Source organism: Cibotium barometz, chromosome 37 (assembly GCF_041138505.1).
Source record: "Cibotium barometz isolate CiBa-2024 chromosome 37, ASM4113850v1, whole genome shotgun sequence".
Taxonomy (NCBI): Eukaryota; Viridiplantae; Streptophyta; class Polypodiopsida; order Cyatheales; family Cibotiaceae; genus Cibotium; species Cibotium barometz.
Window position 1 is genome coordinate 15,364,216 of NC_141082.1, and position 72,089 is coordinate 15,436,304.

General features: G+C 41.3%; 1 protein-coding gene across 1 annotated transcript; it reads left to right on the plus strand.

The window, feature by feature from the left end:
- The first annotated feature begins 14,274 nt into the window (after window positions 1-14,274).
- On the plus strand, window positions 14,275-25,860 carry LOC147616984 (serine/threonine-protein phosphatase PP2A-2 catalytic subunit). Its single transcript, XM_086776631.1, has 12 exons — window positions 14,275-14,556; window positions 15,786-15,842; window positions 16,545-16,628; window positions 21,852-21,923; window positions 22,104-22,175; window positions 22,335-22,375; window positions 22,784-22,850; window positions 22,988-23,179; window positions 23,289-23,378; window positions 23,475-23,526; window positions 24,951-25,006; window positions 25,121-25,860. The coding sequence occupies exons 1-12, from the start codon at window positions 14,464-14,466 to the stop codon at window positions 25,184-25,186; spliced, it is 942 nt and encodes a 313-aa protein (XP_086632757.1). The 5' UTR covers window positions 14,275-14,463; the 3' UTR covers window positions 25,187-25,860.
- The last annotated feature ends 46,229 nt before the right edge of the window (window positions 25,861-72,089 follow it).

Genomic DNA, 72,089 nt, shown 5'->3' on the forward strand with positions numbered 1-72,089 from the left:
GTGCGAGCAGGATGGGAGAAATATGGATGTAGCATCCTTTCCGATGGGTGGAGTGATCGGAAGAAAAGAGGTCTCATCAACATTCTTGTCTCCTCTCCACTTTGGCACATACTTTGTGCGGGCCGTTGACACCGCACAAGGAGGGAAGAAGACCTCGGCCGAATTTATCTTTTCAAGTTTTTACGTGTGTTTTTAGCATCTTAAAAAACACACACCGTATCGTAGGATATGAAATATATCGTACCATAAGTACACCGTATCGTGCCGTACCGTACGCGTACCATATGACAACTATGCTGTACAAGTTCACACCATTCACTTTGAGGGTTTTCTCAGCCTCTAGCCTCGAGGTCCTAGTGTGAACAGCCTTACTCACACAGGGAACTTTTTACCCTATGCTGCCAAGATTTTTTCCCTGTGTGAACACACTCTAGTGTGTTAGGCACGTTAGCCCTACGACTACAAGCATCTTATACTCCACTTATTTTCTTATCATTGTATCGAGTACTTCCAGCTATCACATATTGTCTCTCTTGCTGCTCTTTGAGCTCAATACAACTGTGTGAATGTGTGTGAGTGTGTGTTTGTGAGCTCAATACAACTGTTACTCCCTCATCCAACATGCTATACACTAACCTGCATGCTTTTGTGTTGCTTTCCTTTGCCGATCCTTCCTTGAGATTCTTCATCTCTCTTGATTCACAATGAATCAGTTAAGCCCGCTTTGGCTTTGAATCAGCCTTCTGTTGTTGTTACTGATAATCAACAAATTTAGTAGTCTGACCTTTTCCATATTGCTCCAGGTCAGCCACACTTTGAATAGAATGCCATGGGTGATGCATTAATAATTGAAGATGATGCAGCCAGTGACTCTGAAAAAGTTATCCATTGACAGCAAACACTTATGTCTAGTTGGACAAGCGTTGCCTCTCTCGATATGCATCTCATTTTCTTGATTCCACCCTTGTTGCTTCCACATTAAATGAGAAGCCACTTTCTCCTTTTAATGCATCGAAAGATAATAATTGGGTTGAATTGCTCATGACATTTCAACTTTCATTTTGTTGAATTACAGCAATGCATTTGATGTTCCAGACATGGGGCTTTTGCTCATGACATTTCAGCTTTCATTGTTGTTGAATTACAACATGCATTCGATGTTACAGACATGGGGCTTTTGCATTTGAGTATCCAGTTTATTCGGCAAGTTGTCGGATGCCTTACCCATCTCGATATTCAGTATACAATGTCACTTTATGCTTACCCGCCTACACTGATAGTGATGACTGGGCAGAATGTTATGACACTTGGTTGTCAACCAATGGTGGTAACTGTTTCCTTCTTTGGCAGTTCATACATTTCATGGCTCAACAAGAAGCAGCCTAACAGTGGCCACTTCTAGTTGTGAGGCTGAGTATAGGGTAGCATTTACAACTACTGTGGAGTGTATATGGCTCCGTCATCTATTGGGGCATATCTTGGTATTAATTAGACAATCATCTTCTACAACCATTTTCACTGACAGTCAGAATGCAATAGCAATCGTACGGAATCCAATTCTTCATGTGCGAATATAACACATTGAGGTCCATCGTCATTATGTCAGGGAAAAGCTCCATGCGTGAGAGATTGCCTTGACTTTTATGCCTGCATAGGCCAATGTCGTAGATGGGTTTACCAAGTCCCTTTCCAGGGAAAAGTTTGAGGCTTTCCACAAAGCTTTGAACTTATTACCTCTATCAATGTAGTCTGCTACACCCTGTACACAATTATTAAATTCACTTTAGGGTGGTTTGTTAGCTTTGAAAGTCCTAGTGTGAACATCACTACACACGGACACTTTTTACCCTGTGCATGCCTGTCATGGGTTTTTTCCCCGTGGGAACACACTCTAGTGTGTCAGCCACATCAACCCTAGGGCTAGGGATACTAGTACTTTTTACTCCACTAATTTTATATTATTATCATCGAGTACTTCCAGCCATCGCTGCTTCTCTCTCTTGCTTTCTGAGCTCGTGTGTGACTGTGTCTGTGTGACTGTGTTTGTGTATGTGTGCAGAGCATCTACTCCCTCATCCAACAGTTTGCTACACCCTGTACATGTTCACACCAGTCACTTTGAGGGTTTTGTCACCCTCTAGCCTCCAGGTCCTAGTGTGAACAGCCTTACTCACAAGGAACTTTTTACCCTATGCTGGCAAGATTTTTCCCCTGTGTGAACACTCTCTAGTGTGTTAGGCACGTTAGCCCTACGACTACAAGCATCTTATACTCCACTTATTTTCTTATCATTGTATCGAGTACTTCCAGCTATCACATATTGTCTCTCTTGCTCTTTGAGCTCAATACAACTGTGTGTGTGATTGTGTGATTGTGTGTGTATAGAGCATTTACTCCCTCATCCAACATGCTATACACTAACCTGCATGCTTTTGTGTTGCTTTCCTTTGCCGATCCTCCCTTGAGATTCTTCATCTCTCTTGCTTTCAAACCTGCAACAATGAATCAACCCGCTTTGGCTTTGAATGGCTTTGAATCAGGCTTCTGTTGTTGTTACTGATAATCAACAAATTTAGTAGTTTGACCTTTTCCATATTGCTCCAGGTTAGCCACACTTTGAATAGAATGCCATGGGTGATGCATTAATAATTGAAGATGATGCAGCCAGTGACTTTGAAAAAGTTATCCATTAACAGCAAGCACTTATGTCCAGTTGGACACGCGCTGCCTCTCGATATGCATCTCATTTTCTTGATTCCACCCTTGTTGCTTCCACATGAAATGAGAAGCCACTTTCTCCTTTTAATGCATCGAAAGATAATAACTGGGTTGATTTGCTCATGACATTTCAGCTTTCTTGATTCCACCCTTGTTGCTTCCACATTAAATGAGAAGCCACTTTCTCCTTTTAATGCATCGAAAGATAATAATTGGGTTGATTTGCTCATGACATTTCAGCTTTCATTTTGCTGAATTACAACATTGCATTTGATGTTATAGACACGGGGATTTTGCTCATGACATTTTGCTTTCATTGTTGCTGAATTACAACATGCATTTGATGTTACAGACATGGGGCTTTTGCATTTGAGTATCCAGTTTATTCCGCAAGATGTCGGATGCCTTACCCATCTCGATATTCAGTATACAATGTCACAATTGAGCAGATTTATGCACTGCCCCGGCACTCTGCATTGGCAAGTAGTGCAGCAATTCGTTTTCTTTATGCTTACCCGCCTACACTGAGAGTGATGGACTGGGCAAAATGTTATGACACTTGGTTGTCAACCAGTGGTAACTGCTTCCTTCTTGGTAGTTCATACATTTCATGGCTCAACAAGAAGCAGCCTAACAGTGGCCACTTCTAGTTGAAAGGCTAAGTATAGGGTAGCATTTACAGCTACCTGTGGAGTGTATATGGCTCCGTATCTATTGGGGCATATCTTGGTATTAGACAATCATCTTCTACCACCATTTTCACTGACAATCAGAATGTAATAGCAATCGTATGGAATCCAATTCTTCATGTGCGAATACAACACATTGAGGTGCATCGTCATTATGTCAAGGAAAAGCTCCATGCGTGAGAGATTGCCTTGACTTCTATGCCTACATAGGCCAATGTCGCAAATGGGTTTACCAAGTCCCTTTCTAGGGAAAAGTTTGAGGCTTTCCACAAAGCTTTGAACTTATTACCTCTATTAATGTAGTCTGGTACACCCTCTACACAATTATTACATTCACTTTAGGGTGGTTTGTTAGCTTTAAAAGTCCTAGTGTGAACATCACTACACAGGACACTTTTTACCCTATGCCTGTCATGGTTTTTTCCCCGTGTGAACACACTCTAGTGTGTTAGCCACATCAACCCTAGGGCTAGGGATACTAGTACTTTTTACTCCACTAATTTTATATAATTATCATCGAGTACTTCCAGCCACATCGCTGCTTCTCTCTCTTGCTTTCTGAGCTCGTGTGTGACTGTGTTTGTGTGATTGTGCTTGTGTGCATGTGCAGAGCATCTACTCCCTCATCCAACAGTTTGCTACACCCTGTACATGTTCACACCATTCACTTCGAGGGTTTTGTCACCCTCTAGCCTCCAGGTCCCAGTGTGAACAGCCTTACTCACAGGGAACTTTTTACCCTATGCTGGCAAGATTTTTTCCCTGTGTGAACACACTCTAGTGTGTTAGGCACGTTAGCCCTACGACTACAAGCATATTATACTTCACTTATTTTCTTATCATTGTATCGAGTACTTCCAGCTATCATATATTGTCTCTCTTGCTCTTTGAGCTCAATACAACTGTGTGTGTGACTGTGTGTTTGTGTGTGTATAGACATCCAACATGCTATACACTAACCTGCATGCTTTTGTGTTGTTTTTCTTTCCCTTGAGATTCTTCATCTCTCTTGCTTCCAAACCTGCAACAATGAATCAGTTAAGCCCGGTTTGGCTTTGAATCAGCCTTCTATTGTTGTTACTGATAATCAACAAATTTAGTAGTCTCACCTTTTCCATATTGCTCCAAGTGAGCCACACTTTGAATAGAATGCCATGGGTGATGCATTAATAATTGATGATCATGCAGCCAGTGACTCTGAAAAAGTTATCCATTGATAGCAAACACTTACATCCAGTTGGACACGCGCTGCCTCTCTCAATATGCATCTCATTTTCTTTGATTCCACCCTTGTTGCTTCCACATTAAATGAGAAGCCACTTTCTCCTTTTAATGCATCGAAAGATAATAATTGGGTTGATTTGCTCATGACATTTCAACTTTCATTGCTGAATTATAGCAATGCAACGATGTTACAGACATGGGGATTTTGCTCATGACATTTCAGCTTTCATTGTTGCTGAATTACAACATGCATTCGTCGATGTTACAGACATGGGGCTTTTGCATTTGAGTATCCAGTTTATTCCGCAAGTTGTCGGATGCCTTACCCATCTCGATATTCAGTATACAATGTCACAATTGAGCAGATTTATGCACTGCCCCAACACTCTACATTGGCAAGCAGTGCAGCAATTCGTTTTCTTTATGCTTACCCACCTACACTGACAGTGATGACTAGGCAAAATGTTATGACACTTGGTTGTCAACCAGTGGTAACTGTTTCCTTCTTGGCAGTTCATACATTTCATGGCTCAACAAGAAGCAGCCTAACAGTGGCCACTTCTAGTTGAGTATAGGGTAGCATTTACAGCTACTGTGGAGTGTATATGGCTCCGTCGTCTATTGGGGCATATCTTGGTATTAGAAAATCATCTTCTACCACCATTTTCACTAACAGTCAGAATGCAATAGAAATTGTACGGAATCCAATTCTTCATGCGCGAATATAACACATTGAGGTGCATCGTCATTATGTCAGGGAAAAGCTCCATGTGTGAGAGATTGCCTTGACTTCTATGCCTACATAGGCCAATGTCGCAGATGGGTTTACCAAGTCCCTTTCCAAGGAAAAGTTTGAGGCTTTCCACAAAGCTTTGAACTTATTACCTCTATCAATGTAGTCTGCTACACCATGTACACAATTATTACATTCACTTTAGGGTGGTTTGTTAGCTTTGAAAGTCCTAGTGTGAACATCACTACACATGGACACTTTTTACCCTGTGCTTTCCTGTCATGGGTTTTTTCCCCCGTGTGAACACACTCTAGTGTGTTAGCCACATCAACCCTAGGGCTAGGGATACTAGTACTTTTTACTCCACTAATTTTATATTATTATCATCGAGTGCTTCCAGCCATCGCTGCTTCTCTCTCTTGCTTTCTGAGCTCGTGTGTGACTGTGTCTGTGTGACTGTGTTTGTGTGTGTGTGCAGAGCATCTACTCCCTCATCCAACAGTTTGCTACACCCTGTACATGTTTACACCATTCACTTCGAGGGTTTTGTCAGCCTCTAGCCTCCAAGTCCTAGTGTGAACAGCCTTACCCACAGGGAACTTTTTACCCTATGCTAGCAAGATTTTTTCCCTGTGTGAACACACTCTAGTGTGTTAGGCACGTTAGCCCTAGGACTACAAACATCTTATACTCCACTTATTTTCTTATCATTGTATGGAGTACTTCCTGCTATCACATATTGTCTCTCTTGCTCTTTGAGCTCAATACAACTGTGTGTGACTGTGTGTATAGAGCATTTACTCCCTCATCCAACATGCTATACACTAACCTGCATGCTTTTGTGTTGCTTTCCTTTGCCGATCCTCTTCATCTCTCTTACTTCCAAACCGGCAACAATCACCATCGCATTGGCATCTACTCGCTTGCACTGTTCCTTTATGTCGATGCGACTGCTAGTCACTATGCTTGCTCTTTGCGCTGCATGTGCTATCTCTAATAGCCCGAACTACAGCTTGTCTCGACTATATAAGGCTTCAGAGCCTTAGCTTTAAAAGCTATAAATTTTTTCAAACAACGGTGATCCTCTTCACATGATGACCTAAAGCAAGACTCTGATACAAATGTTAATAAAACTTTGAAGCCCAAAAACTTGAACTTACTATTATGTTTGGCCTCGAGCCCTTATATACGAGATTAAAAAGCAAATAGCTTTTAAATAAATATATATATATATATATAACAACCTTTTCATAATAAAGTATTTGTGCAAAAAATATTAACTCTAAATCTTTTAGACTTTATTCCCATGCTCTCTCTTTCCAAATGTTACTTGAGTTTGTATTATTTTAACCTAAGGTTTTAATACATGTTCACATGATCTTATACTTGAGCTTGCATACTTCAACAAGATTGTCTCTTATATCATTGTAATGCAATGATGGAAACTAAAGTAGGGCTTAGCTTATTATATTAGACATCTCTCATTGTTGCAAAAAGGGCACGTGTCTCCATTAGGCAAATTCTGTAATGATGTAAAGTATAGGTTTACACAGCTTCCTTCAACTTCGATAATGTATGAAGGGCATATGTCTCCTTAGTCAAATCATGTAACAATGTAAAGTACAAGGTTTACATAGTTGTAGGGTTTCAGCCCTGGTATGGTGGTTGGAAGATGAACATGGCTATGGCTATTGCATTGCACACAGTAGAGAAAGGGAGAGAGAGAAGATAAGTCCAATATTAGAGAGAGGTGATATACATGACTCAAATAAATGTGACACTTACTTGATTATTTCAATGAAAGTACAAGTATAAGGTTGCCTCCTCCTGACATCTCAACTTATGTCACTCACACACAAATATCTAGATATTATACCCCTGTAAGAGGTGGTTCACACACACACATACTTCCTCACTCTAGGAGTGGGTTCACACATTGGTTAATCCTTAATTCCCAACAATCCCCCCCTCAAGGAAAAATCTTAGGTTGATGGAGTGGTTTCTCACGCTAGTTATGAGGTCCCAAGGGCAGAGTACACACGTGATCAGATCACTCATAAAACTCAACTGAACAACACATAAAACTAATCACAACACAACAAGACAACACATAATTTTTGACTCTAAAAAGACCAATCATCATGGCAGTAATTTGCTTCCTCTATGGAAAGCTCTTTCTCCTCAATAATGTTGGCATCAGTTTTTTTATGATAGCAGTACTTTTCATTGTGGTTGTTTTTCCCACAATGTTTGCATGACTTCTTTGAATATCAATCTTTTTCTATATGATTTTTTATACCATAAAGGGAACATTTCAAACATTTGAAGTTCTCTGTGAAGAAGGAGCTGTCCCCTCTTATTCCGTTATTCTTGAACTTCTTCTCTTCTTCTTTGAAGGAGTTGATCACTCCTTCCAGGGTGAGATTTCCAGGGTGAGATTTAGGAGATTTTTGAGTGTGGTGAGTTGAGGTTTCCATAGGGATCTTCAAGAATTAATATTGAATTGATAAGAACACGGCCAAATCCTCATTCACCTTGGCTTTAAGTGCAACAAGCCGGTTCATCAAGGATTTTATCTTGTTCACATGAGTGTTGAAGTTCTCATGTGACTGCATCATTATACCATATAAATCTCTCTTCAAAGAGACCTTAGAGTTCTTTTCATGTGCTCCAAAGAGCTTATCCATCATCTCATAAGCTGCTTCTTTGGAAGTTGGGAGATCATCAACATGGTGTATGAAGTTGTCGAACAACCCTAGGGGGTATGAGGCCAAAGGCTTTCTGATCTCGAAGCTTCCAAACTCTATGGGCTTCACCTTTTGCTTCATGCATCTTTTCCTCCCCCTCAATGAAAGGTCATAAACCCTCTCTCATGATACTAAATTCCAGTTTAGTCTGCTAGGTGTGAAAATTATTCCTATCAAATTTTTCAATGAATAGATGAGAGGCCATGATATCAGAAGGGGGATCCTAGCTCTTATAATGTTTGAGCGTGTCTACCCTTTTATAGATAAATCATGTTTTTCCAAAAAATAAGGTTTCTAAATTTAGGATTTTAAAAAATAATGGTTTTTTATTTTGGGGATTTTTGAAAATAATACTCTAGGAGGCTATAGCAACATGTTAATGTTATGTATGTACCCTCAATTTTAAGAAATGATAAAAGATTTGGGATTGATGCTTTAAGTAGGATAGATTTTTAGAAAATGATGAAAGCCCCAAATATGTACCTTCTTGAGTGTTTGTAGAAGCACTTTGAGCCCTTTGATATGTTGTAGAAACAGTTGTGATTCTCTTGCAGCAATGAGATAAAGCTAGTTTGGCCAAGTGCATGAGGTAGGCCTTTATTATCACCCACAAACCCAAGGGCTCCCAACTTAAACCTTACCAATTTTAGTTAGGTAGCCAATTAATTTTTTGCACAACCCTTACTGAGCTTACAAATTTACCAATTTTATTTAGTTAGCTAGCTAATTTTCACTTAGGAAGGAGACCTTATTTCAATCTCAAGGCCCGTCTTGTTAGCCCATGCATAAGCTTACAAATCTTACCATAATTATTATCCAATATATTCTCAATGAAGGATAACATAATAAATTTTTTTCATAAAAAAAACATGGGTCAAATATAATGTGATCTCAATCTCTATGTGTTGCTTTCTTTAGCTTTTCTCTTCTTTTGTTGTCTTTCTTTCCTTCCCACCAAGTACGCTTCTATATGTACCTCCTTGTCACCCATTTAAGCCTTTCTATATAATAGAATAACACATAGAAACCTTTTCTCTCTAATGGAGTATTACACCCACCATCATGGCACATAATTGCCATCTTAGTGTGCACATTGATGTGCTCATGCAATGCAATATGAACAAGTTTTTTCCCAATGTTTCCTATACACTTACCTCATGAAATAAGTCCAGTATCTTTAAAGATAAGGCCAACTAGGATAGTCTTTTCTTGCTCTGTATTATCGCTCTCAAGTGATGAAACATGTTTTTATAGTTAATACCAGTCTCATCAAGATGTTTACAACTTGCCAACCAAAACTTTACATCACTATTGGTACTATAAGGAAGTTTTAGTTGGCAAGTTAGGGAGAGCTTGTTAACTTCAAATTGCAATAAACCTAGAGTAAACTCATATTTTGCTTAGTTAAACCATGAGTCCTTCAAGGAGGACCGAAGTCTTGCCATGCCATTGATAATGTGTTGTCCTCCCCCATATCATACACATTTGTCACTTGACCCTGCTCACCCCTAAACTACCATACCATACACATTTGTCACTTGACCTTGCTCCCCCCTAAAGTACCATACCTAGACTATAACTATGCGTCATTTGATGAGAGTATAAAACTAACCCTATGACACAACAATGTAACATGGCATTGATATATGTTTTTTTTAGTACGTGGTTATTTTCATTCTGTTTAAACATCTTGACAAGTATAAATATTTTTATCCTATCACATCATCAATACACAATCTACTTTTTTATCTCATACACCATTTTGGCCTTCTACACATGTGAATAAGTCCTCCTCTCTTTCTTCCATCACACATGTACACAAACCTTTCTTCCTTTCTACACATGTGAATAAGTCCTCCTTTCCTTCTTCCATCACACACGTACACAAATCTTTCTTTCTTTCTTGATGCATACGTCCTTCTTGTCTTCAGTGAGAGATCTTATAATAAGCAAATTTTCATGTCTTACTTGTCTTTAGTGCATGGAGAACTCTCTAATGTTCGAGTAGTTGAATATACACATTGAGTGATATGCCTTAAAATGATGCTTGAGTGAGATGAAGTAGATTCGAAGGGAGAAAAGACTACAAATATGGACAAGAAACTTATACAATAGATGGCTTATCTTTAGTACATAGAGAACTCTCCAATGTTCAAGTAGTTGAATATACACATTAAGTGATACACCTTGAATTGACGCTTAAGTGAGATGAAGTAGATTTGAAGGGAGCAAAGACTATAGATATGGACAAGAAACTCATACAATAGATGGCTTGTCTTTCTTTGGTATGATCTTCATTTATTGAATGTTTAGAACTTACTATTATTAGCCTCCAGTTCTTTTAGCCTTTACTCTATGCTTGGATGTGGTGAAGATTATGCCTAGAGGGTCACCATGTTTAGAACTTACTATTCTTAGTCTCCTGTTCTTTAGCCTTTGCTCTATGCTTGGATGTGGTGAGAAGAGTGGAACTTCACCTTCCTTAGCTTGACATTGTAGCCATTCTTCTTGAACGAGGAAAACTAACTTTCAGAAAGTCCGTGTAATATTTTTTGGATGTGACATAATATGCCACGAGAGATAGTTGTGGCTTGTCATGTCATTTCATTCACAAACGATGGTGGGAGCTCGTCATCATATCATTGCAATGTAAACTTTTTGTGATGGAAAATAAAGTAGGGCTTGGCTCAATAGCAATTGGACATCGCGTGTCTCCTTTGCAACTATAATAGCCAAATCATGTACTCATGTAAAGTACAAGGTTTGCATAGCTTCCTTCAACTTAAATAAAGTATCAAAGCAAAAGTTTCCCTTTAATATTGTTGCTCATACTAATGGCACACACTTTTGGATCAATAACCACATTATTATATCAATAACCCCTCAACTTCTATGGACACATCATATCTTATCATTCCTTGTACATGCTCAACTCAAGCCATTGACTGTAGCTTGCATAACATGTACCACAATAATACATAACACTTATTCCTCCCAACAAAGAGCACAAATAAAAATTTGGGTAGATTTTTATTGAATAATATGGTGGTAACTCTCTAACTCTTGTTATATAAAACAAATTGTGCCACAAACAATTAAAGAAATCATTTTAATTCAAGAAAAGCCTACGCCCTTTCAATCTCATCTACATTTTGGACATATTTAATGTTAATGGCACACTTACCTTGTGAAAGTTAGATAACTTAAATAAAGGGTTAATGTAAAATGCAAATCGAGAAATTTAGGGTAAATCTTTGACTACCATCTCACCTTAGCCATTTTGTTGCTCATGCACAATTTATGAAAAATAATTTATATAGTTGAAAACTAGGTGGTTTGATATAGTTTTGTGTTCAGGGAAAGAAGGGGTGGGGGGTGGGGGCTTTAGGTAAGAGGGTAGAAGGACTAAAAGATAACTTGAAGATAATCAACTAGAACTAAAACTTTGCAGTTATAGAGCTTGAAACCTTTTTATGCTTAATTTAGTGTGAGGGGTGCCATTAACTCCTCTACCCACACTTTTAAAGTTAGACTACTAGGGTAGAGGGGAAATATATTAGAAACTTTATGGTGAAGCTTTGCTAGCGAGCTTTACTTTTGTCTATTTGTTAATCCAAGTCATTTAAAAAGATTCATGTTTTACTCGAGCCATTATCAAGGATCAACCATTGATCCTCTTCCTCTCTATTAGTTTGTCAATAAAGTAGTACCCCCCTCCCCCCCTTCCCCCTCCACACCTTTTATGTTCTCTTTTACGTGTTCCCCATAGCCTCATAGATTCCTCATAGTTCCCCTCATTAGCCATACTCATTTTAGCTTCCTCATAGTTCCCTCATTAGCCATATTCATATTAGCTTCCTCCATAAATATTTATGTTATTCTAGCAAGGCTCTAAGCTCTTACTTATTATTTGGGAGATATTTAAATATTTATTATATCATGGTAAAACCATGAAACTTACATCATTTGCATTAACTCTCGAACTTACAATTAGCCAACAAAATACTAAGTATCTTTTGTGAAGTAAGCCATACAAAGACTAACCATATTTTATACAAAGTTTCAAAGACTTTCCATCTTAATAAACCACAGCCTAATCTAACAAATTGTACCACTACAAAAGGGGCTCTTACTTACACGCGTGCCTATACATGAGGGAGAATTATAATGTATTGGTCCTTTTAATATTTGTCTATTTAACCCACTCAAAACAATATTGTCTATTTAATATTTGTCTATTTAACCCACTCAAAACAAAATTGCATATGTTAATAATAGCATTTACTCGCTTTAATATAAAGTAACGAGCTTGTTTGAGAGAAAGCATGCACCATTTTAACCTTATCTCCAAATTTGGGATAATCTCATGTTAATAGTATTCTTACCTACAACACTATGGTAGAAAGGCCAAGGCAAGAGTAGGTGGAAAATTTAGGGTAATGCTTCCATAGAAAGCTTACCTTAGGCCAAGGCAAGAGTGGGTGGAAAATTTAGGGTAATGTTTCCATAAAAAGCTTACCTTAGTGCTTTTGTTAGTTCAAGCAAATGACTAATAAACATATTTCAAGCAAGGAAACTTTAGGGCTCCCAACAAGGCACAAATTTCATAGTTGCAAAATAATCAACTAAAATTAGACCATTAGAATGACAAAGCTTGACGTGATTATCCTCTTCTAAAGTTAACATAGTTGTAAAGATTTGATCTTCCTTTCTTGTTTCCCCTCCCTATTCTCCCCCTCCAAAAATCCCCTACCCCCTAGATACTCTATTTCTTACTTTTGCTAAAGCTAGCCATACTCTTTTGCTTTTTTTTATATGCTCTTGGCACCTTTTGTCTAAAAGCTATCTTGAACTACACACTTGTGAATAAAGAGTGAGCGAAAGCTAGTTTAGCCAAGTGCATGAGGTGGCCCTTTCGACCCCCTTACCAATTATATTTAGCCAACTAGTTTTACCAAGCTTATAGTCAGAATAATTTTATTTAGTTAGCTAGCTAATTTCCATGTAGGACACACCTAAGCTTATAAACCTTACCTTAGTTACTAGCCAAATTATATTCTCACTCAAATAAGATAGCTTAATAAAATGTAATCTCATTCTCTTGCTATTTTCTTTAGTATCTTCTGCTACCACCCATAAATAATGAGCCTCACGACTTGTAACAAGGCACAAATTCCACAATGCCAAAAAAGAAAGTTGCAACTAAATAAAACCATTGTAGTGACAAAGCTTGGACTTGTGTGATGTGATTATCCCATTCTTCTAAAGTTAACATAATTACAAAGATTTGATCTTCCTTTCTCATTTTCCCCTTCCAAAGCCTCCCCGCACCCTCCCTCCAAAAGACCCCCTACCCCCTAGATACTCTTCCTCTTACTTTTGCTAAAGCTAGCGAAGCTACACTCTCCTACTTTTTTCTCTATGCTCTTGGTTCACATCTCTTTGGTCAAAAGCTATCTTGAAGAACACAATTGGGAAGAATGAGCTAGTTTGGCCAAGTGCACGTGGTAGCTCTTTATTAACATCCACAAGCTGAGGGTCTTCCAACTAGATCCCAACCAAGCTTACGAGCTTACTGATTTTATTTAGTTAATTTTCAACTAGACACTTACTTATCTTGCAACATTACCAATTTTATTTTGTCGGCCAACTAATTTTCAACTAGACCATTACTTAGCTTGCAATGTTACCAATTTTATATAGTTATCAAACTAATTTTTTTAACAGCTTAATTCAATCTTAAGTCCCTTGTTTGGGGGTCTTGTTAGCCCATACCTAAGGTCCTTAACTTAGTTATTAGCCAAATTACTCTCACTGAAAGGTAAGCTTACAAACCTTACCTTAGTTTTAGCCAAATTATTCTCACTGAAAGGTAAGCATACAAACCTTACCTTAGTTATTAGCCAAATTACTCTCACTGAAAGGTAAGCTTACAAACCTTACCTTAGTTTTAGCCAAATTATTCTCACTGAAAGGTAAGCATACAAACCTTACCTTAGTTATTAGCCAAATTATACTCACTCAGAGGATGCCTTAATAAAATGTAATTTTAGGAGAGCTTAATTCAATCTCAAGTCCCTTGTTTGGGGGTCTTGTTAGCCCATACAGAAGGTTACAAACCTTACCTTAGTTATTAGCCAAATTATACTCGCTCAAAGGATGTAATCTCAATCTAGTTTCTTTTTTTTTTTCAGCTCCTCTCTTCTTCTGCTCTCCTCCCTCAGTTTCCCCCCCTTTTCTCTACCACTAGGTACGCTTCTCTGTGTACCTCTCCATCACCCGTTCAAGCCTACAGAATAACACGCAGAAACCTCCGCGTCGAGCTCTCCCACCCGCCCCCTGAACTGGAGCCATGAGCGTTGCACCCGCCATCGTGGAGCGCAATGGCCATCTCGACGCGCACATCGCTCAGCTAATGCAATGCAAGCCTTTGTTGGAGCCTGAGGTTAGTGAACTCTGCTCCCCTTACACTCCCTTTCCCCTTCTTCCAGGTTTGAAATTGCCTGGCTTTCTGCTTCATTTCCATGGCCATGGCATATGCCAAACCCTAAGAATCAGAAAGCGGAGAGATCCAAGAAATCTGTTTTTCTGCGGCACCAGCATCTGTAGAAAGGAGCGCTTCTGTCCGAGGCCCCCGTGGATACGCCTCGATTTGGCCGCATTAAGTTCTGCTGCTGGAAGGAAACAGCGTCTTTGTGCCCTTCGATGGAAACGAGATGCATGCCCTTCACAGTTGGACCCGGGAAACGCCATTGGGCTAGATCCGCGAGGAATATGGATGTACATAACTGGCTCCATCGCGTGAATCAAGTTCTGAAAGAACCTAGATCCACTTTTTTCTTTACTCTCGATCGGTTTTGGTCTCCGAAGTCTTACTATCTCGAAAGAAATGCTACTGTTCTGTGTGAATCTCGCAGCCTTAGAGCCGATTGTGATGTGTTCATACATGTTGTATACAGATTGCACTTTGCCAGCCCTATCTGTTATCTTAAGATATTGAGTTTACAAACATGAGTAGCTTTAGCTTTGCGTGATGAAGAGGAACATCAGTTGTATGGCTGCCAGATCTGATTCCTATACTAAGTAACTATCAGCTCAGTCTCTAGACAGTTAGGAGACGAATTGTAGAGAAGCTGCCACTATTGTATGGACCTGGTGTGGCTATACGTTACAGCAATGCTGTATAAAAGGTGGCAGTGTTGTACACATGCTCGTTGTGCTGTGCCTTCAGGTGCTCTCAGCTTTCTTTGGGGCTCTTCAATTTTGTATGGGCAGAAATTCACACTTGCCGTTGCTCCTCTGGATATGTACTTGCTAAAACCTCCTTAAAATTATAATTTGAAGCTGATTCTGCACATCATTGAATCCTCAGTTACCATATATTCTGATGGTCAGATGCACATGGTATACCCGGACAGTGCTCCAGAAGCTTCTATCTAGGCTCACTGGTGCTGAATGTGTTGTACCCAACTGACGTGTGATAGTGTAGCGAAGCACGTGTTTGCAACAATTGAAACTGCCACATCAAGACAATTTTGGCTGAATCAAACTGAAAATCTAGAAGTTATTGGATAAAATCTCCATATTTTTGTCTATTTGCTTGCAGATAATAGTGTCTCTTTACGAATATGCAAAGGCTTTGCTTGTTTTGTCTTTTTGAATGGGTGGATGCAGGTGCGATCGCTATGTGAAAAAGCCAAAGAAATCTTGATGGAGGAGAATAATGTCCAGGTTATTTTGCAATCTCTTTGGTTTACACTTTTTCATATGTAATGGTTTGAAGCACGCTTCCTTCTGACATGGGTCACCCTTGTAGATGCTTTTACATCTCATTCCTACTCCTGCAGCTATCGGGTTACACTTCTCACAACGCTTTCTCTCATTGCTTGTCTCCCACCCCCTCCCCCCGTCTTGTGTTCCAATACCTGCTTGGGCTACTTTTTGAAATCTGCACAGGGATAAGCCTTGTTGGTGGTTGGCACTCCATAGACCCATCTTGTTTCTTACACAGGAAGTAGAACTTAAGAGCCTTTTGTTGGGTCCAGTCCCAACCACATGCAAATCTTAAGTTGTCCCCTTCCCTGAAGTGAGGAGCCTGAATTACTTGTATGTCCACATTCGACCTTGCATTCTTGACCCTCTTTGGCCATTATATAGCTGATATGGGTGGATGTACCTGTCTGATTTCTACACTTAATTAATTAACCTTTTTGTTGACTGCAAAATTGGTTTGTTAGAATCAAACCACACTATATCAGTACCATGTGCTTTTTATGACCATATATAGGTAGTTTTAATTCACGTGCAAATTGAAGGATGAATATGCTTGCTATTTGAGTGTCAAAGAACTTGTTAATGAAGTTTTTTGTATTTAGCAGCATGTAAGTCTCAAATTTTCTCATTGTAAGCCTGACTTGTACTGGATGTAAGCAGCCAGTCAAATGCCCAGTCACAATCTGCGGTGATATTCATGGACAGTTTCACGACCTTGCCGAGCTTTTCAGAATTGGTGGGAAGGTATCTGTGGGAACAAGTCATTGTATTGATTAAGTTGCTTTGTTTTGGTGTAGATCTTTGATAAAGGGCATATTTCTTTAATCAATGTGGTCAGACTCTCAGACAATTGCTGCATCCTCTATCATAATGTCACGTATTGATCATAAGACATTGACAATCACAAAACAATCTTATCCTGGTTTTGAACCCATAATGCATCCAGCATGTTTCAGCAAAAATTTTCTTGTGTGATCATGTGAAGCATGCTGCTTTCTCCTTATCATATGTGCTCTTTTGTGGGGAAAAAATCATCATCAGGGTCGTGATTATGGACTTGTGGAATAGCCATCCTTTGCAGGGACAGGAATTACTGGTAGTAGCCATCCCTTGAAAGTGGATCAGAGGCTGTGCACGGAGCATCTGAACATCTGGAGTGCTCCTTTTTCTCCAGTTCTATATAGTATAAATCTGACACCTAAAACTCCAAGATAGGCTGCGATTTTTTACTTAGATGTCTACCCTTGACATGTCTTGTATACATGTAGGCAAGGGGTTTGAATATGATCCCCTGAAACTGTGGCAGAGGGCTGTACAGCGTGCACACAGTAGTTAGGTTGTTGTGTGGGCAGCAAACGGGTATCATGTGGAAAAAGCATGACATGTAGGCTTCCTACAGGGCAAGGTTGGATCAAAACGTACGTACGGATCCAATCCGTACCGTACATCCGCACCGTACGGGGATCCGTACGTACGGATCGATCCGTACGCGTTTTTTTTTTGGGGGGCTTCGCTTGCCTGCGATAAACGTTTCCTGCGATAAACGTTTTTTTTTTTGGGTTTCGCCTACGATAGCGTCTGGACTCTGTACGGTGCACACCTTCCGGTAAGGGCCTCTACAGTTGCACTCTCTCTCTCTCTCTCTCTCTCTCTCTCTCTCTCTGTTTTCGCTACCTTGTACCTTGTTTTCCCCACCCACCCTTGCTCAGGCCCCCAAGGCAGCAACATAACTCTCTCTCTCTCTCTCTCTCTCTCTCAGCTGAGCTGCCCACTAAATATTATGCATTGTATGATTGCTGAATCTTGATTGAAATTGTATGGCATTGTGCATTGAATTTGTCAGAGCAATCATGCATTGACTTGTGATTCTAATTTCTCACTTTTGAATTAGTAGGTTTTTGACCTTGTTGTGTCTCTATTTCGAAAGTTTTATATGTCAATGTGGACATGGACTGAAATTTTATGTAGGTGGCTGAAATTCCTGAGATTTTATGTATTTTTACCAATGGTACGTATTTTTACGTACCTTAAAATTTTTTTCCGTACCAAACAACGTACAGTATGTACGGATCCGTACAGTACACGTTTGGAACCACCTTGCTACAGGGCAGCAACAAGGCGGGGAGACCAAGCTCTTTCTAACATTACTTGGGAGGAGCTTGTGCCCATGGTCTTGGACCAGGAGGAATGTTTCACGAACCCTCCTCACAGTGGAGGTTCGGAGGCCTTAACTAGCCAACGGCCGAGAGGCTGGAATAACAACAAGGGCAAAGGGAAGGCTTCACCGGAGAAGTCTTCTGAGAAGAAGCCTGAAATGGAACGAGAGAAACTGAAGGCTGAGTGGTCCTGCAATGATTGTGGCGAGAAAGGCCACTATTGGAGGAAGTGTCCTAAGCGGATTGGGAAGAGTGTTGATTCTTCAGCCTCAGCTACAAAGACTCCTGCATTTGCGCACTTAGAGATGATGGACTCCGATGCTTCATCGTCTTTGAGCGAGGAGGCAGTTGGCTCCATCGCGAAGGATACCCGGGAATGGACTCTTGACAGTGGTGCTTCCAGGCACATGACTCCGTCCCGTGACTTTTTTTTGGATTTGAAACGGCAGTCAGGTCATGCCTCTCGTGTTCTTTACGTCCCTGCTCTTGATTTTCATCTTCTGTCAGTGCATGAAGTATGCAAGACTGGCTTTCGGGTGGAATTTGAGGAGCATTCAGTTGCTGTACGGGACCGTGAGAGTGGCCAGGTTGGGAAGGCGGTGTGGAGAATGGTATCTACAAGCTCTCTGCACTCTCCTGATTGACAGGTTCTCAGGTCGGAGATCTGTGGCACTTTCGTTTTGGCCACTTAAATGTGGATGCACTGTGGCGAGCTTTTCGGGACCAGATGGTGGTTGGCTTGCCAGATGTTGGCAGCAGGCAAGGACGTTGCAGTTCTTGCATACGTGGTAAGCAGCACAGGGAATCCTTTTCGAAGAGGCTTCCAGGCGGGCTTCAAAACCATTGGAGTTGATTCACACTGACTTGTGTGGACCTCAGCAGACACCATCATTGGGAGGATCTCTCTGTTTCATGTTGCTTGTTGACGATTGTACCTGATTCACGTGGGTCTACTTTCTTTCAAAGAAGGAACAAGCTTTTGCAGGGTTCAAGGATTGGCATGTGATGGTGGAAAAAGAGTCTGTGTTGCAGGTAAAGACTCTCAGGGCTGACAAAGGGGGTGAATTCTCCTCGAATGTATTTCTCAGATTTTGTGCAGATCATGGCATCAAGAGGGAACTGGCCAATACAGGATCACCTTCAGAGAATGGAGTTATAGAACGCAAAAACAGGACTGTGGTGGAGATGGCGAGGACCATGCTGGAGCATCGTGATCTTCCTCGTCCACTTTGGGGAGAGGCTGTGGCAATGGTTGTCCAACAGAGACAGAGTACCGGGCTGCTTGTGGTGTTGCTTGCGAGGTTGTGGGGCTGCGGAGGCTGGGTTTCCACAGAAGGAAGAGTTGTATAGCTATTGCTCGGAACCCAGTCTTCCATGCCCGGACCAAGCACAGAGAGATACAGTATCACTTTGTACGTGAGAAGATCTTGGCTGGTGACATCTTGCTACTTTATTGTTCGACGAAGGACAATGCGGCGGACCTCTTCACGAAGTCGCTACCTCAGGCTACGCTCAGGCGGCACTCCAGCTCCCTAGGGTTGATTTCACAGCCAGGAGTTGAGAGGGGGTGTTAGAAGTCATCTCCTTTCTTTATGAGACACTAGGGACTCTGTTGTGGGTGTGCCCGCCCTGTATAGGTGTTTTCTCATTTTTCCTCACTCCTTGTATTTTTTCCCCATTTTTCCCTATTTTTCCCATGGTGTGGGAGGCAGTTTTCTGCACCCCGGCTGATCCAGATGGTGGCCAACGGATGATCTGGTTGCTGGCCGACTTCCCTGTGTGGTCCCCGACCTCTCCTGCATACTGGCCGACTGCATGTATGGGCTGGTTGTGGACATGTAGGCCAAGTCGGCTGTTTTTGCACAGGCCGACTGCATGTATGGGGCCATATAAAATGGCCCCATGGCCCCCACATCATTGTATCCAGTTTTCAGATTCGGGATCTTGTGTATAGAGAAGAGTTACACGCCTATCTCTCTCCTTCTCTTGTGCTGTCTATTTTCTGCACTCTACTTGCTCTTGTGGTCTCAGATTTGGTTATCATCTCCGCTGCATATTTTGACACAACTCTCCCCTTTGGAGTATTTTATTACCCAAGGAGAAAAATATCATGTGCAAGCGTTGAGGTCTTACTCTCCTCACGAGAGATGCCGGATTATCCATATACAACCAGCATTCGACCATACACACGGGCTCATCAAAAGAAGCCCCAAAGTACCATGAATGTGTAAACCACCTCTTCCTATGAGGGTACTAATCGTCCCCATCACCATGGGTATTCAAGATGCCATATGTGAGAAAAAAACTCAACTGAAGCAAATAATACTTTCGCACAAAACACCGGTGAAATACAAACTCGTATAGCTATAAAACTGGTGTAGAACAATCGAGACAGTTTTAGGCACTATCCTAGGCACTATGAACAAGTTGGGAAGGACCACGACGGGCAACCAAAACAGGTTGTGGCAACACCAATAGAGCTAGTACAGAATCTGGAACAGTCAGTACATGTGCTGGTACAACAAGTACAGTTGGTACAGCATGTACAATAGCTGTTACAGCAAGTAGAATGACTAGTACAGTAGATATTGTGGTGGTACAGTAAGTACAATGATTGATACAGCAAGTGCAGTAGGTATAGTGGCGGTACAAGAAGTGCAATGATTGGTACAGAAAGTATAGTGGCAAGTATGCTTAAAATAGCAAGAATGTTGCTATAGAAAAGCTAGAGAGGTAGAGTATCCTTTTGTAGAGGAAAGTGAAGTAGTGTAGAGACCCTCCATAGAGTGTTGGAGACAAGAATGCGAGTAGCTAACATGGTAGAGGCTAGTTTGCAGCAGTAGAGCTTGTGCAAATGAAGAGAGAGGAGTCCAATTTATAGATTTGGAGCTCTCATGAGGTTAAATGCTTAATGACAAGTGTAGAGCTGAGGTGACAAGTGTGAGGCCACTTGTCTCACTATGATCCACAATCTTGCCACGTCCCAATTTAAGAGGTTCCCCCCCCCCCGCCCAACATAAGCTTCATCTCTAAAATTAGCTCAACTAGACATGTGGACAAAGGTGCTTCAGCAAGTCTCCCCATTGGCTTAGCTTACGATGCTTTCCACTTGACACTTGAGCTCCAATGCCTATTTATGTGTCCAAGAAACTATCTTGGTTGCCTAGAGTAACCCCAATCCCAAAGCTTGTACTTCCCCAAATGTTTAGATGTCGCGGAGTCCACCTGGCCCTTTTCATTCTCGGAAATGTTGGGGCTGGTGACACAATGCAAGCCAAATTGACCATTAGGAGCAGAACAGGGTTACTACAGATTGCATTTGGTAGCCTCAAATTACTTAAAACCTCAATGGCTTTATACAGATGGGTTGATTCCATATCACATTCAGCACAGACTTCTTTTGAACCGATTCAAGTCTCATCACACGAAACTACATAGGGACAGGTGAAGAGGTGCACTGACAAGATAATATATGGAGTTTTGATTCTGCATGGTCTCATGTGGCTCCCTCAATCTAGGCTACCAGTCTTTGGAAATAAAGAAGTAAGGACTCCGGAGTGTTTAGTTGCTGTCTTACTGCTTGTATGTGTGTTGTCAAGAGTCGCCTATGAACCTCATGCTCATGGAGAGCACCACACATCTATGATCCTTATTTTTGACTCCTTACCTCTTTCTGAATAGACAATGATAGTGTCCATGAATCTCATATTGATGTATATGCATGTGTGTGTGTGTGTGTGAGAGAGAGAGAGAGAGAGAGAGAGAGAGAGATGCTTCTATTCAGTTTTTTTGGTATGTCTTCCTGTTTCAGTGTCCAGATACAAACTATCTCTTCATGGGAGATTATGTGGACCGTGGATACTACTCCGTGGAAACTGCTACAGTAAGTTATGTCAAACCTTCTGCATGTAGATTGCCATTAATATTTTCTGAACTTGCATGTTTGATGGCTACCTTGACAATTATTGCCAATTGTGCCCTCAACAGTGAGAAACATTTGCGTTTTTTGTTTGTGTACGGAGGATTTGTAACATTACAATTGTTCTGAAATTGTGCCAAACAGCTTTTAGTGGCTTTGAAAGTTCGCTATCCTGACAGAATTACCATTCTTCGAGGCAACCATGAGAGCCGTCAGGTTTGTTCATTTGCATTAATAAAGTTCTGGATAGGGCTATAGCAACCTATACTAGTCTTTTGCTACTGTGTTTTCAGAATTCCAAGAGTGTCATTACTTATTGTCAAAAGCATGGAAAGAAAAACCCTATTTGAACTGACTCTTCTATTCTATGAACAGATCACACAAGTATACGGGTTTTATGATGAATGTCTCAGGAAGTGAGTATACTTATTACATAATCTGTGCATGGGAACTAGTGAGCAGAGAAGCATATGCTTGAGATAGTTGATTTAAACGAATTCTTGTTGTCCCCAGTGTTTGCATTAGTTATTGTGGATTAGTGGTCAGCTGTAGTGAGATTTTGGAGTTTGGGTTCATATTTTTTGTCAGAACCCTGAATTGTTACTTGGGTTCCTGTCTTTTATGGTAGGTTGGCATCCTGTGATTGTAGTCTCATTGATTAGAGGCTCGTTGGGCACACATAATAAACTTGCTTAGCCTTCCCTGGTTGCAGCTTTGCATGTAGAGTCTTGTTTTTGTGTTGTCATTTTAGGTACAAAGGAGTCAACGAATATGAGCTTCAAATCCTGTTATCATCTGTATCTTATCCATTTTTTGGGCTGTAGGTACGGGAATGCAAACGTCTGGAAGATATTTACAGACCTTTTTGATTATTTTCCTTTAACAGCTTTGGTAGGTCTTTTGACCACATCTACTAAATTTTCAAGTGCAACGACCAAGTCAATCTATTTATGGATTATTTTATTGTTACATTCAATTTTTAGTAAAGAAAGGTCTGATGTTAGGCAGCATGCTCATGTAACTTGTAGGTGGAATCAGAGATTTTCTGTCTTCATGGTGGCTTGTCACCTTCCATAGACACTCTTGATCATGTAAGAACACTTGAGCGTGTACAAGAAGTACCACATGAAGGGCCTATGTGTGACCTATTATGGTCTGATCCCGATGACCGTTGTGGATGGGGAATCTCACCACGTGGTGCTGGCTACACATTTGGGCAAGTAAGGAGTGACAATGAACCCTGAATATCTGAATCACTCGCTTTTACATTTGGCTTGGTCAACTGGTCTGTTGATGCCTCCTCTGCATGTTTTGCGGTGCTGTCTGCAGGATATATCGGCACAATTTAACCATACCAACAACTTAAAGCTTATAGCCAGAGCACATCAGTTAGTAATGGAGGGTTTCAACTGGGGGCATGTAAGAATTGACTGCATATTATAAGCTCAAATTATGGTCATATGCTTAGCGTATCATGGATTTGAATAATCATGTTTTCTTTTCGGTTGCTTACAGGAACAAAAAGTGGTCACAATATTCAGTGCTCCAAACTACTGTTATAGATGCGGTGAGTCGCAACTTTGCTCTGCCTGTTATGTGGACCACGATGAATGTTTCAAGCATGAAGCACAGTCTAAAACTTAAAGGCAAACAAGTTAAGAAATTTATAATCATGGTGGGTGTGTGTGTGTGTGTGAGAGAGAGAGAGAGAGAGAGAGAGAGAGTTGTATTGACATCTACAAAAGACTAAAGGGTCTATTAGACCAAAAGTGTTAGTGGTACAATGCTACAATGATATAATGTGAGGGGATCCAAGTGGGTCATCTATGACTGTTGTATAGAGGCTTTCCACATCCGCTCGGCTGTCTAGCTAGCTGCACCCTGAATCACTCTGTCTAGGGAGACACCTTTTAGGCGGGGTGGCATCCATAGTTGCTAGGCGTTTCATGAAACGTGTTTCATAAATGTTTCAAAAACGTTTCATAAATGTTTCATTCATTTTCTAGAAGTTTCAAAAACGATTCATACAAAAAGGGGGATACAGGCCTCAAAATTTATATACAGGTTTATAATATGTTAAAAATATGTTGCCTTCCTTGCAAAACAATATTAAACATGCATCATTTACACATTAAAACATGTTTACAAGCTAAAACTAAAGAATCTGGGTGAACCAGTTACAGTGGGCACCCAACTGAGTCACTGATCAATTGGCATAAATAAATTGGCAACATTAAGAATCAAGATCTGGATTTCATCATCAATAATGGCAACTACTTAATAATGGCACTCAAAGTGATTACAAAAAGTTTGAATCCTGAGCTGATACAAAAAAAGTAAACTGAATACACAAAGTAAAGTGTGCTGAAGCCTGAAAGATGCAATCATGCATGAATGATGACAAATAGTAAACTAGAGGAGCTTGATAGCCCCAAAGACTAGAGTCCTCAATATGGAGTGTGGGCAACTGGGCACTCAATCCTCAACATCCTCGATGTCCTCATCAGTACTCTCCTCGGTAGACTCAATGTCACCCTCAGAAGAGGATGATGCTGGCTCAACTGCCGCACTCGTCTCAGTTGCTGCACTAGTACTAGCACCTTCTGATAATGCTACTGTAGATGCTCGTGTGCCATGAGCAGGTGCCATCAACTCGTCATACAACATGGCATATATGTCGCGCTCCTCGTGAGGAATCTCTAGGACATCTTTCATCTTCTCAATGTCGATTTTATCGACATTGACCTGACGAGGCTCTATCGGATTGCCCGACTGCTCAATTAGGCAGAGATTGCAATGGCAAGACACCAACCCCGCTCCAACTGACAAGTGCTCGATTTTAAGACTCTTTGTATTATGCAATCAACTAAAAAAGGTGACTTACATGCATCAAGCTAGTGCGGACTTGACTAGTACAATGTGGTGTGTGTGTGTGAGAGAGAGAGAGAGAGAGTGAGAGAGAGAGAGAGAGAATGTGATGTCATCTTGCAGGGAATATGGCCTCAATTTTGGAGGTGGATGACAACATGGGACACACATTCATACAGGTTTTGTCCCTTTTTTTTTGGGGCTATATGCCTACTTGTAAAAGTAGATTTGTCATTAGCTATTCCGGGCACTTATCAAAATTGAAACTTCATGTTTTACGTCATCTGCTACAGTTTGAGCCAGCTCCGAGAAGGGGAGAGCCAGACGTGACAAGGAGGACACCCGATTATTTCTTGTAGTGAATTTAATGTGCGCATAATTGATGAGTTTTCACCATCTCCAAGTAGCCTACTGGGGTCTGTAGCAGGTGCAGGGTGTGGGATTGAGCGGGGTGTGTTGAAATGGGTGACTGGTATAGCTCGATTTGGAGTGTGTTGAGCAGCCTCCATGTATTGAGGAAAGTGAGAAGGTAAGGAAGATAGGCGGCCGTTATCAGGTTAGTGACCAGGTGAATTGTGTGTTTCTCTGCCGTTGTGTACCCATGAATATGGGAGGCTCCTTATCTTGCCTTAAATCTCAATCAGAGGCAAGGATTTATTTATGGTCAAACATTTTAGTTTGGTTTCGATACCTTGTGTACCTAATGGCATTATGTGGAAGGTTTGTTGGTGGAGAATATAAAATTTGCATCAAATATGCAATCTAAGGGGGGACCTTTCTACAGTACTGTTTTGTGTGGAATGGAAGTTCGTTCATCTTTTTGATGACAAGTAGGTGCTCTCAGTGCTCTCAAAACCGTTTTAGGCACTTGGGCCCAAGATAGTGTGTATGTTTTTGCTGTCTTAAAACTTGGCATGGTTTGAATAGGGCGTGAAGCAGTACAGGTCTTGTAAAGCGAAGAATCATCTACATTGATGATTTTTTCTAAATTCTTTTCTGGCAAAAATTCAGATTTTAAGAGGATTCAAATAAATATAAGCTCTGTTTAACTTAAGACTCTTGCATTTGAAGGGTGAAGGCCTCTCTGTTATGTGCAGTTCTGCTTTCTTCTTCCTTGTGAGGTATTGTCTCCCTTTACTGATTCGGCTATTTAATGCAAAGAATCATAGATGCAAGAGTAGAGTTTATTGTTTCACTCATCAGGCATCTGGCAGGGTAACACTACTACACCGGACATTTGTGTAAACATGATTTAAAATGTTGAAATATGTCGAAAATAGTGCCCCATCCTCTAATACAGATTTCATCCGACCCGTTCTAAAGAAAGATGCTTTAAAATGGAGTTGTCGACACGATTGGTTTTCTTAAATCTTATAAATGGCTTGAAACATCCTATAGAGGCTATGTTCAAAACTTGGTTGAATATGGTGCTTGTTTTTGAGCCCATCAATGAAAATCTTCAAGCATGTCAAAAAATGCTTTCGAAGCTAGAATTTTGAGGCGATTTCGAGGTTAGGGCTTAAGATTAGCTGGACTATATGCTATAGATGGATTGTGAAATCTACGGCCTCAAAAGTTTTGAAAATCAATGGTCAATTGGCTAATTTGGAGCTTGAGCCTCTTCATTGCAAACCACCTTAAAAATTATGCAGTTTTACATTCAAAATTATTGAATTTCAAATCCTAGAGGTGAATGTATTTACAAATTTTTTGGTGTTTTTCCACCTAGCTTTTATCATATGAGGGAGGGAAAAATACATATAACAATATCCATGCGTAAAAGAGTTTCACAAATTTGTCAGATGATAGGACATGTTCTAATATCGAAGTAGTGTTGGAAATTTATTGGTGAAATTTTCTCGAACCTTGGCTCTTACAAAAGTCATCTTGAAAAAGGAAGGATTAGTATGCAACCACTTTTGACATGTTAGGCTTAAGAGTGGGCTAGTGATGCACATGGTGTGGAAGTCGTTTGCTCGAGGGTGTGTCCAAAAGCATGAACCGATCTTTGAAAGCATGTGGACATAGTGTGCCTTCTTTGGACATAAACGATCTTTGAAAGCATGTGGACATAGTGTGCCTTGCCTTCTATTAGATGCTTTCATGAGACTTGGAGTTCATTGGTAAAGGCTTCAGCCTAATTTACTGGTTGGCATGAAAGGCTTGGCTAGGATGCCCTGTTATTGTGTCGATCCCTAGCCTTTTGATGAGTGAGGAAAGAGAGCACATGGGCCAGAGGTGCCAATTTGGGGACTATGGTATCTTCCAACTTGGCTTCATTGGATTGAGACCTTTGGTGCAAACTTCAGTCTTTCTCGTTGTTGAATTTCATTTAGATGGTTGGGAGGTGTATGGCTCTTCTAAATAGATGCTCAGTGAGATTGATTTGGCGTTGCGAACCATTCGGCATCTTGACCTCCCTTGAATTATCCGTATTGTGGTAGGACTCAATGAAGTGCAACGTGAGAGATCCGGGCCCCATGGGTTTTGAATGACTTTGTCGAGGAGGTAGGGGACAACTTCAAGTAGTTGGAAAATGGCATGACATTTTGCTCGATAGAAAGGTGACCCTAAAGTGATTCATGAAGAGGCTGCTTTCTAGGTTCCCTGTGCTGCTGTTGTGGGGATGAGTTGGACATGGCTCCATCATAGCCATGTTCTGGGATGTTCCTTGATTAAGTCATAGTTTTAGTATGTACACAATTGTTTTGTGTGAATTGCAATGTGGGGAAGAGGGCTAGACATAGGAAAAAACAAGACTCAAACTTCTCGAGGTATACCTTTAGACTATCCAGGGTATACCTTTAGACTATCCAAGCATGTAACTATAATTGATCCAAATTAAGCCAACTCTACTCGCCATGGAGAGCGCTCTATCCACCCAATACGGGGAGTTAATATAAGCAATAAAAGGAGGGTTTAGAAACTTTTATGTCACTTACTAGTTTGTCAAAGAAGGTTGACATTGGTGTTGCCTCATAGTGTGTGCATCATAGTGTGCTTGTTGGTCATGATTGTTTTTCCTATTGCTTATGTCGTATTATCTTCTTGTTCTTGGGCTTCTTGTTGATGGTGGGTGACTTGGGCTTTGTCGGTGGAAGGTTTAGGTTTGTCAGTCGTTTATTCCCAAGCACCGACTTGGACTTGCATTGACTTCTTTTTTGGATTCTTGTTCTATGGGTGTCTAGTTGTTTGTTCGATGCTTGTAGGCTTCACCCCAGCTTTGCTACTTGTGTCTTCATGGTTTTTTCACCTTTCCAGGTAGCTTGGCTTTGCCTGGGGCTACACTTGTACTTGTGTCAGTGGTTTTTTTTCCTTGTTGCTTCCAATCTTTCGGCTTGCTTGGTAGTTTCGCCACTTTCTCGTTTTGAGCATGGGTTTCTTTCTCGCTTCACCTCCTTAGGATTTCAATGTGATTTTCCTTGGAATACATATAATGAGGCTGCTCTTCTAGACCCCTATTCATGTCAAAGCATAATATTTCCTTGTCATAGTTCTCTATGGCTTTCTTCTTCTGGGGTCAAAGAGAAGAAGTTCTCTATGGCTTTCTTCCTTTGGGGTCTAGAAGTACCACGATCAACTTTATGAATCTACATGATACGACAATCATTGGATGAGGTATTCTACAGCAGGCTTGTACCCACATGAAAAGAGCGAGAAAAAAATCTTGTCGTTAAATGGTGTAACCTAAATCAACACCTTTGAAAAAGAGCTTTGTGTCCGCAACATTAGATTTCCAATTCTGATCAAGTCTTCATATTCTGTGAGATAGAGAGTTGCTCCAAAACATCTATGTCAGCAGATTATTCTGGTAAAGGAAGTGATGGGAGTGTTACTTGTGTGAAGCTGCTCAGTATAGGCCTAGGGTGCTGGTGACTTCTTGAGGGTAAGAGTGCTAGTAGGAAAATCAAAATGGAGAGAAGAAGATGCTACATTAGTGGGTTGATCATTAGTATTTTTAGGGGCAGGTTCATGAGAAGGAATGTGTTTAGAAGTGAGAGGTCTATTAAGTGGATAGTATAATGATACACATTCTCTCCCTCCCTATCCTCCTCATATGTGGGGTTGGTGGGGCCTTGGTGCTATTAATAAACATATCTATATCAGATTTATCTTATGTGGTTATTAGAATGGGGTACTAGATATGTTCAATAGAGAATTCATAGACTACAGGTACTAATATTTGCTCTAGAGTGCCTTCATATAGATGTAAGTATTTATGTGTAGCATACCCTTTTGTTTGGAACTATGCAAAATTGTTAGAAAGAGTTTTAAAATTGACAGGGGTGGAAGAAAGGTTGGGTGGCATAAATAACTCTAGCATTTCTTCGATGGAGTGCACAAGGACTTTAACACCATGATCTAAAATTGAGCACTATGGGATGCAAGGCATAAGTGCACGAGGGCTCTAACACCATGATCTAAAATTGAGCACTATGGGATGCAAGGCATTAGTGTAAATGGTGATGTAGTTAGTAAGGTAGATGTCATTATAAAAAATTACTATGATTATCAGTGGGTTTGCATCTCTATCTAAGTTTGGTTGGCAAGTTCTATTGGATGAGTGCTATATCCCCCTTGGTTAGGTCCTCACTAACGTCTATGTCATATTGTAAAACTGAGAGGGTTAGTAATGAAAAAAATAGGTTAAGATTATGTGGAGGGGCCCTCGGAGTCATCGGGTTAATGAGGCGAACTACAACTAATGACGTGCACTCCACTAACTGTTTCAGTTTGTCATTGGGCTCTTCTATCTATGGCTGACTCAATTGTTTCTTGAATCTGAAATATGAGCATCGTTTTCTATTAGATGAGCTATGATGATTTCCTCACAAGTTGCCTGTACACCTGGATGGTCTTTTGGGTGCTTTTTCCTTGTCTCATTACCATTAGCTAGGACTTTTAAGGTTGCTGTACCTGGATGGTCTTTTGGGTCCTTTTCCCTTCTCATTACCATTAGCTACGAATTTTTAGGGTCCCTGTACTTTTATGGACTCTAAGGAGGGTAACGTAGCTTTTTCCTTACTGCAGCCCTTGCCTTGTTTCTTGTTTTTGATGCTCTTGGAAGTTTCCGGTAGGGCTGGGTCATAGAGTGAGACGTGATCATCTTGATTTTGTTGGGCCTATGCCCTAGTCACAATCCTCACTTGGTACTTCCTATTCTTCTTCTAAAGAAGACTGGCATACAACATTGACTATGCCAAAGCTTGCTGGATGCACAATGTGATGGTAGATGGATGTGGAGTTGTAGGCTTATATGGGCAACCACAGTGATTAAGTGACCTATGTTGCTGATGCACCATCTATTCAAAGGTAGAAACTTTGTTGTTACCATAGGATTTGTCTTCATGGGACATTCTACCACTCTATGGGGTCCTTGTTTGACACCTAAAACAAGCATGAGGAGCTCTCCTCATGCCATTAATGATCCGTGGTCTGTAAGGTCTTGATGCTATTTGCATTAAGGTAGTCAATTGTTATGCATCCCACATCATTGGTCCTAGCTATCCTGAATGGTATTCACTTTTGGGTTGGCTCCCAAGGATTGAATCTGGATAGTTGATGTAGAATTTCGACATTCTAGGGGGTTCATGGTATCACCTAGCCTAATTAGCGGGGTTCCTGGCAGCATTTGTGGTGGTAACACCAGAGGTGGAATATCCGATGCTCTATATGGGTTCCTCCCTAGTGTAGGGTTCATTACTATGCGAGTAACATTTGGTCCAGCTATGTGGGGCTGGGAAAGCTGATGTCTTGAGGAGCTGTCGGTAATGCATGCACTCTTGTCATTCTTACCATTCATTATGCATGGTAGTAGTAGATGATTCATGATTTCTATACCTCCTACAATACCCGCACCCAGTGGTTCCCTCTTGCTCTTAAGGCTGGGCACTCATGCACCATGTGTTTGTTTATGGAGACTACACAGTAAGTCACTTCCCATCTTAGAGCTTAATGTTGATGGGAAATGACTTAGGAGAGGCTTTCTACACTTCCTCAAACCCTTTGATCATTGTCTTAGCAACATCTTCTGCAATCTTGGGCTCTTTAGTTTTTCTAGTGTCCTAGCTGTTGACATTGGGTTTTTTTTTGACCAATGAGTTAAGGCATGTCTCCCTAGGAGAGGCTTTCTACACTTCCTCAAACCCTTTGATCATTGTCTTAGCAACATCTTCTGCAATCTTGGGCTCTTTAGTTTTTCTAGTGTCCTAGCCGTTGACATTGGGTTTTGTTTTGACCAATGAGTTTAGTCTTCTTCTTTCTGTGGTGGAAGGGATGCCTATAAAGTTATCGTCAAAATATATCGCATCTAGGAAATACTCCACTAACGTCTTGTGACTTTTGGCATACAATACATCATGTAATTGTTTGCTTCTCAAACCCTTTAAGAATAATGAGATTAGCTTGGTTTGGCTCGGTTTTTCCTCAACATGGCAATCTACTGTGTTTAAGTTCTTAAGGCAGTTTATATAATTCCTCATTCACTCATGTTCAAGCTGCTTGAATTGATACAACAATATGTAATGGGATCTATGCTTGACACCAGTCATCATGGCTCAAATTCCCCTTTGATCCAAGTGGGAGCATGGTTACCTTTATCATTGATGATATTTCATTAATCACTCTCTAAAAGGAATCTAAGTAAAGATTTAATACCACAGTAAGAGAGGGATCTAGAGAGAGATATGGGGATTGCATTCATGAAGAGAGTACCTCCATCTATCCACTCATCATAGGGAGTAGCCCCTAGACATGGGAAGTTGACCATGACACAACTATAAGCTCCAAGAAAGTAATGTGTATCACGTAAAATCATCAAAAGGTCCAAAAGTACATAGGCCATGTGCCTTTTATAGTCTTAAGGCCACACGTGCCCAAATACCATGTGTATAAAGATCCCTAAGCCCCATCTGCCTATGCCCATACCCCCCATGTGCATCAAGCATTGTTCCTACCTACCTTTCTAGGAATCATTGGGATGCACTAGACTATGATGAGGGTCTTCATTCAGATGCATTAGATGTTCATGAGGCTCTATTAGAGGATCAAGAGCATTCGATTATAGTGATGCATCCATTGTGTACACATGGGGTTGAAGATACTTGACATATTGGATCATGGGATACCTATGAGCATATGATGGACCAACATGAGGAGCATGAGCATAGACCTAAGTTTCTTATGTTAGATGTGTTAGGCTCCTCCTCTAGATTTTAAACATGTGGAGGCATTCCTGATTCATTCACTACTCTTAGTTCTCATAGCTTTCCTGGCAACGTGTATGTGGATATAGTTCATGTTTGCGCAGTTAAGCATAGTACACGAAGATAGTGGATGAATTTGTTGAGGTGGAGGCAGTCAAACACTGAGCAAACAAAACCAAGCAAGACCAATACCCGAGCCACTATAAGAGAAATTTATAGCTTTGTTATATGAAAAGTCTCATAATTTGGCTATCACCATTATTCTTTCAGAATAGGGAGGTAGAAGGGTACACACGTGTTTACATGTACTAACTCCCCATATATATTATTTTGTTTTTGGATGTTTGTATCTACCATCTACTCTTTATTAAGCACAACTTACTGAGAGGGAGAAAAGGGGGATTTTTGGATTTTTAAAATTTAAATGAAGATATAAATTTTCAAGCTTGGGTGTCACACTTGGGTTTACATTTGGGAAAGAACTTTTTTTTGCATACGGCCTAGCCGGCAATGCACGGGTCACCTACTTATCATTAATGAAGTCCTTCAAAGCCCCCTTGTAGTGTGCATATATAAGCTTTGCACCAAGAGAGTTTCATATTGTGCATAGGGTAGTTTCTTTGCAGTCTTAAACCCATCCAACCCACCAATCATATGTACTTATGCTATTTGTGAGTAGAATATTTTTAAATGCATAGCACCAATTATACATACTTAAGCTATTTGTGAGTAGAATCTTTTTCCATGCATAGCACCAATTACATATGCTTAAGATATTTATGAGTATACTCTTTTTACATGTATAGCACCAATCATATATACTTAAGCTATTGTGAGTAGTCTTTTTACATGCATAGTACCAAGGAGATGTAAATGGTTGCATTATCAAAAACACATTTCTCAAGATTTAGGTTCACTGTGGTGTAAAAAAATAGGACTTGAAGAAGCTACTGAGTGCGTGGATTAATGTTAGCCAATTTGGTTAACATACTCCCCACCTTAATTCATGTAAAACAATTTTTCATAATTGTTTTACATGAAGCGCATTGTGTGGTAAAAAAATAGTACTTGAAGAAGCTACTGATCGTGGAGTAATGTTAGCCAATGTTGTTAACATACCCTCCACCTTAATTACAATTCGGTCCTTGGAATTGATAGCAAAGCTCCATGGGAGGCTAGTGGTAGAAGCTACTGAAGTTCCAATAGAAGTCAAAGTGGGACTTCGTGTACTGGGTGATACGATGTGGAAGGCTTTGTAGGATGTTTGAAAGTTAGTCTCAAACATGTCCTCGAAAGTGATCATACACCAGCCTTGCATCCAATGTACTTGCTTGTAGTAATCGAGTATCTGGCAAAGTGTGGGACCCTTGTTGAAAGGCCATGCCTTGTATACCTTCATTGAAGGCATGCCATTCTAGGAATTCCACTAAAAGTACAATGATGAGACAAAAAAAGAGGATGGTAGACACCAGATGTGGGTCTAGCACAACTTTTGATCCTAGATGAACTTGCACATAGTGCAAAGCATCCATTCTTCAGTGATGATAAGAGGTGGTCGGGGTGGGTATCCATGGAAAGTTGAACTGTAGTTTTGGATTCTTCTCTAGCTCCTATTCAAAGAGGTCCCATGCCCATCTATGTTCGAGTGGAAAGTAAAGGGGTCTTACCTTGGGGCATTACAGTACACCTTCCAGTATCTAGCCTGAAGAAGCTATGGGTATCACCACACAGGTTGTTTGCCCAACCATAAGTGCATAAGTGAGTGGGGGCCTACACTGCTTATGGGTCACACTTGTAACCCACCCCTATCTCGCTTGAGATGGGATCTAGATCACTCTGCTAGAACTTTTGCTCCTGAGATAAAACTTGATGAGGTTAAGGTCCAAGTGTGATCAATGATCTTGTTCTCGTGTTGGGGGTGGGTCAGGGTATTGTCATTGTTCTAGTGTTATGAGGGCACGGTCAATGTCGATCCCATATCAAGAGGATCACACTAGTTTAATGGGCAGTCAGGTGGGTGCATTTGTTGCTACTGCTCTTTGACGAGGGCTTTGGGGATCTTGCCTTCTTCCAAGACTCGTGGTGGAATAAGGGGGTGGTTGACTTGCGAGATTGGTGCCTTGGGAAGTCCATTGAGGACGTCACCCCGAGAGAGGTTGGTGGGGGGTTGGGTTAGGAGATGAGGGGGGTGAGGATGTAGTTAGAGAGGTAGGTGGGGAGCTTCAAGGAGGGGTGGCTAGTGAGGGCAAGGAGAGGTGTCACGGAGGTAGAGGGTTGGTCGATGGTGGGGAAAGGCAATGCTGAGGTTTGTACCTTCTCTTTACCTTTAGCAAAGGAGCCCAAAGTCAATGCAGTTGAAGAGGGGCCAGTTGATGGAGAAGGGCCCTGGGGAGGCATGCTGGGCCCATCGCTTCACCTATGGGGGCCTTACTCAGAGAGGTCTTTGCTATCAGCAAACAACGAGCAGATGACGATGCAGACACATCATTGTCGTTGTTGCCATAGGTAGTTTTTGTGGTGGCTTCCTCTTCATCTTTAACTTGTAATGTTGGATTCATTGATTGATAGAATTTTAGGGCCTCTGGATTCTTCATCAAAAATGTCCTGCGGGTACGCTACATGGATTGTGTGTCGAAAAACAAGTGGCATTTGGTGATCCGCATCAATTGGTGTTGCTTCCATATTTGATGGTATAAAATTAGGATGCCCAGGGGTTATATAATGTGCTGATCTCAGCAGAGAGACATGCATCATTGAGAACGACATACTAGCCTTGGGTGTGCATGTGACTAGAGAACTCTACTGATCATGTTGATGGAGCAAGGGTATGGGCACAAGAGCTGGAGAGATAGGCATCGTTGTTGAGACCGGCATATGTGCATTCACTAGAGATCTCTACTAATGATACTAATGATGTCGATGGAGCAAGGGTAGGGGCATAGCTTTGGAGGGACAAAGAGCTTAATGAAATCCCCCTCATCTAGGCAATTTAAAAGTTGAGGACACGGGGGACTAGGACTATAGGTTGAGGCAAAGAAGATGGTGTAGGAAGCAAAAGATGGTGGGAGGGAGGTGGAGGTTTGAAAAAAGAGCATGACAAGGGTTCGGTGAGAGGTGGAGGTTTGAAAGAAGACCATCTCAGGAGGGTGGTGTGGGAGGTGTAAGGAACTTTGGAGAGGATGGTGGAGAAAGTGGTGGTGATCTCCTCGTCAAGGAAGATGTGGTGGTAGAGGAGGTTGATTTGGAGGGTGCAAGGTTGGAGCTCAGGAGGATGGAGGGGGGCTAGGAGGAATGGCAAGGTTTGGGAGGTCGGTGTGTCTACATCCATAAAAAAGTCCCCACTTTCGTTTCTGTGGTAGTGATTGTCTTGGGTTGGGGTTGAGCCTTTAGCTCATACATACTCATACATACGAGTTACTCCATTTGAGTGATTATGGAATCCTTAGCATTGAGGGATCTCCAAAATTCCTTGTTGTGATTCTTAGACATCTGGTTATGGACTTGATCCATGAGCTATTTTCAATTGCAAGCCATGGTTTCAGCTTACGCAGAGTGGCAGTGGTGCGAATGAGTTCCTCCTAGAATTCGGCTCTTGCTGCACATGCCCCATCGACCTCCAAATGAAGAATTTCTAGCTCACACTAGAGGTGGCCAATGCTGGAGTCATCCTCGAGGACTTGGGCCTGTACTTAATCATTGAGGGCAATAGAATCTAGTTGGGTGATATCAGCGTGTGCCAAGAGGAGGACTTGTTGGGTGGCATTCGTCTATTCCTTCTACCGAGCCATATATGTGGTCATGTTGTTTTCAATGTTCCTAGAGTAGGGAGGAGAAGGTGTGACAAAAAAATCTGGCAGAGGTGGCCTTGTGATTAGAAGAGGGCTTGGGAGAAGTTAGGTGGCATCTATCTATTCTTTCTACAGGGCCATATATGCAGTCATGTTGTTTGCCAAGTTATAGAGTAGGGAGGAGAAGGCGACAAAAATCCGATAGGAAAACCTATGATTGGAAGAGGGCTTGGGAGAATTTTTCTACCGAGGTGAGGCTTCCTTGTTGGATCCAATGGCTTCTATGATATTCTATGCCTCATTGGGTGGTCAAGAAAGGTTGGTCTTCAAAATTGACTACCCATCTGGCACCTTTGGGAATGTTGTGGGATGGGACAACATGTGTTGAGTGGAGCTTTGACTTGGCCACTGACGTGGTGGGGGTTTCCATGAGATTTATCTCGATAAAGTCCGCTAAGGTCTCGCTTTACCAAACCTCCTAGCCCAACTTTTGCTTCTGATGGGTTGGTGAGTCAGAAGGGATGGAGCCATTAGGATGGGGCGTCGAGGGGGTTTCCTTGGGCTGGCGGCTCTTTGGTAGCTATAGGGTTCGAGGAGCTCCTTTCAGCTGGCAGTGTAGTAGAGGCCTTCAGTGAGGATCATGGCTACCCCAAACTTGCCGGTGGGGTTGGAGCAAATGCTATGGAACTTGTGATGATGAAAATGGTTGGCCCAATTGATGACCTAACCTAGGTTGAGGTGAGTGAGCACAGGTGCAAGGGCTCGTGGACCACATCACATCAACATCAACATCAACATCAACATCAACATCAACATCAACATCAACATCAATGAGGGCTAGGGTGAGGTCAACGCTTGTGGCATCCTTGACAATATCGGTATTGAGATGGGTCGGTATTGAGATGGGTATTGTAGGAAGAAATGAACCAGAAGTAGGTGGTGAGGTCGGCGGACCCCAAGTGGGAATAGTAGCAAGACTGCTGAGCCCGAGTCGGGTGAGGTGCTCCAAAACCTCCAGGTCCTTGTGATCTAGTATAATTCCTAGGTGTGGTAGGTGAGCTTATGCTCAACCTTCCGTTCTCTAATTGGATTCTTCTGTGGATCATGTGCCCCGTTGACTTCTTGTAGTAGCTCTAGGCCAAGTGTCAGTGGTGGTGGCTACTTGATACTCCAGAAACTTGGCAACCTTTATGGCCTTCCTCTTCTTGGTGGGGTGAGGAGTACAATGTTAGAGTAATTCTCAAATGCCCTAGCCAACAATTGCCATAATGAAAGTAGAGGGATGATGAGGGTTGGAAGGTAGGGAGAGTGCAATAAAAAATTGGTAATAGTTTGGCTAGGAGTAGAGGAAAGAGTGGGAAATGAGAGTGGGGCCCTTTGTTTTTTTAGTATTTTACTTATAAACGTAGGTACACAATGGGGTACATAAGTTTGCAAGCCATTGTTGGGCATGTGCATTGGCACGTGTATGCAGAAAGGCGTAGTTGATCCGAAGCTCTAAACATACGTGCTAAAGTGTGAACGTGCATGTGCAGATGTGAACACACATGCATAGATGGAAACATGCATGTGTATATTGCTCAAAAAAAGGGAATTCTTTATTTTTATTTTGGAATGCCCAAGGTGGTGGGATTGTGATAACTGCAATCAAGGTGATGGGCCGTACCATGGGCCAAGTTGTCACCCAGCATGGGCCTCCCATCCTGAGATGTATTTAGACCATCGGTGATTAGAGAACTATGTTACATCAATAGTGATGGCATCCTTGCAAACTCTTTTGCCCAAGTCTCCTTCCTTCTACTTTCTTCACTTTCTACTTTCTTCTCTATGCTAACATGACAATTTCTTCTCTATGCTAACACGTCTGCTTTCTTCTCTATGCTAACATGGTTGCTTTCTTCTCTATGCTAACACGACTGCTTTCTTTGATTCTTTTTTTGCTTTCTTGACATTTTGAGATTTTCTCAATAACATTTGTCAATGATATTTTCATCTGGCAAGGGTGAAGTACCTGTTTTTGACCCACTTGGCAAGGCTTGATAGTGAGGCTAGTGGTGGTAGGGAAGTGGGTGGTGCAGGGCCCTCTTACATTATAGAAAGTGGAGTTAGAGGTGGAAGGAATAGCAAGGCCTAGTTATGTTTGGAGAGGGTCTTGGGGCTCCATAAATTGGTCAAATTTTTCCTTTCCCTTTCTGAGGTTAGCGGGCGAGGGTTGTGTGTGGCTAGGAACTATGGGTTGCCATTGCCATCACCACCATCTTTGGGAAGCATATTTTTGTGGAGGGCATTTGGCTTGACAGGGCATTGGTGCACGTGCTGCTTTAGGGAGCCATAGTTGTTTCTGTCTATCATAGTGGCCTTGGGACTCCAAGAATTCTTTTTTGATAAACCATTGTTGTGGTTGGGTGTGAGGGTTGGTTTTTTGGTTTGTGGTGCAGCCGGTGGTACGGCTTGGACTAGCATATGTGGGACCTTCTTCTTGAGTATCTAGATTTTCTATTACCCCTCATAGTAACCTTGTGCTCGAGCAAGGTTTTTAGTACCCACCACTTGTTGCCTTTTTCATGGAAAAATTGGTCCTAGTGGGGATGGATTTGTTGGCTGGTGTCTGCAAGGTTAGATGTGTTAGTTGTAGTGATGTTAGTTATGTTAGTTTTTGGTGATGCTATGTGCATAGGGGGTACTCCGTGACAATGAAGTTTGATCTTGTGTAGACCAATATTTTGATGGAGCTTGGTACTCTTTCGGCACACTTGGATAATCAAAAATACCTTCATGTGTAAATTACCCTTTTGCTCGAGAGAAAAGTCGTCATTCTCATGGTTGACTTGTGAAAAATAACAGTTCTATGAAATTTGCAAAAACCAAACCTTGACAATACCTTTGAATTTTTTCTCTTGGTTGATGCTCAATTTGCTAAAGGCCTTGTCTTTGTTTGTATCGCTTTGGAAACTTTTGATAAAGAAGTGTCAAAAGAAGCCCAAAATATGAAAATTCTTGATGCCCAAAGTGTCCTTGAACCCTTGATTTGATTTGCAAAAATTGCTATCAATAAACCTCCATAGCCATAGCATAAAGCTTTGCAAATAGACCAGAAGAACATAAATAGCAAATTATGCATGGCAAAAGAGTGGGTTCAATATCCCCCCATGCATGAGTGAGCACACTTCCTCATGCATGTATGTGTTTAAGCAAGTGCTCAAAAATAGCTTGATACATTCCACTTTGGGTTATTAATAGTAGTGACACACCTCAATTGTGCATTTGTGTGCTAGACCATGATAAACTGGTTTATCAATTGAGATGTTTGTGTTCCAGATTGTGGTTGGGCAAAGCCCCATGACATTGGGTTGTTCCCTACATTCTTTCTATGGCACCAAGCCTTCCCAAAGATGCATAAATATTTTGCTGCAACTTGCCACTATTTATGTCACTCTACTTCTTGCAATATTCTGCTATAAAGTGACCCAGTTTCCTTTGTTCACCTAATCTCGATTGCTATCTTTGCCAATTGCCTCGGTTTAGAACTCTCTATCCGAACTCTGGTTATTACAATGCAACTATGCATCTTGGGTGTGAAGATAGTGATGATTGTGGGTGTATGTATGTGTACTTTGGTCACATGTTGTGGGTGTATGTATGTGTATTGGTCACATGTTGTGATATAGTAACCATTGTTAACAATCTAAAAATGGGATTGATCATGGTGAAGGACATAGATTAAGCAACATAATTAAGGTGGATTAAACCACACTAAGAACTCCATGAGAGAGAGAGGGAGATTGCACACTCAACAATAGCTCTATTCTATTGCATATCACAATGAACCATACAATGATATAGGCCCTCTAGCCTTATCCCACTTTACATCATCATCATCCATGTGGCACTCCCTTTTCCACTCTTTTGGTCAACACTCACACACCATTCAATATTACATGTGGCATTCTTATCTTGCCACAATATCTTGCACCTCTAGGGTGCTTTCCCACATACACACAACACCACGATTACATCTCTCAACACCCCCTCTTAATTGAGGTGTTCCACAACTCACCCATCATCCATCACCCATATCAATGTAGCATTGCACAACCGCAATCACTACCCCTCAACACTCCCCCTCAATGATACATTGGAGTGTCCATCAAACAAACATGTGTGCGTGTGTCTACCATCTTAGACACCAAGTCCTTTTTGAGCCGACTTGCTCACAGCGGAACCACTGAGTCCGATTTGAACATAGAAGTTCGGGTGGAAACCAACCCGTGCGCATGCACCTCACACGTGCATCGCTCATGCACAGATCACGCGACACCCATTTCGAGCTTCTAGGTGGAGCTCGGGCAGGGTGACCCTCATACCATTGGGTGATTACAAAAAAAAATCCTCGTTTTGAGCTTCAAGCTCGGGTACGGTTACCCTTCTCATTCATGGGTGAAAAAAAAGTTTCAAAACCATCCCAAAAGACTGCATGTGAATTCAGCCTGGGGCTTAAATTTGGCCCCTTTACACCACACTATAAATCCTTTTCTAAGGGTTTTTTTAAATAATTAACCGCTTATCCTTTGAAGCATATACTTAAAAAGGAAAACTGTATCATGTGGTCCAACATTGCTCTGCGCCTCTTGTCTTTTATCACTTTTCTCACTTCAGCACGGCCACCATCACCTAGCTCTCACACTGTCTTCTCTCACTTCAACGCAGCCAGGAGTGTGCTACAGGTATTGTCTCTTTTGGTCGGTAGCCTTTACTAAGATCACCGCATCTCTTCTCTAGGCGAGGGCTTTGGAGTCTTTGCCGTCGTCTGACATGCTGCACCCCTGTATGCATTGCCAGCTCAAGGCCTACTCACGCGTTCTGTGCAATGGGCTCCACATCACGTGGTTTTCTTCCTCCACGCTTTGCTCTCAAACGATCTGCTGCTTCCAAGCTTTCATGGTGACCTTGACTGTCCACAAGCAGCTTGTAGTTGACGGCTTCCTCTCATCCTATTTTACAGCTGCTAACCTTTGGCTTGGAGTGCCTGCTGATGCTGGTGATTGTGATGGCAGCTTCTGGCGTTGCCTCTTTGTTCACAGACCTCTCTCTAGTCGTGGATTTTGACGCCATGCTGCTTTATTTTAGTTGAGGTTGAGGCCTTCTTATACTTCATCGTTCTCTTGTTGCTTTTGCATGCACTTCAGCTTTGCGTGCTCCAAACCATATTTTACAGAGTCTCAATGACTATAGCAGGGTCCAACAAGTGAGACTTCTTTCCCTTGATTCCCTCTTTCTATAACTCACATCTCTGATTTTCCTTGTTCGGATAGCCATGCTTTGGCATCATCTTCCATCTGATGTTTCCATAGCCATGTGCATGGCTATCAAAAGCTCCCAATCCAGATTCTAACTTGCAGGCTTCTTATAGATAGAAGCCCCTATGCAGCTTCTCCATGTTACAATCACGTCTTCAATTTGCCTCAACAAACCTCCCATGTGAGGTTTATACATAGCCATCATTATGGCTATAGTAAGCTTCTCATTGAGCGTAAAAAACCGCATGATTCTTCCTTGCATGCACCACTCAAGTGTGCTTCTCCATTTTGGTTTCTCTCAAGAAACCAAGCCGCAAACCAATGTGAAAGCTCCAAAGGCTTCCACCAAACATTGCCCATCTTCCATGAGCAAAACCATAAGCACTACTCTTTCCAATGTGCTCAACCATGGACTTCTTTCAAGCCCATAACTGCTTGTCCCTTCTTAGACAAGCATTGCACCTCTTACACTCTTTGCCTAAATGCAAAGAACTATGGGATCCACAAATCCCAACAACCAGCAACCCTTCAACATTGAGCGTTTTTCCATGCTCAAAACCAAAACTTTGAGGCAAAACTTCACAAAACCAACCTTCTTGAGACACCTTTGTCTCCTTCCTTGTTGACATGGAAGACTCCATAGTCTTCATACTAGCTGAAATTCTCCATTTTCAGCTTCTTTGATGAGATGAGCAGGCTCTTCATGTTGCAAAACTCCCATTTGTAACTCATGATGTGATCGGCATGCACATGCTATGAGCCTTCTTGCATGGTCAATTGGCATGAAATAAAACTCTAGAAGGATTAAGAGCCATTGGGTTATCCTTCCTGATGGCACAAGGCTTATTGGACCAGGTAGATAAGTGCTTGATAGTCTACAAAGAACATAAATTTATTTGCCAATAGATAATGGCGATACTTTTTTATGGCATAGACCATTGGTAAATGGTAGTGTAGTTTTCTTCTGCATCATTTAGTAATTAGCAAAGCTAACAAGGAAATCCATGTTATGCTCTCTTGGTTGTGCCAAAATGGGTATGTACAATAACCGAGCCAAAACCTCTGAGCTAAAACATCCGAGCTGATCCATTTAAGTCTTGTTTATTCATGTATTTATTCAAGAAAGTATCAAAATTGGCAATATCAAAATTACTCTGAAACATGTGACAAAATGGTGCCTGTTGTCTATTACCTAATGACATTCAAACACACAGCTCTCCAAATTCGTGTCGCCATTGACATGATAAAACTTGGTAACACCCCGACAACTACCAAACACTTGCTTGCCACACACAAACTTGGTACACAAAGAATCGAAATGGCAGATATGCTTGTCACCTCCATCCACAGCAAAGCTGAGCTGATCCCCAGAAGCTGTAATATCTCAAACAGAAACCAAACTATCAGGCAAATCCACAGAAGGACAAGGTTTGTAGGTTAAATGCAACCAATCAAAAAGCCTCTCCCTACAGAATTTGATCAAGGGCATCAAAAAAGGTTCTGTTTGGTACGATTGACGTGTAAAATTCTCACATAGTAAGTGTCATTGGCAAGTAAAAATTCTAGACCAAACCACATGCAACACCATGCATGCAACAAGACAGGCCAGACAAAAGACACAACCTTCCAAATGTTCCCAAAAGTCTAGGGATAGTCAAGGAGACAACTAAAGCACACTTTATTAAGAGTAGCAAGTACAAACAGCTAAAAAAATAGTTCAATAAACTAAAAAACGTACAGCTCCTAAATGGTCCTTCAAACGTACAGCTCCTAAATGGACGATTGTTGTAGAAAGCATGAAGAAATAGCTCACTCAGAAGAATCCCAAACACAAGGCGCGAACACAACCATGAAAATGAGGAAGATTGCAATTAGCATATCAATAGCACAATGTGGAGGTGCACTTTTGGATTCAACCCTTGAAATTTGAAATTTTCATGATAAAATTTGGACATTAACTTTCAACAACTGCCCGTTTTCTCCAACTTCTTCGTAAAAAATTACAAATCTGAAGACCTTTCTGAAAAGGTAAAGGACAGAGCAAAGGAACCTCTTTAAATTTCTTAAACTGACTATATTGTATCTGAATCCATTGGCCTAATCAACATCCAGCACAAAAAAGATCATGTTCTTGCCATTAAAAACAGAGAGAAAACATATTCAGCCTACCTTTACTCATCAACTTCGCAAAGGGACTGCAGGACTGATACAAAATTAGAAAAGACTCTGTTAGGGTCCATGCACTGATACTTATGGGCTCACTGGCCTGAGGTCAATGTGACACTCGTGCCCTCCTCAACAACCCAAAATGCATAAAGAAGCAAAAGCTTAAATATACCATATTCAAGTGTCAACCATTTGGTGCAACACACTCCAGATGTAGCCTTGAGTTAAAACATATGCAAAGCACAAGTAAACAAAGTAAAAGGGATCTCTCCTTCAATACACTAACATGCAACACTACCGGTCTGTCGCAAAGCTCACCACAACACAAAAACCTTCAGAAAGCTTGCTTAAGAACTGGCATAGATTAATATTGAAGTAGACAAACTTCAGTCAGCATTGATAACAAGCTTCTTTCAAAAAAGAAGAGGCTAAAGTTAGACTTAAAGAGAGGTCCATGGAAAGACATGATTAAGAACCATGACACCTTCCTAACTCTTTTCGTAACGACTGGTATCCAGAGTCTAACAGAGTCTAACAACAAACACAGACCCAAAATAGAAAGTTAATGTCAGATGCATCAGACGACACCACAAAGCGATAACATATCAAAAGCAAGGAGACCACAAAGTTTGACATAGAGACATATTGAATTTGTCAAGATAGAAAATGTCTAGAAAAATGTTCAACAACCCACTAAATATCTTCTTCAGCAGCATCATCCACATAACAAGACCTCACTCGTCGTGCCTCTTGCAAAGGACGATCAAAAATGTCATCTCGTGTAGCCATGAAGTTTGCCGCATCTGCAGCATAACATGGCAAAGACCTTCAACTTAGTAATATAAAAAAACGCAATGTCAAGACCTATTTGCAAGTCACAAATATCAAAATTTAGATCACTCACCAATCCACAGGAGCAATGAACTCCAAAATCGTATCTGCATCATCATCTATAACATGAGGAATGGATGGCCCAGCATCATGTGTGTAAGATTTGACAAAAGGTGTCAAAAGATTATCACATAGCTCCTTATCATTATCTATCACCAAGCATCTCCTCCCTGTATGTAGTGCTGCTCGCATAAGAGGTCCTGTGCCAGCTCCAAGCTCCAATAGAGTAGCAGAACTCGAAGAAAGAAAGTCAAGGAACATCAAAATAAATGTTGGACTCTTTTCCATAAAACCTCTCCATGATCCCGACTTTCCTACAATCTTTGATCTACTGGATGATGGAAGATAGTGAGTCAACATGTAGGAGTCCAATGATTGCTTCAACTCATAAGCAATGGCTTGACCTTGGGACTCATGCACAGGGGGTTTACAACCAAGCTTGCGAAAAGCCATTACATGGAAGGCATTCTCCTGTCCATTTCCAAGGAGTTTGAATAATAAGAAAAAAGAATTTATTAATGATGACGAAACTAAAATCTCACAATGTAGAACACCAAGAAAAAAGTTTAAAGTTCTACCTTTACTTTGAAGCCATATTTTTCATTGATGGAGCAAGGATCTGGAGTAATTGCAACCCACCTAAAGCATATCTCCAACTTCACACGTCCGGCATATCGCTCAACCATTGCCACACTAGATACAGAACACATAACAAGTGTCCAACCATTGTCATCCATTGATGCAGCAGCCACTCCCAATGAGAAAAGGTAGTGATCATCTGTTAGTGTATTCCATGGTGGAACACCTTCAACACCTCCCACTGAAGATCCTGTGGGCAAATCCACAAGACATAAATCCACACTCCATGCACAGGCTTTGTTGTTCCTTATCCTACCATGACCTCCACTTCCCAAATAGAAGGTTCTCATCTCATTAAATCCCTCAGAAAAATCTCCTTGGAGAATCTGTTTGCCAAGAGCAATATAATCATAACACCAAACCTTCACATTATCTTTCATTGCTTTGCAAGCCATGGTTGGAAAAGCAAGAAGAGGCAAGTGCACCATATCCATATCATATGATTTCTTTCTCTTCTCAATCTCTCTTGTGTCCAAACCTGAGACCAAAATATACAAAGTATCACATATAATAAATAAACACAATTACTCTAGACTTCCTGCTAGCAAACACTCTTGGAACATTCATGCAAAGTCAAAAAGAATGTAACCTCAAACCAAATTACCTGTTGCAGGCATGTCAAGGTTCTTGTTTTTTGGCCTTCCTTTGTAACCTTGTGCCTCCTCATCAACCCGTCGTCGCTGATCAAGTAATTTCTTTTGTTCTTCTTCAAGTCTCCTCCTCTCTTCATCATTTATGTTGCCAATTGAACCAGATTCAGATCTACACTCTCCCTTAGAGTGCTTCTCAAACAAGTTCTTCTCCTCCTCAATGAAAGTGCCTTTTTTCATATCCAACCACCATGGACAGTGCTTCCTTTCCCAATCGGATAGCAAAAAAGCCCCTGTAGAAGATGCATCCTCCCTGAACACTAGAGAAGTGTACATGCAAAATGCTGGAGGACTCAACATAGTCCAAGCTTTACATATATGGGGAATACTTGAGACTTCTTTGGACTCCACCATGGAAAGAAGATACCTGCAAGAATACCCTTATTGTAAAACATCCAAAGCATTAAACAAGACAGTTGAAAAACAAGAGTTTGAGTTTGTAATCACCTGTACACCACACGTCTAGCCCCATTAGGAAGATCTACTTGCTTCAATGGAGGACTTGCAACTGTCATATCCTTAGAGAGTGGCTCATATAAAACTTCTCTATAACGGAACACAATGTCATGAAAATACTCATCAAGAGTCGGATGGTCTGGAAGTATTAACTTCTCTCCTCCCATGTTCTTCTCAACTACCTGATTTAATAGCCGTGTGGCTTCTACAAGCACTTGGTCCATCCATACCTCCTTTGCCAACCAACGAATGAAACCATGGTCTGATGATTGTAGCCCATACGAGCTTTTAAAATTGTCATCCGCACCCAATAATGACAAAATCATCACCTTTTTTGTGGAAGAGCATGCAGCCATAGAAATCTAGTACAACTTATCCAAACTAATTCGAGATAAGTGATCTTCAAATGGTAGCTTCCATAAAACATCAAACCACTCTTTTCCATAGGAAGGATTCACAATTGACAAGATCTGTATATAAAATTGAAAATGTAGTTAGTTAAGAGACAATAGTATTAGTTAGGATAGCAATGCACAAAGAGACAATACAAGAGACTTACCCGGTGCATTTTTCTGCTGTAAGTCTTATTGATAGTCCTCTTAATTCCAAAAATCTTTTGAGTCTTTTCTTCCTTTGGAATACTTTGTGGCAATTTTTTGCATTGTATGTCAAAATCCTTTGTCCAACTTCCCTACACAAAAATATGTGTAATCTTGAATGAAAACAAGAAATAAATTCAATTGAGTGAATGAAAAAAGACTCACCGAAAAGACCATACAAGCCAGCAACGTCTGTGTAAGGGGATACCAAACTCTTTTGTCTACACTTCCTTCTTTTGTTCTAGCCTTTTCAATACTTTGCTTCTCTTCTTCAGTAAATCCCTCAACAAACAGTTGTGCATCACATGCACACAAAGTACTAGCATGGTATAGGTAATCCTGCAAATTCGTCACAATAATCGCATGCTCATTAAGTCTGCATAGATGTTTTTATTAAAAAAAGAATGAAATAAATTAGAGACATAAGAAAAGACAATTGAAAAAAGTCCACTTACAAGTTAAATCTTTGCAAAGCCGCAATCAATTTGAGCTCATCTTTGGGTTGTGGGGAAATGAACTGAGCGTGTACACGGATATGGCGTTGCTTGTTGTTACTCCACATCTCTTTGATACTCTCCATCCATGACGCTGTCCTATGGTTGCCTTCCCAAACATAAAACATTTTGTTTGAGAGAAAGGACCATGTCTCATCATCTTCTATCTCTTTCTCAAAATCATCATTAACTGCAATCCAATGCTTATCCCATTTGGACTTTATCTCGTCAGTCACATCTTGACTTGAACCATCTGGAAGGGTGGTAGAGAGGATAAATTGTCCCTTAGTCCAAACATAGTTCTCTTTGTCAAATGCTCTTTTCAGAGTTGTCAAATCTGTCCTTAACTCTCTCACTCGAGTATTCAGAAGGCATCTACACAAGGGTATCCCAGGGGCAACCCTACCCTTATGTACTGCGAGAGATTCCAAAATATCTCCCCCCACCTCAATGGAGGAAGGGACAATTTCTTCTTGGTCCTCATCTGCTTCTTTGTCGCCATCATTATCATCGATCTTTTCCGCCTCTTTCTCCACCTCTAAATTGACATTGGGAACTTCAGGTGTGTCTTCAACAAGGTCCTCTTCAGCCACACTATCATCGAGGTTGGTGTTTTTTCTTCTGGTTTCCCTTACCCTTCCAGATCCCTCGCTTGACTTTCTCTTTCTCTATCATGTTAATTATCAAGTGCTTATTAATAATCAAGAAATACAAATCAACATAAACAATGAAAAAAATGAAGATTAGCTTACCACCATATTATCTGAGAACTTGATTTTCAAGACGATCCCTTTCAAGATTAGCTTCAAGGTGGCTCTTCAATCCCTTTTGCTGGCCCAAGAGCAGAATGATCAGCAGAATACCTTTCTCTCTCTCCCTCTCTCTCTCACACACACACATGGCGAGTTGGCATTATAACCATTTGAAGCAAAGAGGGCACTACACAATATACCTTTCTCTGTGTGTGTGTGCGTGTGTGCGAGCAGAATGATCAGCAGAATACCTTTCTCTCTCTCTCTCTCTCTCACACACACACACATGGCGAGTTGGCATTATAACCATTTGAAGCAAAGAGGGCACTACACAATATACCTTTCTCTGTGTGTGTGTGCGTGTGTGCGTGCGTGCGTGCGTGCGTGCGTGTGTGTGTATCATTGCAAGTGGTGGCACTCATTGATGAATAACCAAAAAGATGTTCACCACCCTTTCGCTGGCAAAATATGCCCTGCATGTTCCTATGCCTCAACTAAAGCATCCTTAACAAGGATATGGTTAGATGGCAATCTATCGCATAACCTCTCCTCTCTCAGGCACACATATTGATTTCGGCCTTCATGGGGTGGACACCCGTGGCCAGGTGATGTGCAAAAGCAGACCCTTCAGGGATGCATCTGAAGCCCGCCTAAGTAAACTACTCATTATAGGTTGGCATACTGAAGGTTTATAGCTAGACTTACATCCTTAATAAAACGATCGTTGTGCATATGTCTCTCCCTCGTAGCTCTGCACCTCCTGAGGAAAACCCTAAAGGTCCCCTGCATCAGAGATACGCCATAACCTCTCCTCTCTCAGGCACACATATTGATTTCGGCCTTCATGTGAGAGCAATATACCAACCCTCTTCCACCCCTTTCGCTGGCGAAAGATGTTGGTGGAAAGCCTATAATAAGCACTATGGCATAAACACTCCTGAATTATTGTATAATCTGTGAAAAAACCTACCTTGAAGACAAAGTATAAATGCAACCCTTTCCCTGGCGAAACTTGTTCGCTCAGAGCCCTCTTCCACCCCTTTTGCTGGCGAAAGATGATCGCTCTTCCACCCCTTTCGCTGGCTGAGCGAGCCCTCCTCCACCACCACTTTGAAGAGCCTATAAAGGCAACTTAAGTTTCTCAGAAGTATAGACACTGGTTGTGTTCAGTACTCGTTGGCGCCACTTGAGTCGTGGAGGACATGAGGGTGCTAGTTGTAGAAGGCAGAAACAATACAAGAGATATAGACAATCTTTCTCTAGCGAAAGGTAGTAGGAGAAAGAGAGAATGAGAAGAGAGAGAGAGAGGGTAAGAGAGTGAGAGACAAGAAGAGGCTTATTAAATACAAAAACAATCATATAGAAAATTGATGCAAATATTTCGAACGCCCCTTCAATGCATATAAAAAGAGGCTTATTTTAATACAAAGACAATCATATAGAACGGTGGTGCATAGCATGCTTTTTTATCATTGCTTGCATTTAATATAATTTGCATTTACAAGAAAATAAAGTGACATAAAAGAATGAGTTGCCTTGCATGTGCTCGTTGAAGTTGCCTGTTTTGTTTGCTATGGAGACTCAGAGCTTTGCAGTGATAACAAATGAAAAACGTGATAGAGTATTTCATAAGTTATCCTCTCACGGTGTCTATGTTGTTACGAGGAAGGAACTAGGTCTCATATTTAATATTATACCAGAGAGCTTAAAGCTGCACCAGAGTGTTGGATGCGGTGATGAACGTGATGTTCTATTTCAAGTTCCATTCTTGTCAGATTGCATCGAAGGTGATGTTCTCTTGGATGTTCAGTTTGGCAACACATTCATTGTGTCAGGTGATCTAGAAATTGTTTGTAGCAATGTTGCATCAAGTTCTACAATACATTCCTCCTCTGTCAGCATTGTTGACATAATACAAAAGTTGCCTTCGTCCAATGCTCTTCGCTTGGCATGTGATCTTGTCTCAGAGAAACGAAGTGTAATCGAGCTTCCACAAAAGTACGATGGTAACATACTGTTTGAATTTCCCCCTGTTGATGCTGGCCAAAAGACTCAAGGTACAGAGGTGAAATTTGATGGTCACCTTTGGTGTGAGGATGTAACCACAAACATTTCAAATTTCGATGGAATTGTGAGACTCAGAAAATGTGGTGGCCACCTCGTGTGCGACAATGACCTTTGCTCTTACTTTGCAAGAATAAGCATAAAGAACGAGACTCAATGGAAAGGTCGTCTGCTCAGAGTGCCACAGGTGAATCAAGTTACTTCAAGAACATTGCAATGCCTGCACTGCAAAAGTCATCCTATCTGTAAAACTTTGTGCTCTTGCAAGATGTATCTTTGTTTTCCAAAGCTTCAAAATGTAACAAGGTGTGTCATACATATTGGCTATCATATGCACCCAGTTTCTCAAGGAACATCTAGGAAAGAGATAGAGAATCTAAAAGCAAAGGTTGCAGACATAGTTGCCACAGCACCAGAGTCAAGACCAAAGGCAATGCAAAAGAAGCTAGCTGAGGATATTGTATTCGAAGCCATCTTGTCATCTAGTCAACAAAATGAAGGAATGTCAGATGAGGAGCTTGCACTCTTGTTTGAGAGATTGCGACCAACCCTTGACACAAAGAGGTGATGCTCTTAAATTGAATTTTTTCCCTTGCTTGTGTGCATTTGTGTCAATTCCTTATTGGTATATTTCTATCCATTGTTCTAGATTATCAAAATGGAAGAAGGAAGCCAAAGAGGAGAGATGGGATGGAGAAAGAGGCTTGGATAGCATTCTTGCCTTGAAGTCTAGGAGCAAAATTGATTTCATCCAGAGTGTTGTTTTTCCAGGACAATTATCTTTCTCCTCATTTGATAGATGTCATGTTTTTAAAATGACAACCAGGGGTCCTGGTTCTGGAGTTGATATGGTCAATAAGATGCGCCCTGAAGGAGAGCTAGGTAATTGTTGGGTGTGCTTTGACCATGTCAAAAGAGTTCGTGATTGGCACACTATGGCATGTCATGTTTATAATCAATTTCTTAGGGAGCTTCAGACAATAGCCATTGGAGAGTTTAAGACAGAGGATACCGAGGCTCAAGTACTCTTTTGGAATTTGTTGAATGAGGTTATGATGAAGGATGGTCATGGTAAGGCAGAATTCCATGAATTCATGGCTGATGAGGCGGTTCAAAATTGGAAAGCAGTAAGAACGGTCTTCAATGGGGGCCCAGACAATATAATGGAGGGAAAGGAGCGTACATGCCTGTGATTGGGAAGATAACTTACACAGACATGCTATTAGGTGCATTCCCTCTCAAGACCAAGAAGAATTCAAGTTGCGTTGTCGACAATGGAAGAATTCTCCCTCGGTTGTGGCTGCTGAGGCTCAACTAAAATCCTTGTGTGCTTGGCTACATGCTGGTCATGCAATTTCTAAGTACATTCACATGTTGGAAACATGGATTGTGTGGTGGCATGCTAGGATTCATCATTGGGGTGAACACATACTGAAGGTATCCTCATCCACCATTTACTTTTGTTTCCTTTTAACATCCAAAAGCAGGACAACTTTACACTTTCTTATTGATGTGCAGGCAATGGAAGAGAATGATCAATACCTTGTGCCAAGGACGAATCTTTCCGAGTCAATACATGGAAGCTGGTTGGCTACAAATAATGGGGTCAAATATATGTCACTATATGATGCGTGTATGGTGGACTTGGTGGCAGCATGCTTGCAAGGAGCAAGGCATGCATCCTTCCTTGGCGGCAAACATATTGGTGAGGGTCCAGACATTCAAAGGCTAAGAGATAGGGACTCAATGTGGAAGCGAAATGCTTACAAACAAGAGAATTTAATAGATCTCACAAATGATGTGGCAGAGAAAATAGGGGTGGCAAGGGCACATGAAGCTGCCTCAGGGAATACTACTACAGTGCGCAAGAAGAGGCCACGGACATTGTCATCTCCAATACATGTGGATGATTCCCATAGACCAGAGTATCAAAAGGTGAACAAGCATCTTCAAAGGAGGCATTCTATCTCTACTCCATTCAGTGGTACAGAAGGAAATGATGATTTTTCATTACTGCAAGAGGAAGAGATAAATCAAACCATGTGGGCCATTCGCCGCACCAATCCTGGGAGTGTTGCTCGATGCCAGGGATATCTTCCAAGCAAGAAGGCAAAGTGCAATATGCTCATTGACTCAAAGGGAAGATCAGGAAAAAAGGGTGTCCCTTCCCCGTGCTTTTATGGAAGAATTAGAAGATCAACTATTGAAGACAATGTTCATTCTCAAATGATCTACTTCTGTGGAGATAGTGTGGATCACACTTGGAACCCAACAAATGCCATACATGGGATACCTGGACCTGCCCCTACAAGGTGGGTAGTGGATAAGGGAACAACACTTATTGTAGATGAAATTAAAAAACTTCAGCAAGGCGGATTTATTCTTCAAGGAATAACAGAGGAAAAATCAGCCAGCAGCCAAACTAGGAGAGTACACATAGCCAATGCAGGAGGGAAAGCTAGACCAGAATTTCGAGAAGGACAAAAGGTGATCTACAGAAAGACAGTTACCAAGGAAATGCAGGACAGAATTGATTCATCCATAACAATGGATTGTGTGGTTCTGCATACTAATGTGGTGCAAAATAGGGAGCATGTTGAGTTCATTATTGCTACAGCTGGGTCAGAAAGAAGAGGATGCCATTATAGAGTGACAGTCTCGATTTTCCCATCTTGTACATGCGAGGATTTTATTCGTAGGGCTTGTCGTGTTGATCGTTACTTTCCTTGCAAACATATATACCATGTATTCCTGAAGATTCTAGGTTTGGATTTGAAAATCCACAAGCTTGTGCATCAAGCTGCTTTGACAAAAGAGGAGCTCCATGATGCTCTATCAAGGGTGGTAGTGGCATAGCATATCTACAATGATCGTCTTTTTTTGGAAAATCTAGGATTGGTAGTGGTATATCATATCTATAATGATCCTTTTTTTGGGTGAATACAGGACTGGTAGTGGTATATAATTTTTGAAACTATGGAGATATTCTGGGAAAAGTGAAGAGGTGGAGAGAATCAAGCAAAAGAGGTGGAGTGAATCAAGGAGAAATCAGTGGGATTAGATGCTTGGATGTAAACTCTATAAATTGAGGCATTGGCCTAATGAGAATTTGCTGGTGGTTATTGATTATCCATGCCTACATTAAGCTATTTGTTAATTGCTCAATAATTACGTCTTAATTATTTGATAATCACTTTGTTAATGATGTTGATTCTAGTATTTGATCCACCATAGCTCATCACATTGCTGTAATTTCAACAGTTTATGGGTGTGGTGGAAGCTCCAAGATTAGCTTCACCTTGTTGTCGCTTGTCTCAGTGGAGATGCCATGTTCAGAAATAATGTGACCTGGTATTACTCCAAGATTAGCTTCACCTTGTTGTCGCTTGTCAGTGGAGATGCCATGTTCAGAAATAATGTGACCTGGTATTACTCCGTGCCTAACCTAAAATCAGCATTTGAGTGGGTTGAGGGATATGCAATATAATGTGCATTTTTCCAATCCCTTTCCCCTGAGGCGCTAGCTGTATGCTTTTCCATTTGGAATTGACACAGAGGTCATTCATGAGAACTTCATGGGACTCCCTAAGGTATTCGTTAAATGCTCTGCACACATAAGCCATTGAAAAGTGCCGAGGGCATTGGTTAGGCCAATTGGCATATCTTGGTATGCATAAGTGCCCCACTCCATGGCAAATGCAATTTTATGTTGATCGTTTGGGTCTATTTCTACTTGGTTATAGCCTGTGAACCCATCTAGGAAGCTGTACTCCTCCTTGCTTTGTCTTTCACCATCATGGTGGCTGCATTAAACTTTTTGAGTTTAATGCAAACCCGGATCTTTCCATTTTTCTTAACTACGATGACTATTGGGAATATCCATCCCATGCGCTTTATTTCATAAATGAATCTTGCTTCGATGAGTTTGTCAATCTTGTCCTTGACCATTCTTGAATACTTTTGATTCATTTGGTAGGCTCTATGCCTTGATGGTCATCCCCCTTCCACAATGGGGATGTTGTGCTTGACTACCTCTAGGGTTATGCCCTTCATGTCCATATATTTCCAAAAAAAGTAGTCATAGAATTTTGTGAGTAAATTAATGAGGTCTTTTCTTCTTTAGAGTATAGGTCTTTCCCAATGTACACAGCTTTGGGATCCTTGTTGCCATGTCTTATTAGCTTGAACTCATTCGGGGGTATGCCCTTCATGTCTGTATACTTCCAAGCAAAGCAATCTTGGAATTCTATAAGTTAATGAGGTCTTTTTGTTCTATAAGGGATAGGTCTTTCCCAATGTACATAGCTTTGGGATCCTTGTTAGAGGTCCCTCTAGGTTGACCTCCTTAACCATAACCGGTCAATCGTAAGAGGTCTTTGGTTTTCCATATCAGGGTTCTCTTTGCCTTTTAAAAGTGTACAAAAAGCGATCACCCACAAGTATATGTTTTGAAATGCTCAGGCACCTTTCTAAGGTCTTCTGCATAGGCGCTCTCTTATAGGGTATGCTTAACTTTTTTAAAGCTTTGACAAAGGCTTTGTTATTCGCCCTAGACTTGTTGGTGGGTTCATCTCTCTCTATGGCCATTAATCTAACCAAAGTTTTGAAAGATTGAGCTCTTTTTGCCATTTATGGTAGAAGTCGACATGGGAGTTTGAGGCTGGTAATGGTGTATGGAATGTGTATGGGTCCCGTTGGGTGTGGTACCCTCTAGTCATCATCCTAGAGTTTGGAGGCCATGGCCTCTAAGCTTTTGTCCTCATCCCCTAATCCCCATTTTGAGTGTTCTTGGGTCATGGGATATATTGGTTCTTTCCCTGGTCTTCTCCTGAGCAAGGTGAAACTAGTTTTGACATTGGCACACCCTCTCTATTGGTGGGGGACCACTAGAGGTTAGGCCTCCATTTGAGCTTGGCATGCTCTTACAAGTTCTTGGGCTTCTTCAAGTCTCCTTTTTTCCTTAATAGGATTGGGATACTCTATCACCACTTCTTTGGTATGTTGCTAAGGTCTATAACTAGCTCCTCCAGGTCTCTGGTGGGCTGGGAGTTTAATTCTTCCTCTAAAGAGGATGAAGAGATGTTGGGAACTGTGTCCTCACATGATCCCTCTTGAGCTGTCATGCACGGTCTCCCCCTTGTCCTATCTTCTTGGCTCTACATCTTCTAGTCTTAGGGGCAATTCTAGCATGTTTTAAACTTTTGTTGATTAGCAAGACTTGGGCTGGCTATACACCCTTTGAGTACAAGATTTTGAAGCCTAGGTGGCTTTGTGAACAACGGCTCTCTCCTATTTTGCATTCTAGTCACAACATTGAGAGGAACCATTTGTAGAAGCTTGTCCCTCATACTTAGCAAATTAAGGCTCGTTCTTGGTTTGTGCTCATTGGTTGCTCCTGATTAGATGCTTGTAACATCCTATGGAGAGTGATACTAAAGGTTGCCGGTTGGTCCCATAGCCTTCTTGATGGACACTCTGCCACGTGGTGGGGTTCCTTACAGTGGTAGCACTCTAATGGCATGCAAGAACCTAGGGTATTGATTTCCCTCTCGCTAATCGATTGCATTATGGATATATAGACCGGATAGACACTATCACCCTCTTGAACGTAGTGGCTTAGTATTGGGCTTGGGGGGCTTTGAGCCTCTAATGGTTCTAGGTAGTTAGCATCTCCAAATGTTCCCTCATTATCCCCCTTATAAGTTTATGTTAGGATCAATTGGTTTGTGGGAGTCATGCAAGGAATTGATAGTTGGTATGGTATTACCAAAGATAAAAGGGGTAGTTCATGGACTATTAGGACTCCTCATTGGGGCACATATTTCCCAAGGTGAGGTGTGTTGGCAAGCATGGGCCTTGTTGTGGAAGCTAGCAAGGCTAGGTGTTGGCTATGTAGAGCTAGGGAAACCACCTAGTATTATCTTTGAGGTTGAATTTATAACAATGGATGGTGTCATGGTTTCCCATCCTCATGAAATATGCACACAAAATACCTCCTTGCCTTAATCTTAGTTGGGGCATTCTATTAGTTAGCATAACACATCGAACACCAGACCAACTAAGGTTTGGGGAACAGATGTGTTTAGCCTATGTTATCTTTCCTTACCCTAACCTCCCATTTCTAAGTCACTTGATGCATCAGCGTGACTACTAAGTTTGTCAAAATTGTGGGGACAAGGAAATGAGACAAACAACGACTATTAACTAGATTGAATGAACAAGTTTGAAACTGAATTAGCATTGTTTATATTATTGAATGATACAACACAAGATAAATTCTAATTCTAATTTGAAAGGGATAATCCCAAAAACCCTATCCTAATGCTAAGGATCTCAATTAGCTCATATCAGATAACCAGCTCAATTAGCTTAATCAGCTCAGATCAGACAATTCATATAGTGTTGTGATGAGTGTGAGGCTCATGCTACACACTTAGTAGGTGGCTACTCACTATCTTGCTCACTTTAATTCACTATTAACAAGCTACATATAAGATGACTTTTATAATGATCTAGGTAGCTCGTTGGGTAGATAGACGAGTCATGATTGTAGCTTCATCTCGGCTAATATAATCAGGTAGGTGTAACTGATAATTTTGCGGCTTCTTAGCTAAATCAGTAGTTAGATCAGATCTGCAAAATTATCTCCTGTGATGATAAGATGATTATATGAAATTCCTCCTTTAATCTAGGAATTCTATTCAGGTGGTGCATTTCTCTAAGGCTTTGCAAACCTTAGATGGTGTGAACTTGCATCATTTAGCAGTCTTCTATGTGGTTGGTGTGGCTTGTGGCTCTTTCCCTTTGATGTCTACCTTGGAAGGTATTTTTCTAAAGGATGCTTTAGAGGGAATTCCTTTGGGGAGATTCCTTGAAGAAGTTTCCATGAAGTTATCATCAAAGTCTATGGCACTTCAACAACATTTCTCAAAGTTCTTATGCTTTTGTGCGTACAAGGCGTTATGTAGAATCAAGGATTCCTTCCAAGAATCTTCCAGTTAATAATTTGTTAGAAGACGATATTTAAGCAATATGAGTGAAGGTATCTCACTCTATTGATATAGTCCACAATGGACTCTTTTTCTTATTGTTTGATGTGGTAAAGCTGATTGACTAGGTTCCATCGGGTTCCTTGGTGGGCGGGAGTACCAAATTGCGAGCCTTTAGGGACTCAAAGCTAGCTTTGTCTTTTGGTTTTAGTGATCAAAACCACTATCCTGCCTTCCCTTCTTGGGTAAGGCTGAAGAGGCACAAGGTCATGATGCCATCTACATGTGGCACACATCTCATCAAACACTACCAAATGTGCAATGGGATCTTCAGTCCCATTAAAATTGGTCATGATTTGCATGGGCTTGATTTTCATTTGGTGCCTAGGGTTTGCTCCTACAATAGTAGTAGCATGTGGAGGTGTTGTTTGCTGGTCCTATTACTACCCCCTTCCTATTTGGGTTGCTATCCTTAAAATATCTTCCATGGTTAGAGTAGAGGGTAGTGGGTGAAGGTGATGGTTGAGGTAGTGGCTGAGGGTGGTAGTATGGGTATGGATAGGTTGGTGGAGGCATGACATATGCTAGGTGTTTCCCTTGTTCTTGTGGAAAGTTTGGGTACCATGGAGGGTAGCCATGCAAGGCTGGATTGTATTGTGGCATTTATGCTCCTCCTAGAGTTGGGTCTAACTCAAAGCTCCCTGCTCCTTGTTGCCGCATGGCTCCCATGGTTGTGTATGGTAGCTTGGGGTGACTCCTCAACCCTAGCAACTTGAGTGGCCTCTATAGTCATGGGTCAACCTAAAACCCCCTGCATTGCTTGTATAGGGTTAGATGTAGTGAAGCTCAAGGGAACAGTGGGTCTCTAAGCCATTTCAAACACACAAAGGTTTGTGTTCTATGAGCTAGCCAAAAGTCAAAAGCTATTTCAGCAGCAACCGTTTTTGTTGTGGTTCCTGGAAATATTACTCCTTCCTTTATAGGATTTCCTGACCCAGAGTGGGATTAGCATCCATATTGGGACCAAATGCCTCCATGCTTGACGTGTCTTAGTGGGTGGTCTCTCACTTGTTGGGTCAATTTGGCGAGTCTTTGACTCCCACTCCTTAGTTGGGCTACTTTTGTGAGATGAGTGATGATATTCCTGATTACGTCTACAAAACTCCTTTGAGTTACCATAGGGGAGTCGGGCACTCTAACTTCTTAGTCTATATGCATCTTTGAAGGGATAGGTTCCCAGGAATAGGCCTCACTCAGATTCCTCTTGAGAGGTGCTCTTGAGATTGAGAAGGTGCTCTTGATGATCCAGCATTATTCAAGGCACTCTCCTTAAGCATGGGATTGAATCCCAAAATTCTATTTGACCTTGTGTTTGTGTAAGGGTGCTTCGCTTTAGTAAACCCCCTACTTTACTTGTGTTTATGTACAGTGATTGGCTTAGTACACCCCCTACTCACACAAGTCTAGTAGTGGTCTTGGATATTCTAGATTCAGTTGAATTTTTCAAGTTATCTATGTTGGAACTTGCATTTGCAAGATGAGCACGTGCATTCCGAGTAGGTACGTGCATGGCTATGTGAATTGAAAACATGCATGGCTAGGTCCCAATTGGAGTTGCATGAATGTGTGTTCAAAACTTTAGGAACATGCGTGGGCACTGAGAATGTGCACGGCCAGGGAAGTTGGGTATGTGTGTGGCTAGGTGATGTGAACATATGTTCCCACTTATACATATGGAATTTTGATAGGTCTTGCAGTGGTGGAAATTAGGGCCAGGTGGTTAGTTTCTAATCTATTTATGTGAAGAATATTTTTAGACTCCTATCTTAATGAGAATATTGTGTAGATTTTCCCTACTATTAGACTTGCAAACATGCATTAAGGGTCATATTAGTTTGCACCTCAAGCCACTCTAGGTAGAGTAATTCTCTCTTGTGTGGAGAGCTAGGGTCCTCAACGTTGCCTCCTTTGCTGTCACCACAAAGAGGCTTTGTAAATGGGTAGGGAGAAGAGAGAGCTATGGAAAGCTCAAACTCTACCTCTATGCCACGGTGAGTGAAAGCATGGGAATGTAGACAAGAGAAAGAGGAAGAAGAGAGCATGCAACAACACTATCACTCATCCACACAATCCCTAAGCATGCAAAGAAGAAGAGAAAAGCATACAAGAAACTCAATCACAAGAGCAAGAAGACTCAAACTCAATTGTGAGAATGGGATTATGTGTTTTCTCATTAGTCAAAATGGCTTATATACAATACTCATTTGTATAATACCCACACCCCGGGGGGCTAAGCTAGTCTAGGCTGATTCCCTAGCCTAAATGTACATCATTGGCATTAAATAAGTTGTAAGCTTGGTGTTTGAATGCCTTCTAGCATTACATAAGTTAAAACCTTGGAGATTTCCTATAGTTGCTTTTACATGAAGTGCATTGCATGGTATAAAAATAAGACTTGAAGAAGACATTGTTGCGCATGGAGTAATGTTAGCCAATGGGATTAACACCATTGCATGGTATAAAAATAAGACTTGAAGAAGACATTGTTGCGCATGGAGTAATGTTAGCCAATGGGATTAACACCATTGTAGGGGTGTTTTCACCCATAAATTTCAAGGTATTTCCTAGTATGTAAGAATAAATAAAATAAATAATGACAACTTATGGTATGGGAAGTAAACTTTGGGTAAACCCTTACTATATAAACACTAAAGGCCTTAAAAAGCTACAAATAAGGGGGACACTTCCATTGACTAAGTAGAGAGAGAGAGAGAGAGAGAGAGAGAGAGAGAGAGAGAGAGAGAGAGAGAGAGAGAGAGAGAGAGAGAGAGAGAGAGAGAGAGAGAGAGAAATTAAGTATAGAATAAGGATGTGACATGGTGTGTGTGTGTGTGTGTGAGAGAGAGAGAGAGAGAGAGAGAGAGAGAGAGAGAGAGAGAGAGAGATTCATTGGTCTTTGTTGGAAGTGTAAGCAAGGCCAAATAATGAAACTATATGGGGATGGTGAATAGAATTATAAGTCAATGATGGATAAATAAGAAAGAATAGCAAAGTTGTGGGATTGGTGGTGTAGCCTAAACTCCTCTCTCTCTCTGTCGCTCTCTCTCTGTCTCTCTCTCTCTCTCTCTCTCTCTCTCTCTCTGTCAATTTGTTGGTCTTTGCTGGAAGTGTAGGCAAGAGAAAATCATGGAGCTATATGGGGATGGTGAATCTGAAGGTCTTTGTCAGAATGATAAGTCAATGATAACAAATAGGGAAGAACAACAGAGCTGTGGGATTGGTGATGTAGACAAGTGGGTTGGCCTAATGTATAGAGGCTATATGGACATGCAATGAGGCTGCAAGGAGGCTATGTGTGGGTATTCTACTATTATTGCCTTCTCTTTCCTAGAAAAGTATACTCATCATCATGACATATTTTAAAAAAGCAAGCTGGCTACAAACATTTTCAAGTCAGTTGGATTGTTTTTAAAATGCCTCTTTGCCATCCATTTACCAACTACTATGTCCATGTATAGGCAAAAGGAGGTTCATACATCAAGAAGGTAATTGTACGTATAGGCCCTTAATGATTATGCTTGTTGAAGCTATGCCCATGCATGTAAAAAGAATGCGAAGGAGAGGGAGAGCTTCATTTCCTTGCAAGAAAACACATAAGAGAGAGCAAGACATAAGAGCGAGCAACACAAACACAAGAGAGAGAAAGACAAAAGAGAGAGATGGATGGGTGATTTTTTAAAATCTTCTTCTCTTCTCTACAACCATATAACTAAAGGATAAGAGTACATACATAAAGGGAAAGTACTCTCCTACAATAACATACAATGTTCGATCTATAGTGTGAACCCGACTATATGAGCTAGCACTATAACTATGCCATAACTATAGTACTCAAAGTGGCTATCACATAGCTTGTCATCCATTGGCAGCATATCAACTATCACATAGCTTGTCATCCATTGGCAGCATATCAACTATAATCTCACCAACCATGCCAGTGGTGTAAGTGCGCGAAAGCTATCACCTAGGTGGGTCATTAATATTTGCCATAGTACTAGTTGACCTTGATATCTCAACACTCCCCCTTGAGCTCACCTCCATGCATTGCACTCCAAGTAAGCTCCTAAACTTGTGGAGCTTCTCTGTGCTCAATGTCTTTGTGAAGATGTTAGCCACCTAATCCTCTATGCTAACATATACCAGATCTATATCTCCTGCTGGCTAGAACCTTCTCCCTCACAAAGTGATGATGCACCTCAATGTGCTTTGTTTTAGCATGGTATACCGGGTTACTGGCCAAATGTATACTACTCATGTTGTCACAACATAAATGATAACTGTCCTATCCATGGGCTCACCCATATCATCTAAGTAGCTTTTGAAACCAAGCTACGTCACAAGATGCCATAACAACACCCCTGGCTACTTCTTACTGCTCCAACTCACAGTACTACTCCCAAATAAGAATATAAAACCATTGGTATATCTCCTGCCTACTACAACACTACCAGCCCAATCAACATCTGTGTACCCATGTAGCTGTATCTCTATAGCAGCCTCATAGAAAAGTCCATAATCAATTGTGGACTTTATGTACTTGAGAATCTGTCTAGCCGCATCCAAGTGTGGCTTCCTATTAGGGGCCTACTACATAAATTGACTCACAAGTCCAACAACATAGCTCAAGTCTAGCCTAGTAATGGTCATGTAGTCTAAGCTACCCACTATGTGCCTGTATGTAGTGGGGTCCTCCAAAAGCTCACATCTATTTGCGGAAAGCTTTGTGTTCTACTCCGATGGTATTGAAATAGGCTTATAGCCTACCATACCATACTTGGACAATATGTCCAAGCTATATTGCCTCTATAATAATGCTATGAGGTGATCTCACCACCTCTATGCCCAAGAAATATTACAGCTCACCCAAATCCTTCATCTCAAACTTCTGCCTCAAAAGCCTCCTGACATCGTGTATGTTAGCATCACTATCACCAGTGATAATCAAGTCATTCATATAGATGAATAATAGCATGATCCCTCTTATCTCATAAAGGGATCATGCTATTATTCACATAGCATGATCCCTCTATCTATCTTTTTCTCATAAAGTGAAAAATCAACATTGGATATCTGAAATCCAATGGTAATAAGATACTCTGACCATGCTTTGGGTTCCTGCGTCAAGCCATACAAGGCTTTGCATAACCTGTACACAAAATCTAGGTATGTATCACTCTCATACTCGGTGGCTACGTCATGCATACTTCTTCTTGCAAAATCACCACCATGTAAGAAGGAATTATTTACATCCATTTGATGTAAAGACCAACCCTTTGCTCTGCAACCATAGCAATGACAACTCTCACAATTTCCATTCTAGAAACCGGGCTTAATGTCTCCTCATAGTTAATGCTATAAGTCTGCGCATGGCCCCTAGCAACCAATCTTGCCTTATACCTGCTCATTGGACCATCAGCGTTATGCTTGACTTTATACACCCACTTACATCCATTGTCTCCCATGTTGTATTTGCATCCAATGCTACCATCTCCTCATTCATGGCATCTTCCCATTTTTTATTTCCAAGTGCCAACTCAAAACAAGTGGGCTCCAACTTCTATACTTATTTAACCATGTAAGCATAATGATGGGTCGTATATCCATCATATCTCAACCTATCAATAGGGTACCTAACTGTTAAGATTCTAGAAATGGGATTGATCATGGTGAAGGACATAGATTAAGCATAAGATTAAGGTGGATTAAACCACACTAAAAACTCCATGACTAGAGAGAGAGAGAGATTGCACACTCAACACTATTCCCTTGTATTGCATATCACAATGAACCATACAATGATATAGGCTCTCTAGCCTTATCCCACTTTACACATCATCATCCATGTGGCAACTCCTTTTCCACTCTTTTGGTCAACACTCACACACCATACAATATTACATGTGGCATTCCTATCTCACCACAATATCTTGCACCTCTAGGGTGCTTTCCCACATACACACATCACCATGATTACATCTCTCAACACCCCCTCTTAATCGAGGTGTTCGACAACTCACCCATCACCCATCACCCATCACCCATATCAATGTAGCATTGCACAACCGCAATCGCTACCTCTCAACACTCCCCCTCAATGATACATTGGAGTGTCCATCAACCAAACATGTGTGCCCGTGTCTACCATCTTAGACACCTAGTCCATTTTAAGCCGACTCCCTCACAGCGGAACCATTGAGTCCGATTTGAACATGGAAGTTCGGGTGGGAACCAACCCATGTGCATGCACCTCACACGTGTATCGCTCATGCACACATCACAACAACAATTTTGAGCTTCTCGGTGAGCTCGGGCATGCAACCCTCATACCATGGGTGATTACATAAAGAAATACTCGTTTTGAGCACACAAGCTCGGGTACGGTTACCCATCATCAATTTTGGGTGAAAAATTAAATAATTACAAAGCCTTTTTGGCCAAAGCCGGGCAGCGGACCCAAGTGTGTGTGTACGTCTTCTAAAAAGGTTTTTGTTATGTGTGAATGAAGTTTAATAAGGCAAATTTTTAAAGCCTTATCTTTGAACCTTATCTTGCTCAAGGGCTCACATTTGTTTTAATTTTTATTATTAAAAAAAATACTTTGAAATGTCTGCACGGCTGCGCGCTTCTGTGCGCCGATGAGCCCATTTCTGCAGTCCGTCAGATTTCCTGACACACACAAGTTCTCTTCTCCTTCCTCTCGATTGCTTCTGCACACAGTAGCTATGGCGGGTACCGCCCCTCTGTGCGGGTCACGCTCTCTCCTCGGCTACTTCTGCAAAAAAAAATGCATGCTCAGCTCTCTGCTCCATACGCTGCTCTTCAGCTTCTCCATTCGTCGTGTTTGAGTTTCAATGTCGTGAGGCTTTGGTGTTAGTTGTCTCGCTGCTGTGTTGCTATTCCTCTCAGCAGGCATGTGCTGGTTGATGGCCTTGTTGTCTGGCAATTGCGTGCTTTGAACCGGGCAAATGTGGGATCCTACCAGGTCGTCGTCTTCCTCAGCCTTCCACACCTGCCATAACTGGCTTTCGCTCACTTTACAGAACTTCCTGCTCATTGAATCGCTACCTCTTTGTTGAAGAGGATTGCCCAGTTGCTCTTTGACGTAGTGCCCATAATGTTAATTTCTAGCTGCTGCTACCTTGGACTCTTGTCTGTCGCACTCTCTAGTGCTGTTCAGTTTTGCTGGCTATTCCCTGTAGTGGAATTTTCTGCTCTCTACTACCTGCCTGTGCAACCTCAGCCTACCATATCTCTTTCAGTTCACATAGCCATCATCATGGGTTTTGTAGCTCACCGGCTGAACTTACAGCATGCTTCTGGAGCCATTTTGCTATAAGCTAGTCTTATTCATGCTACCCTTCACTTCTCTTAATAGCTTCAAAACTCCATAGCATCTCCCATTGCTACTTTGCCTCTCCAAGACCTCCACGTTGAGGTCTTCCATGACCATTGACATGGCCTTCATGGTTTCTAAATTAGCATGCTTTTCCTTCAATGCATGCATCCATTCAAGGGTGCTTCTTCACATGGTCTCTAAAATGAAACCATAGGTGCATAAACATGTGGAAACTGCCAAGGCTTCCATCCCCTTCTTTGCTCTCCTTCATTGAGAAAACATTCACAAGTGCATCCTCTTCTTGATGCACACACATGTGAACTCCATTGAGTTCACTATCTCACTTGCCATTATCTTGACAAGCATGCACCTCCTCCACTCTTTGCTTGGAAGCAAAGAAAGAACCTTGGGATTCTTCCATCCCATCAAGCAACCCTTATACATTGAGCATTTTTCCATGCTCAAAATCAACCAAAATCTGAGGCAAAACTTCACAAGACCAACCTTTCATGAGACCATTGTCTCCTTGGCAGCTTCTTTGTTGTTTATGAAGACTCCATAGCCTTCATGATGTTGAAATCTGTATTTTCAGCTTTCTTGATGATGAGCAAACTCTCCATGTTGCAAAACTCCATTTGCAACTCTCTTGGGCAGCCTCTATGCAACTTCCTTGTTGCAAATCTCCTTTCTAACTTGAGAATGGTAGCTCCAAATCTCTCTCAATTCCTCACAAATGCAAATCTCCTCTCAAATCTTCACAAATGCAAATCCAAATCATAATATGAGTGTGCATAATTTTTTTCTCATAATAACTGAAAATAATGCTTAATCAAAGAAACACACAACCAAACTAATATACATAATAATCACCATGACCAAGAGCCCATTTGGCTCTGATACCATGTAAAGATTCTGGAAATGGGATTGATCATGGTGAAGGATATAGATTAAGCATAAGATTAAGGTGGATTAAACCACACTAAAAACTCCATGAGAGAGAGAAAGAGATTGCACACTCAACACTATTCCCTTGTATTGCATATCACAATGAACCATACAATGATATAGGCTCTCTAGCCTTATCCCACTTTACACATCATCATCCATGTCGCAACTCCTTTTCCACTCTTTTGGTTAACACTCACACACCATACAATATTACATGTGGCATTCCTATCTCACCACAATATCTTGCACCTCTCAACACTAACCCTCGTAGACTTGCGTACTCTTGGATCACTGCGTACCAAGGCTATTTTGAGGATACCTGGCAATGACAGAAATCAGGTTCTCCTTACTCTAGGAGAAACCAGAGACAGAATGCCAAGCTCCTTATCAAGGCTCTGCTCAGAGCTGCTAAAATCATCGTCCATATATGAGTACCTACTGACAGATCATGCACAAAAGGTTGATCTACCTTTTCCTTCCCTTTGCATGATACATGTGTATCTAACATCTGTCCTCAACCTGCCTGGACTAACATTAGATACGGTTCTAGAGGACTCTCCAAGTCCACTAAGCACTTGTGATTAGTGGACCTTGCATACCACCAAGCTCCTTATCAAGGCTCTGCTCAGAGCTGCTAGAATCACCATCCATATATGAGTGATTTGCTACTAATAGATCATGCATAAAAGGTTGATCTACCTTTTCCTTCCCTTTGCATGATACATGTGTACCTAACATCTATCCTCAACCTGTCTGACCATGGACTAACATTGGATCCAGTGCTAAAGGACTCTCCAGGTCCACTAAGCACTTGTGATTATTTGTTAACCACATATTGGTTAACAAATATGTGTTAACCACATATTGGTTAACACATTCCTCTATGACAACTATGTTCGCACACTTATGTAATGGGCGTCGGCATAATATATTTTAAATCTCGTCATTTAATGAGGGAAACACCCTAAAGACGCTCCCAAGTACTGAGCTTTGATGGATAGACAAGAGGATCTTGGTCAGTTGGCCAAACCATAGAGAAAAGCATTGTAACTATGTTTTGGATTCCCCAATTCACTTACTTCCGGGCGGCCTAATGGAAAAAGACTCGGAACTATAAAAGCCAATTTCTCTTGTTTGTAACTCATTCTCCCATTTGTGTAATAGAAGTGGAGTGTTCTCTCTCTCCTTGTCTCTTGCAACTCTAATCTAGCAGGTGTGGTGTGCTTAGGGTTAGGGTTTGGGAGTGATTAGTGCTAATCACTTGCTTCCCTCTTGCTCTCTCTCTCTCTCTCTCTCTCTCTCTCTCTTGAGATTAGGGCTACCAATGTGATTCTCTTTTGTGGAGATCCTACATGATCGTCTCATGAGAGAGAGCTTACACCACCCGTTGGATTAGAGCAGCCGCCTTGGTGTGACAACAACGAGTGCGGGAGCACGGGAGTGATGAGTGGCTACAGTAGTGGAGCTCTTGAGCCTAGCTCAAGCTCGGCAATAGGAAACTTCCCATGACATGTTAGGGTAGGGTTTCCTTAACGTGTTTGGCACCTCTGCCAGGGAGTGCCAATCCGCTACTTGTTTATGCCATCTTTGATTTGAATCCGATGGAGTCTCCATAGCCTAGTGCCAAGTAAGCTCTTTGGCATACGGTTTTTTGTTTTTTTGATGTATTTTGATATTTTGAATGGTTTTTGTTGTGATTCACGTATAGCTTTGTGTTTAGAGTAGGATTACTACTTGTTTGAGTGAAAAAATTTGAGATTTGGGTGACTAGAGAGCCTAATCAAGAGGATTTTTGCTTAAACCTAGACCATTTTTCTTAATTTTTAGCTTAATCTTGTTTCTTTTGCTTAATTCCTTTGCATAGGTAGGTTAGCATTGTTAGATTAAACACTAATCCATTAAAAAACCTAAAAAATCAATAAACTATATATTAATTTTTATTAATTATCATTAATCTATTGGTTAGTGTGATTAGTGGACTTAAAGAGAGCAAAAATAAAAAAATTAAGCTTAATTGCTTGTAATTAGACTAATTAGAGGGGCATTAGTGTCCTAAATACTTGCCTTGACCCAAATCTATGTTTAGTCCACTCCCATTAGGCCTTAATTAGTAAGAATTAGCACTAATTTGGTCTCTTTTGTCTAATTTTCTCTCTTTGAGTGGGTTAATTAGAGACCTAATTAGTGACATTATTTAGGAATAATCACATCTTTGGATTAGCCTAAGCATTGGTAATCCACCTATCAAATCCCCATGCTTAAACTCTTCTTGATTAAGAGTAATTAGAGGGCAAAGAAGAGGGTTAAGGAGTGATTAATAGTGGAATTAAAAAAATTAATCATTAGTTAAGTTAGAGCGCCTCTAATTTAGTCGAAATGCACTAATTTAGAGATAGCTTCTAACTTTAGCCTTTTCCCACCTACCTAGCATTAATGAGGGGGTCAATTGTCTCCCATTCACTTCCCTCCAAATTTGGAATTCAAATTCAAATTTCAACTTGCCACGGCCATTCACACCTAAGGCTATGGGCGTACGCTTCTAAGGATTCAGCCGTACGAAACTCTAAATTTTTAATTTTTTAAAAAAGTACAATGGGCGTACCATCCTAAGCGTACGCCTGTACCAACCTAAGCGACCAACCTAAGCGTATGGACATACCATTTTCGATTAAAAAAATAAAATAAAATAAAATTTTAGGAGCCATGGACGTACCATCCTAAGTGTACGTCCGTACCAACCTTAGCCATGGGCGTACCATCCTAAGCGTACGACTGTACCAACCTAAGCATATGGACGTACCATTCTCGAAAAAAATTGTATTAAAAAATAAAAAAATTTAAAATTTTAAAATCTTTAGAGGTGCTTTTGGTCTACCTCCATGACTCACTAGGGTCGTTTTTACACACATAAAAAAGACCACTTTTAACCTTTAGGGTACGTTTATGCGCAAGGCAAAAAGTGAGCTAAAACTCCTATTTTGGGCCCCCGCGTGCATCGTTAAAGCTTTTCTAAGCTTCCCCACACACCATGGACACCTTTCGGTCATGGTTGCATGCCCCCAATGTCTCCATTCCATTCGGCAGCACCCTGGCCCCAATTGCACATTCACGTGTGGTTGCCCATGCCACACATGTTTGGCCGAGGGCGAAACGATTTTTGAAGAGCCCTCATCTAGTGGGGCCCCTCCATACATGCACCTCGGCGTGGATAGACACCCACGTACCTTCTTCTCTATCTACCCACGGATCTATTCCCACCCCATGTACACTCATGTACCTTCTTCTCTATCTACCACGGATCTATTCCCACCCCCCACCCTTGCACCACCTCCCCTTGCACCACAACTTGATATTCTGAGCTTAGCACAAGGGGAGTGTCACAATAATTGCACCCACAAACATCGCATACAAAACCTATGTGGGAATTTTTTTTTTAAACTTCTGCTAAAATTCCATGGAGTTGGAGACCCTGTTTACCATATCGAGGTCTTTAACCAAATTTGTCAGGCATTTGAAATTTTTAATGATGCAACCAAAGTCCATCTCCTTGGACACTCAGCCTTGAAGGCAAGGCCGTGCAATGGTTCCAATCCTTGGATCCTCTCGGCACACAAAGGCACTTTCAAAAGCAATGAGAGAGGCCTTCATACTTGGCTTTTCACCCTATGGGCCCAAATGGAGCCCCATCATCCAACTATCCCAATTGGAACAAAAACTAGAGGAAAGATTACGTGACTACATCGCACACATTAAGTACCTTGATTCACGTTGCAAAGAGAGGGAAAAATTGAGTGACAAGCACTTAATGGATCATTTCCTCTCGAGGTTGCACAATCTAGGGCTACACGACCACATGTTGGTTAAGGACCCCTCCACCTTTGATCAGGCCTGTAAATGGGCGATCTTTCTTGATGACAACATGCGAGAAAGTTATTCCATGCAATTGGCCACCGTGCCAATAACAACCCAAAGCTCATTTGTAACATTACCTTCATCTCCTCTCGGGCACCAAGCCTTACTGGTAGCACCACCCCCAACTAACTACTCACACTGAGCGCCACCACGACCTGCTCCAGTACCAATCTTTCCATTCTAACTGTTGCCTCTCCTGGCACACCCTATTTTGTCATGGAAAGATCCCAACCAAGTCCATTGCTAAACTTGTGGAGCCCATGCGCTCCGCCATCCTTGAGGCCCCCCTAACATCTCATCTCCCTTTGCTAGTGCCTCATATGGATCCTAAACCACTTGTGCACACTATAGGTGCACCCGCAGGGGAAACCACCTATTCTGTGTTTCCTTTGCCAAGGACCCCATAGAGTGGCTGAATGCCCTCAAAAGAAATGCCTGCCAGTGACCCCATAATGTCATGGATGTGGAATAGACCATTACTTCAAAGATTTCCCTTCGCAAAATCAATTTCTCACTCCATAGTTGAAGGCATGCCATCCCTCAATATGTTGAGTGTTCAACATGGCATTAGGAAAATTCTGGACTCAAAAGAGGACTGTTTCAACAATAATATAATAATAGACACATAGATTGAGTGACATGTAATCTACGAACGAGATTCACCGATGGTGGGACCTCTGTACAAACCCACCCAAAACGTGGAGAAACTCTTATCTTCATGAAATATTAAAAAAAACCATCACCTTGTCTTAAAATATTTAAAACCATTTTTTTGTCAAAACCTAACACAATAAAAGAATGTTTTCCACATTCCTGTGTTAGACGTGGAGCACTAAAAAATTCTTTCCACCACCCCTAGAACTAATGAAGCTTGAATGCTTGGAATAGATAGATACACATTCTCCTGGTTATTCCCTCAACTTGGTTCCACTTTTGAATCTCGAAACATCTTTGGCGCCCAAAAGAACACACCGTCCCTCATTTCTTCTTCCCTCCTTGATCCACAAAAGCGGTTAGCTCAGTCATCCACTTTCTGCTACTTCTTCTTTCTCATACGTCTGTTAATCTATCATGGCACCCGAAAGTGGACTGAAACAAGCAAGGAGCAGTATCTCATCTGTTGTGTTGTATAACATAAAAGACGAGAACGAAGAATGGATTCCCCAAGTATACAGGAAGTACTCTTGGGTCACTATGCAGCCAGGAAAACAAGGCCACTACCGAGTGAAGGGAAAGGCATTTGAAGACTTGGCCAAACATTGGAAAGGAAGGATCCTTGACTTTAAGATGGCACCAGGAGGGAAAACTATCAAAGAAGTGTTGATCCAGCATGTATTCATGCAAAAATCAACGTGGGACCATTGGAAGGACTTCCAAGACACAGACCACATTGTAAGTGCTTGTGTTTTATATTTCAATGTTGCAAATAAGGTGTTTGATATACATTTTTTTGCCTTGCACAGATTTGTACCCATCCAATCTTCAGGAGTGGGAGCCTGCACAATGCTTGACGGGATTCTTGAATGTCATACATGGTGAGGTGGGGGAACTTCAATATGAAGGTCGTGCACCAAGTGATCTCACAAGAAGCAGAACATATTTCTATGACTCATTTTATACCTTGCCCACTTAATCGAGTTGACATGGAAAGTTGGAATGTATTCCGTTGCCCGCACTTGATAGTCATGAGTGGCCATTGCTTGACACAGAAGTGATAGAGTCATACAGGACCAAAATGTTTAATGATATTAAATGTGCTATGAAGCCTAGCATTGGTGCAAGAAATGTCCACTTAAGTTTGTTTATTCCAATTGCATGCTTTGTTCATTTATTTTCTGATTGTAAACAATTGAGAAAAACTAGAACAACTTTTGTGTGCAAAGATATAGATGAAGCCTGGCTTGATCATTTGTTTGACAAAGGTTGGAGAGTGAAATCATCAAAGGGAGATGATTTGATCGAATGTCGATTGAACACCTTCGACATTGCATTTCGGTGAGTGTTATGACATGATAATGTATTTTTGTGAAACAATTACAACGCTTATTTGATTATACTCGAAAAATTATCCTAATGATATTTTGGAATCAGATACTATATTGCCAGGTAACATCTATGCATGTCATTTACTTATAGAAGGTGGCGATGGATCAACAACAACTGGGAAAGCATGGACCAAGATACAAGAGATGGCAGCCACTCTTGCTTGATAGATATAGTTATGATTCGACAGGGTCACCCATCTTTGACATTGGAAGTGGAAGAGAATTGGACTCTCGAATATGTTAGGAAGGAATTAGAAGTAGCTATTCAGAATCCTCTAGATCAATTTTGCTTCAAGCTCGATGGTCGGAAGCTAAGTAAAAGAAGAGAGCATCAGATCATTTGTAAAGATGTTGCAGCCCCACATGAATTGGAGGCACTAGAAGATATATGATGTGACCATGTATACGGTGACAATGTATTTTCCATATGCAATAAACTTATCTATTCAGAACATTGCTTTTGTAATGCTTTATTGTTTAAAACAATGTAATGAAGGCAAAAATTCCCCAATTGAATTTCAAAAAAGGCTTAAAGTAAGAAAACAAGCAGTGAAGGAACACAGTAGCAAATTTGATCCTCTGATTTGCAAATTAAAAGTGCATTTACAATTGATGTTCTCTCTCCAATAACACTAGATATGTGCAAAAAAATATAAATATACATGTATAGCTGCATATTTACAAACGTACATTTGTTGGAAGAAGGAAAAAACTATTTATTACTGGAACCCATAGGTATCGGCTTCAGGATGGAGCCATGGCTCTTCTCCCAAGTATGGAGCCCATGTAAGAGGCTCAGGGGGGCCTATCCCCCCTCGTGGATTGGGCGGGATGAAGTCCACTGGCCCGTCTGGAGGCATAACTTCAGCGACCTCGATCAATTTCGCAATCGTTTCCTCCCTAAACGTTTGGACGTCTAGGTCCACATAGCGAGACATTGATGGAAACTGCCATCACAATTCATCAAGGCA

Coding starts and splice junctions, on each gene's coding strand:
- LOC147616984 (XM_086776631.1), top strand. CDS start 14,464: ATGAGCGTTGCACCCGCCATCGTGGAGCGCAATGGCCATCTCGACGCG. Junction 21,924..22,103: donor ACTCCGTGGAAACTGCTACA/GTAAGTTATGTC, acceptor TGTGCCAAACAG/CTTTTAGTGGCTTTGAAAGT. Junction 22,176..22,334: donor GCAACCATGAGAGCCGTCAG/GTTTGTTCATTT, acceptor TTCTATGAACAG/ATCACACAAGTATACGGGTT.